This window comes from Amaranthus tricolor, chromosome 8 (genome assembly GCF_026212465.1).
Source record: "Amaranthus tricolor cultivar Red isolate AtriRed21 chromosome 8, ASM2621246v1, whole genome shotgun sequence".
Taxonomy (NCBI): Eukaryota; Viridiplantae; Streptophyta; class Magnoliopsida; order Caryophyllales; family Amaranthaceae; genus Amaranthus; species Amaranthus tricolor.
In genome coordinates, this window is record NC_080054.1 from 6625179 (window position 1) to 6680178 (window position 55000).

General features: G+C 35.6%; 1 protein-coding gene and 1 long non-coding RNA gene across 2 annotated transcripts; one reads left to right on the plus strand and one right to left on the minus strand.

Moving 5' to 3' along the window:
• Positions 1–1138: 1138 nt before the first annotated feature.
• LOC130820204 (uncharacterized) lies at positions 1139–3603 on the minus strand. Its single transcript, XR_009045131.1, has 3 exons — positions 3448–3603; positions 1792–1861; positions 1139–1378 (listed from the first exon to the last, which is right to left on the minus strand). It is a non-coding gene; the product is annotated as an uncharacterized LOC130820204 (long non-coding RNA).
• Positions 3604–34337: 30734 nt separating this feature from the next.
• Positions 34338–54358, plus strand: LOC130820205 (bifunctional TH2 protein, mitochondrial-like). Its single transcript, XM_057685482.1, has 6 exons — positions 34338–34722; positions 35922–36030; positions 45722–45985; positions 46774–47074; positions 53366–53584; positions 53822–54358. The coding sequence occupies exons 1-6, from the start codon at positions 34532–34534 to the stop codon at positions 54202–54204; spliced, it is 1467 nt and encodes a 488-aa protein (XP_057541465.1). The 5' UTR covers positions 34338–34531; the 3' UTR covers positions 54205–54358.
• The last annotated feature ends 642 nt before the right edge of the window (positions 54359–55000 follow it).

Here is a 55000-nt window from a genome sequence, read left to right on the forward strand (position 1 = left end):
CTCGAGAAGTCCGCGGAATGTCTTTGTCCGTCCTTATTATTTAGCAGCAGGAGAATAGATGCAGGAGTCGGATCCTGATACATGCTCTAATGATGCCGCGGAAGCCCCAATACTTAGAATATTTTGGAATAAGGCAGCCCCCAAGGAGGGTCCGACTTATCGACCGCACAGATTTCCAAGGACCTGGATGTCTTTGAAGGAGATCACCATCAAGGCGGGTCCGACTTATAGACCCTACGGACAGGATGCTGGTTTGACCTGATCTACCTTCCTTTTCGTCGTCGTGATACGAGCCGGAGAGTTAAGGGAAAATATGATACCGCGGCATAAATGAGTTGACTCGCCAGTCAATGAGCCACATGTATGGAAGACGCGGCTTGAATATGTACTTAGATTTTTATTCTTCACTGAGGTACTTAAGGGAGTCCGACTTATAGATGTTGCGGGGGATTAAAAAAGACTTGGAATCGCTTGGAATCGCTTTCTTTGTTCTAACATGTCCCCCCTTTTCCTTCTAGGACACGGAAAGATTTTGTAATTCCATGCCTCGGCTGATACTGAAAAAACGGAAGCATCTCTCCCATACTTAGAATTTTTTTCACCCTAACTGGGGGCACTTGGGGGTCCGACTTATCGACCATGCGAACATCCCAACACTTGAAATAATTTGTATCTGTCCTGGGGTGTAATTCAGGGTCCGACTTGTCGACCCTACGGCTTTAACAGAATTTTTATAACTTAGAGAATCTGTTGTCATTTTACCCCATCTTGGTAGTCCGACTTATCAACTACCCGGTCATAATCAAGATCTGATACTTAGAAAAAGTTTTTCAATATTCCCCCTCATGGAGGGTCCGACTAATCGACTTCACGGACATTATATGAAAATACTTGGACAAATCTTTGACGTTTATCCCCTTGTTGGGGGTCCGACTTATCGACTCCCCGGTTTAGGTTTGGGATACCACCTTTCGTTCAAAGGATGTCTAGATTCGATGTTTTCAGCATTTATTGCTGCAATAAATAGGGTTGTTGGTGTAACAACCCGACTTACCGTTGACTGGGTAAACAGGGTCATCACTAGGTTCGTTTTCCAAGAAACTGAAATCACACTTCCAAAACTCAAGCAAAGGGGTCACAAGCTCTTCAACGTGACTAACTCAGCTAAATCCTAAAACCAACATCTAACTAATACACAAGATAGTCATACAATTCTCTACAAGACCGATATAACCAGCACAACCAAAACAAATATACATTTATCCAAAAACCTAATACAAAATTACAAATTCCTACATGCTCAGCTCAATATACATCCTTGGAACGCTATTCAACGCCGTTAACCCATCGTTCCCGACGGTTCCGATCTGTGATCAAACTAAAAGATGGAAACAACAGGGAATCAGATTAAACTGAGTGAGAAGCAACAATCCAAAATAATTAAACACAGCAATTCAAAACAATGGTTTAAAAGCAACATCAGTTTCCTAGATCTATGTGCGCACAGGGAGTCTAGTTGAGAGGAACATCCATAGCTCTAAGGCTATGTCTCTCTCGGGTGAAGCTAGTCAATATCTCAATGACAATTCGCTTCAAAACAGGGAGTAGGAAGCCATGTTCCTCAACTCCGTCAATGAGCAGCTCGCAAGCCCGATCCATTGACCATATCAATATCAGCATAATCATTCATAAAACATTTATCACATTCATATAAATTTCACAAACTTTAAATAAACATTTTTCAAATGGTAGCCTGGCCAGACCCCTTTTTAAGGGACTGTTACTACTCACCAATAACGCTTCAAGAAGCGAAGTCCGTTTCTCCACGATCACTAGAAAGGTTCCTCGATGATGTCGTCTCCTGGAGCATAACAAACATAACATCACAACAAAGCTTCGATACTACAAACTAGGTTCATATAACTCATTGTATCTCCTCCTATGATCGCATCTTAGTTCCATCTTCTATTCTAATAATTCTAATTTCAAAGATTGCGCAAGTTCTAACTCTAACCCCCAAAAATCATAAGAAATTATATAACCATATTTAAAGCTAGCTTATGTTCTTGTAAAGATCGTACGTCTCCACAATCTCCTTTGCATTTCCAATTCAAACACTTCTATGCTCATCTAGACTCAAAACCAAGAAATCAATCAAGAATAACAAACTATCCAAAAAGAACACAACTAAGTTATCCATTCAACTAATATTTTCCACACAAACCCAAGATACTCTCAAGAACAACCAATTGTATATATTCAAGGTCATATCCAACACTTACATTACCCAACTATTCAATTAATAACAACAAGATTTATCCACCATTAGCAATTTCACAAGAATCTCCTAATATTCAAGAACATCAAATTTCCATAATCTTTCTATATCTTATCATCCTATCGATATTCTAATCTTTGTATAATAATTAACAATTCTAACAAATTGCTTCAATATTCCACAATCTACCATTTATACATCATAAAACCCAAATTACATTTGATTTTAGAATTCTTCCTCAAAACTCCTCAATCACAATCTATTACCATCACATATCAATAATTACTGAATTCATTTAAATTAGATTAAAGTGAACACACACATACAATTATACTTGAGGTTTCCATAGATTTCTCAATTAAGAACTCATCTAATTAGGAATCCCGTAATGATTTTAGGACACCTCTTAGTAAAACAGGCATAACTCACTCATACGGAAATCAAATGAGACGATTTAAGTGGCTACGCGACCATTACTCAGAGCTCTACTATTCTTATTCAGACACTAAAACCCAGAAACAATTAGAACGATCCCAAAATAGCCAAAACAGAAGGTTCGTTATGGATTTCCAAGACAGCCTGCTAGTATTTCACTATTTTGAACATAACTCTCTCATATAAACTCATTTTGGAGCGATTCAAGTGTCCACGTGATCGCGACTCGAAGCTCTACAAATCTCATGCAGACACCAAAACCCTGAAACGACTCTAACTATTTCAAAAACAGCAACACAAATTCGGACAGAACAAAACGGAACCTCATTGTCGATCTTTATGACAGTCTACTAGTATTTTGGACATAACTTCCTCATACGAACTCATCTCGAGGTGATTCAAGTGCCCACACGACCGTGACTCATATTTCTACAAATCTCAAGATACATAAGAACCCAAAAACAATCCAAACCATCCCCAAAACAGCAAAAACAGAAAGTTCAGTTTATGAACTGAAATTTCAGAATCCCAAATACTCAATTTGATAGTAAAACTTAAATAACCCAAATAACCAATTCTAATCAACACTAAAAACAACTCAATTACTAATTGAATCCATATACTCATCTTAAATTCAAGGTGATGCTTAAATTTGATTTAAAAACCTCAAATTAATTACAAAACTCTAACATTTAAATTGAAAACAAAACAGCAAAAGCGGGAAAAGTGGTTACCAATAATAAAGGGAGGAGGAGAAGCGGTTGCTGTTGGTGGTGGAACTCATGGCTGGGCTTGGTTGTGCCGCCGCTGTGGGTGAGGGGAGTGGGACGTGAGAGAAGGGGAAGAAAGGGATTGAGAGTTTGAAGGTAAAAGATGATGAGGATGAAGAAAGAAATGGGGAAGGGTATGTCGGTTAGAAGGGAAAATAATGGGTTCATTTTTAGCTTTGACCCGTTAAATTTTATTAAAGTCGTCTCATCGTAAAACAGTCTTATATAAGACATGCTGTAAGGGTATAATAAACGATTTACAAAATAAAAAAAAATGGGTAGTATGAATAAGGATTGCATTCGGGAATTTATTTTTCAATACTTTATTTAAATTTATTTTTATAAAGATAGGATAATAATCAATTAATAAAATATAATCAAAATACACTTTTATCGAAGTACTCTTTATACGAATTTGATACATTAAATAAAATATACCTCTTTCTTGAAAATGTTAACAAATCAAATACTTGAGTCAATATTATCAAAATAATAATATTATTACTCGAATTAACTTACTTAATAACCCCAATCAACTTAATAAACTTATAATCAAGCTTTATTAAATGTAGTCTATTTCAGTTGGAACAGTTCTTTCTTCACCTAACTCATTAATTTCTTTAATTCTTCAAATCGCTAGAAAGAGAAAGTAGAGAGAGACGCTCTGACAATCTTCAACCCTCCTTCAAACTTCTGACAATTCTCTCGAAGATCTTCAAGGATTCTGACAAAACTTCATCAAACTTCTGACAAATCTTCAAAATATTTTCAAGGTATTCAAATCTTTCTTCAAATTTCTTGAATTTCTTCACATTAATCTTCAAACAGCTCTTCAGATTGTTCTTCGTGTTCTTGAATGTTTAGTTTTGAATTAATTTTATGAAATTAGCCCCTATCCTTCACAAGTTTCGCCTACTATTTTTTGACTATCGTTAATATGGATGTCGCGGCTACTCATGAGATAATAGCTAACTTCGACATTAACTCGGATATCCTGATGGAAATTCCTTTGGTAGCATGTAGACGCTTTAATAAAGAGAGGTTGTTAATGAATGATTCGGACGAAAGTAGTTCAGTGAGAATCACCCCTCATTATGAACCAATAGAGGCCGGGGATGAGTTGTCTGTATCCTCGGTATACCCTCCGGAGATAATGAAAACTGCTCCTTGGGAAGTGAGCATTGCTTTCTTCCCCAATTACCTGCCGCGAATAAATCCTGACCTAGAAGGGTTATTGTATGTAGATATGGAAAACATTGAAGGATGAGCCAAGTCTTCTGGAAGGGAGAGCGCAGCGCCAGTTTCTCCTCCATTCTACATTCCAAGTGGCGGTCCCCTTAACTATTTCATAGATCTACAAACTAAGAGAGACCTAGATAAGCGTCGGGAAGCCATCTCTCAGAAATGGGGCTTGAAAGATGACATCAATATAATTACCCCGGGGAATTATGACACCGTAAGGTTTCCTCCCCCACACTGTATAGCCGTATATTTTCCTTCTTTCGAGTTAGGACTTAGGTTTCCTCTTCACCCATTTTTTAGGGAGGTGTTAGAGTTTTTGAACGTTTCAGTGCCTGAGTTATACCCAAACGCTTGGGGTTGTTTGGTGGCATTTTTGATCTTATGTAAAGTTTTGGCCGTGCCACCAACACTAACCGCATTTAGATATATATTTAGAGCCCGCCTATGTAACTCTCAATCATACAGCTGTGGCTGGATAACTTTCACCCACCGTCGTGGACTGAAGATAGTCCACGACCTCCCCGATAACCAAAAGGGGTATAGGACGAAGTTTGCCTACCTATACAATTCGGTTGGATGGAATATTAAGACCTCCTTCGACATCAAACCCAACCTTTCGCGTTTTAATAATGGGATCCCGCAGTGTTCTTTTAGTGACGCGGTGATCATTGAGTACGCAAAGATGGACGTTCAATTGGGAAGGAAACCCATGAACGTCCAGCTCAACTGGATACCAGGTCGTCCTGAGTTGGAGAATGAGAACCTCCTCTCAGCATTCGGCATCAGCTTGGCTATCGATCGGAGTAAGAGTTGTCGGATTTCGTCCTTTTCTTTTCTATGGTATGTTTGCTTGTTTCTAACTCGTGGTTTTGCAGGGATAGCCAAGGAAAACCTTCGAGCGAAAAGTCCAGAACTCATGAAGAAATTCAGCGTTATGAGACTTGCTCAAGGGGCCATCCAACGGCCCGCGGAAAAGCCTCTACCTCTTCCTCCAATGGTATAACTTCATAAATTTTTTCCGAACTGAGAGATTTCTTCGATTTCTTCTAACTTTTTCTCTTGTAGGATTCGGCAACAGTAGAGAAGGGGCTAAATGAAGTGCCCAGCGAGGAGGAGGCTCTCCACCTCCTCGAGGAGAGGAGGAGAGTTCACATTCCCGATGACTCTCAGAGAGTAATTCCCTCTAAGAAGAGGGAATCGAGGAAGAAGAAGAGTGGGAAGGAGAGAAAGAGAAAAAGAGACTCTCCTTCCCACGGGGAGAGCGCGACAAAGAGGGCCTCCCTAGATACCATACACACCGCCGTACCTTTACAAGCGTGGTCGGCGGGGGAGGAGACATCGACTCCTCAGGCCGAGGCCCCCATCTCCCATAAAGGCAAGGAGACGGTCGGGGAGTCGTCTGCGGCCCCAGAGCCGCGGATAGAGGAGGTGTGTCGTCGTAGGGAGGTCACACCCTTCCAACACGATACCCTCTTCAATGAATTGGGCCACAAGGGTATGATCACCCGTTTCAACAGGGCGACGTCCCATCTGACCAGCCGGAAGGACGTTGATCATCTGGAGTCCCTGCCTCCTGTCGACAGGGTTCGCCAACTCCAGGCCTCGGCGGCTGAGGTATGATGTTACATTTTTCATAGTCTGTTTGAATAAGACGGTCGGATAATCTATTGACCTGATTCCTTTTTTGCAGACATACTTGAGGTTATCGTTCGAATTGAACCTCAGTCGTCAGAGTGCCGCGGATAGAGAAACTCTGGCGGCCCTCACTTCTCATTGCCATGAACAAGAGGAGGAGCTGAAGAAGCTGAGGGAGGATCTTGAGGAGCTGCCAGTCTTAAAAGAGAAGCTGGCTAAGAGCGTCGAACTAAAAGAGCGCTTAGTCAGCACGGAACAATGGCGAGAGAAGGCCAGGAAGCAGCTAGAGGGGACCGTGGCTAATTTAGATGCGGCGTCAAACATGTCGGCCACCCTTGGCCATGAGATCGGGCACCTGACGGATGTTCATGCTAGGCTGGTTCGACAAAACCAGTCACTTCTGCGTCAGGTGTCAGATGATTCGGATAAGTTCCAAACCTTGTTATCCACGGCAAGAATATACAAGCTTTACTTGGGTAGGAAGTTGCGGATGGCAAGGGATTGGTTGACCTCGGATGAGCCGGAGGCATCAAGTTTCTTGGGGGCGTTGACCACGGAGATGGTGGGCGCCGGTACCATGATAAGCGATGAAAAATTCCGCTTGGCTGCCGCGGAGTTAGGCGTCGACTTCGATTCCTTCCTTGAGAAGGCAAACGAGAAGGGGAACGAAGCTTTGGCTAACCTATCTCCGATTTTGGAGCAGGAGTCAGCGGTGCTGGTGGACCCCCATTGGGACGCGGAAGAGGCGAGAGAGTGGTCGGAGAGAGTGGACCTTGTTGCTGAAAGGGAGGCCTTGTGTCTTGATTTGGATAAACTCTCTCTCTCTCCTCCCTCAGCCTCGGACGTCCGCGAGAAGTTGACGCTCTCTAAGCTGGAGAGTTTATGTTTAGATTTATCCAATCTGCTGATTGACGAGGGCAAAAACCTCCAAGGCTTATCCAGGGACTTATCCGAGATCAGAGTAGAGCCGTTCGATGTTGAAGAATTCATAAGCTTCACTCCGAGCCTTGGCGAGGGAGTGGCCGGGTCCCCTCATCAAGATCCGGAGGGAGATGTAGACGCCTTCTTGGATGATCTCTGATTTTTGTAATGTAAATTTGACATTTGTAATTAACTTTTATTGATGTCACGGCTAAACGATATTTACTTTGAGTAAACTTGACAACTTCGACCTTGGAACCAATCTAAGGGTTCGACTTATCGATGTCACGGCCGGGTGACCTTAAAAATTTATTTGGTCTAATTTTGAACTTAGGACCCCTATCAGAGGGTCCAACTTGTCGATGTTGCGGACAGGAAACATCAAGCTAAATATTTACTTAGAATGATTTTGAAATTGAGACCCCAATCTGAGGGTCCGACTTGTCGATGTCCCGGTTAGGAAACATCTTGGCGAATTACTTAGAATAATTTTGAACTTTGGGACCCCAATTTGGGGGTCCGACTTGTCGATGTCACGGTTAGGGAACATCAAGTGAGATTTTTACTTGGAATAATTTTGAACTTGGGACCCCAATCTGAGGGTCCGACTTGTCGATGTCCCTGATTCGTGATGACTTAGAGTTAATTTGGATATGGGACCCCTCTCAAGGGGTCCGACTTATGGACACAACTGAATTTTATAAGATTTGCAATATTACCGGAAGAAGTAGATTATAACTGAATACTTTTTAGAGCCGGGTAAATATGAAAAAGGAAATCTCGATTATTATTGAAAAATGTAATGACAACGCGACTCATGCCGCGGGATGAGATACAACTGATTTTGAACAATGTGATAATGCCGCGGGACGAACTTGTGATGACATTAATGATCAGACTGGCCTCTTGCGAATCTTATTAAATGAAGTACTTTTTCAGATGATCTTCATTCCATGGACGGGGTAGCTTCTTTCCTTTCATGTCTTCCAGTTCAAAGGTTCCAGGTTTGATGACACGGCTGATTTTGAAAGGACCATCCCAGTTGGCTCCAAGCTTTCCTTTCTCTACGATCTTCCCTGTGGCTTCGACTTTGCGTAGGACATAGTCCCCCACATGAATATGTTTGGTTTTGACGAGCCGGTTGAAGCTGCAAATCATTTTTTGCTTCTGGGCCATGGACCTTAATAATGCATTTCCCCGTGTTTCTGGAAGCAGATCCAAGTTCTCCCTTTTTCTCTGTTCATTCTCATTGTGTGAGTAGTAGGTAACCCTCGTGTAGGGTATGCCTATCTCTACTGAAAGCACTGCTTCAGATCCATATACCAGAGAGAATGGGGTATGCCCCGTTGCTTCTTTGACGATTGTTCGGCTTGCCCACAGAATGCCGGGTAGTTCTTCGTCCCAAGTACCTTTAAGCCCTTCTATCTTCTTTTTGATGTCGTTCAGGATCTCCTTGTTTGCTGATTCAACTTGCCCATTTGTTTGTGGCCGAGATACGGAGCTGAAACGAATTTGAATTCCAAATCTGTCACAGTATTGTGTTGTTTTCTTACTGACAAATTGTCTCCCATTGTCAGTGATGATCACACGGAGAATGTCGTATCTTGTGATGATATTTCGCCTTATGAATTGGTAGACTTGGTTATCCGTGACGGAGCTGAGGGGCTCTGCTTCCACGTACTTGGTGAAATAATCAATGGCCACTATAATGAATTTGCGTTGTCCCTTTGCGGGAGGGAAGGGGCCAAGGAGATCCATACCCCATTTATCGAACGGTAAGACGGCTTGCATGATGGACAGATAGTTAGATGGTTTTCTTTCAATCTTTGAGTGGTATTGGCATTCGGGACATCGCTTGACCAAGGTTTCCGCGTCCTCCTTGAGAGAGGGCCAGTAATATCCGCTTTTGAGGACTTTGCCAATGACGGTTCGTACTCCTTGATGTATACCGCATCCGCCTTCATGTATTTTGCGAAGGATGTAGTTTCCTTCTTCAGGAGAAACACACTTCAAGAGGGGATGGGTATATGATTTTTTATAGAGCGTGCCTTCGTGGAGCTCGAACCATCTGGCCTTCTTTTGAAGTACTTTGGCTTGATTCTCGTCGTGGGGGAGCGTCTGATTTTGCAAAAATTTGATGTACGGTTCCATCCACATATCTGATCTATCAGTTGTGTTAACCATGAGGTTGATACTGGGGTTCGGAAGAACTTCCCAGATAATTTCACGAGCCGCGGCTGATTCGGCTGAGCTGGCGAGTTTTGCCAGGGAATCGCCTTGAGCGTTTTGAGATCTTGGGATGTGGACTAATGTGAATTTGTCGAATTTCTTGACAAATTCTCTTACTTGCTGCAGGTACATCTTCATGCCTTCATCTTTGGCCTCGAATTCTCCATTTACTTGTCCGACTATTAACTGGGAGTCAGAAAAAGTGGATAATACTTTCGCCCCTGCTTCATGACAGATTTTGAGCCCCATGAGTAATGCTTCGTATTCTGCTTCATTATTAGAGGCCGCGAAATCGAATCTGACCGCTCTTTCCATACGGACCCCTGCGGAAGACAAGATCAGCAACCCAGCTCCGCTTGCTGATTGCGTCGAGGATCCATCCATGTATAACTTCCATTCTTGATTAGGCTCAGGAAGTTGGGGGATAGTACTTTCGGCGATGAAATCCGCCAAGGCTTGTGCTTTGATCGCTATTTGTGGTTCGTATTCGATGCCGAAATCCGCAAGTTGATTAGCCCAATCCGTGACGCGGCTGGATATATTCTTTCCTTCCAGAATCTTTTTCAAGGGTTGGCTGGATCTGACGATGATCTAGTCGGATTGGAAGTAAGGTTTCAGTTTTCTGCTCGCCATCACGATTGCAAATAAGACTTTTTCAACTTCGCTGTAGTTTCCTTCAGATCCTCGAAAGGCGTGACTCACATAGTATACGGGTAATTGCTTCCTCTCTCTTTCGGCGATCAATACTCCTGACAAGGAGTATTCGGAGACCGAGACATATAAGACCAGTTTCTCCCCGTTGTATGGTGAGACTAGTTTCGGCAAAGAAGACAAATGCTCTTTCAACTGCTGGAAGGATTCCTCGGCTTCTTTTGTCCATTCGAACTTGCTCTGCTTGAGGGTTTTGAAGAAAGGTGAACATCTGTCAGCGGACTTGGACAAAAACCTTCCCAAAGCAGCTACGCATCCCGTTAGCTTTTGAACTTCTTTTACGGATCTTGGGGACTTCATGTCTCGGATTGCCTTTATCTTATTAGAGTTGGCTTCTATTCCTCTTTCGTCAATGAGGAAAACAAGGTATTTCCCACCGGTGACCCCAAACACGCACTTTTCAGGGTTGAGTCTCATTTGATGTTTCCGGAGGGTGTTGAATGTTTCGCGTAAGTCCGCGGCATGTTGGGACGCTTGTTTGCTTTTTGTTATCATATCGTCCACGTATACTTCCAAATTTTGGCCTATTTGAGATTGGAAGACCTTATTGACCATTCTCTGGTAGGTAGCTCCAGCATTCTTTAGCCCGAAGGGCATAACCTTGTAACAGTATACTCCGACATTTGTAATGAAGGCCGTATGTGGCTGGTCTTCTATGGCTAAAGGGATCTGATGGTAGCCGGCGTTTGCATCCATGAAACTCAGTAGAGCGTGGCCTGCCGTGGAATCAACCAGACGATCTATCTTAGTAAGAGGATAATCGTCCTTGGGGCAGGCCTTATTCAGATCCGTGAAGTCAACGCACATCCTCCACTTGCCGTTTGCTTTTTTCACGAGGACGACGTTTGAGTGCCAATCGGAGTATTTACATTCTTTGATGAATTCCGCTTTCAGCAATTTCTCCACCTCTTCTCGGGCAGCCTCTATCCGCTCTCTTCCTTGATGTCGCAGCTTTTGTTTCACGGGTTTGTAGCCTGACTTTATATCAAGTTTATGGCACATAACATTTGTAGGAATGCCAGGTATTTCTTTCGTGGAAAAAGCGAAGATGTCGCGGAACTCAGTGAAGGTGGCCACGATATCTTGCATCACCGATCCTGAGAGGTCTTTTCCTATTTTGATGCGTTTTCCTCCGAATATGTCCACCTCTTCGTATCGTTCTACGGGACGAGGCCTTTCTTGCGGATTGGGGTTCTCCAGGTACACGCTCATGACGCTAGGGGACTCCTCTTCCCTTTCCCTTTTATAGGGGGTGATAGGAGTTCCTCGTTTTAGGTGTTGATGACGCATTGGCGTGCCGTCAGCTGATCTCCTTTGAGGATTCCTACATGTCCATCATCCCGCTCGAATTGTAGCAAGAGTTGATGGGGAAAGATTGCGGCTTTGATTTTGTTGATCAGCGGAAGCCCCATGATAGCGTTGTAGGGAAAGGTGAGATCCACCACCGTGAATCGTATGGGCATGGTTCTGCTTTCATTTCTTTCTCCCACCCGCACGGGGAGGATGATCGTGCCCAGTAGGATAACTTGATTTCCCCCAAACCCAATCAGCGGCTTGTCTAGGGGTTGCAAGTGCTTTTCTTCGAACTTCATTTTTCTTAAGCACTCCATTGTTATGAGATCGGAATCCACGAGTACCCTTTTGACTTTCATTTGCCCAATTTTGAGGGTGACCACCAGAGGGTCCGTATGGGGTTGTTGCAGTGTTTGGGAGGTCGTGGCATCGAACCTCATGATCGGCCCACTTGTTGAGGCCTTCGGGGGCCCTTTTAGTAGAGTGTGGACGCTATCTCTCGCTGCGCGGATGGTAGGATATTCTTCCGTATATCCTCCGAAAATCATGTTAATAGTTCCTTGAGTGTTGGAACTTTCGCGCCTAGCCTGATCCCTTTTGGGGGATCTGCGTCTTGGATTCCATGGCCTTCTTTCTACTTCCTTTCTAGCATCGTAGTCCTTTCGGTTGATGAGCCTGGTCAATTTTCCCTCGTCAGCCAATTGATGGAGGATACGTTTGAGTTCGCGGCATTGGGCCAAAGTGTAGCCGTGCTCTTTGTGGTAATCACACCACAGATTGTAGTTGCGCCTCTCAGAGGGGGTAGCAGTAGGAGGTGGAGTTGGCAATTGATCCCTGATGGCGAAGAATATGTCCTTCCTGTTCCGGTTGAACAGCAGATCATTGCCTCCATCTAACAGATTCCGCGTCCTGGGCTCCACTTCAGTGACATATACGTGACGGGGTTGTGGGGGCCCCATATCTGACGGGGGTTCCGGACGACGCAACATGTAGTTTCTTTCCCTCCTTGATGACTGTTCCTCTCTGCTCCTTGAGGGGTGATTGGCAGCGGGATCTTTCTTATCCGACCTCCGTTTTTTAGGGTCATGGGCCTGACATATTTCGGAGGCCGTGACATAGCTTTGGCATTGCTTCATAGCCTCCGCGTATGTCTTTACTTGACTTTCGACCAACTGGAACTTCAGCCGTTGGGCCTTCATTCCGTTGATCAGGGCGTTTAATGCAACCGATTCCTCCAAATCAGTTACTTCCAGCACCGCCTCATGAAACTTTTTTAGATAGGATGATATGGACTCCCCTTCCAATTGCATGATGCTGAGTAGATAGAAGTTTGATTTCTCCTGCCTTCTGGAAGCTACAAAGTGGCTCAGGAACTTGTCTTCCAGTTGGGCAAAGTTGTGTATACTTCCTCCTTGAAGGGAGGTATACCACGTCAGCGCTGCTCCCGTAAGAGTAGTTGGGAAGAACTTGCACCATAATGACGGGTCAGTGGTATACAGCAGCATCAGGTTTTTGTAGGCCATCAGGTGTTCCTCTGGGCAGGATGTTCCATCGAAGGCCGCCATGTTTGGGATCTTTATTTTCCCGTTATTGGGCGTATTTAGTATCTCCGGGGCCAGTGGAGAGATTATTGGTATGATGTTTTCAGGAAGGCTACTTTTTCCGGCCTCATTCCGCGGCATAGTGATGCGGCGGCTAGATTCCGCGGCCTGGGCTTGTTTTCTTTCTTCTCTCCTTTTATCTACCAGTGATTGGACGCTTTCAGACGTCTTTTGTTTCTTGCTCTCTAAGAAGGTGTGGGCGTCTTGAGAGGCGGTTTTAGATTCGCCCTCTCGCGAACCTGTCTTACTGAGACTCGGGTAGGTTCTGGATCTCTCCCGCCTCTTCTTATTGCGTCTACTGGAGTGGGAAGTCCTCGAGTTCCCATCTTGGGAATCATGAGACTTTGGTGTCTCCTGATGGGGTTCGATTCGTTCCCGTAAGTTTTTTATTTGATCCGCCATGTCTTCTAATACTCGTTGTTGAGTAGGAGTATTATTTATGACGGCGCGGAGTTGTTCAGAGAAAGCGGCAGTGAGGTTTCGTGCTAGCATGTCCAGATCACGGCGAGTCACGGCTTGATTATTAGCGTGACCTGCGGAAGTGTCTGTATCTGTGCTATGCACGGTGGCGGTTTGAGTCGGATTGTTCTTAGGAGCCATGACTTCTTATTCTTTCCCCACAGACGGCGCCAAACTGTTTCGATAATGAAACGAGGAAGTGAAAAACACTTGAAATACTGTAAGTGGAAGCGTTATCAAGAGCAACGACTCGTGGAAGGAAGCGACTTGAATTCCTGCAAAACAGCACGTTAGCCTTGTCCGGGGGGTGATCTCCCGGAAAACCCCTCCGACGCTCAAGTTAGAACGTGGATATGAGATTATGGAGTAAAGAATTATAAACCGAATGTAAGAAAATGTTGGGGGTGGTATTGTTGGAAGTTGGGTATGCTAATGAAGTAGGGAAGGAAGTAGAGAACAAGTAGGGCTATTTAAGATTATTTTCAGATGATCCTTTCCTCTCTGATGGCTGTCCCTATTTATAATGTTCAAGGAGGAAGTTACATCAGAGAGGGGAAGGTGAAGATTGTGGGAGGTATGGGTAGTTGTTCCCCATGGAAGAAGGATGACCATGCATTTGAGGGGAAGTGGGAAGTTACTTTTCTGAAAGGGAGTTAGGGTATTGAGAGGTAAACAGCCTTTGGGCCTTTCAAGGGAGGAGAGAAATCAGAGAAAGGCCCATTGAATGAAAGTCAAAGTCGATATGGAGACTCAAAGGTCATTAAGGTAAAATGACATTAATAAGTTTAAATAAATAAGTTAGATAAATGATACCATGACATTATCCTTTTTGTCCTATAGGTAAACTGAGATGTAAACTGAGATACATTTCTTGGAAGTAGGTTTTAGTGGTTAGTTTTTAATAGGTGTGTAGGTAAGGTTTGTGATACTTGGGAAGTTTTGTTGGATCATGGTTTATGGAATGGTGGGAAGTTAATTGGATCATGAGCAATTAGTCTAGTGCTTAACCGATATTAAAATAAAAGATATTTCATTCTTTAAATTTAGCCCTACCCGCACTAGTGGAAAAAATGTGAAGTGTTGCGGTTTGTTTGCCGTTATATGCTACAGTTTTGACCCCAAGCATTAGTGATAGCAGCAGATGGACAAAACTACACTATATGCTGCGGTTCAAAACCGCAGCACAAAACTACTTTCAAACTTCGAACGTAATTTCAAGGATATGACTATTTTTCAGTTCTAAGCATTTCAAAATAATAATATATACCAAATAGTGTTGTGTGCCAAGTTTCATGGCAAACAAACCATGTTTGAAATACTTTAAGCGAGTAAGTGCCAAAAAAGCTTTTAAAACCTTAAAAACGGAACTTAGCACGCAATTTCAAGCATATGACTATTGTTTTCAATTCTAACCATTTCAACACAATAATATATACCAAATAATGTTGTGTGCCAAATTTTATGCCAAACAAACCAAGTTTGAACTACTTTAAGCGAGTAAGTGACCTTTCTTCACCCTATCTATATGCCACCTCAAATTTAACCATCTTTATTTATAGAAAACAAGCGTTTGGCTCTAGGTATTATTGGAAGATATCACAAAACCTTAGCCGGGGGCCTTTAGCATCCCAAGCCCCTTTACGCTTGTAACGCGATAACCGACACCTAGTTTATTCTTCTAAGTTCTCATTTTCATTTCGATACAATACACAATCATTCAGACACGCATGAATCTTCTAGTACTCTAAGCCGAAAGGACACATGAGCTTTTAGGCATAATATGTCGACTTTGGAAGTTTATTTCCATCAAGAAGCATCTCACCTAAAGCTTCTAATAACATTGTGAAACTAGTGTCACTCCAATTGAACTTTGACTTAATGTTGAAAATCGTCAACACAACTGTTAGTTGGGTGAACTTTGTACATCCAGGGTACAACGGCTTTTAAGAAGCCTCTGTCAACAAGTAAAAAAATGAGGACGTTTTCCTAACTCATCATCGACTCCCTCCATCACCTCATCAACACGATCTACATCCTCATCGACATTCTATTCATCTGTCTCATACCCATCAACACGGTCTATATCCTCATTGACATCCTCAACAACACTTTTTTCTTTGTAAACTCCTTCCTCACCATGCCAAACTCAAACATGATATTGAACCTAAACCCACATTGAAGTATGTGCTTCCTAAGAATGTCAACACTATTTACCTTTGATACATTGCCATAATCGACACATGGGCAATAAAAACCAACACCCTCATCCTAACTTGATTCTCAACGACAATAATACAAAATTCTAATGCCCCATCAACAAATTCTAACGATTCAATGCTACCATACATCCAAGAATGATCTTTTGTCATTCTAAGTGTGATTAATTAATTAAAAAAATTAATAACTATTTTCTAACATATATATTTAATCCTAATTAACCATAAAACTAAGTAAAAATCATTCATTTAACCCTAATTTATAATAATTAACCTTCATAATCTATTAATTGTTCAAAAATATGTATATTATATTCTAATAAGAACATTGATTTAACCCTAATTAACCCAAATAATATTACAACATTCATTGAACCTTAATTAACCTTCACATTCTTTAAATTGTTCATATAATTTTTATTCTAATAACCAAAAATAGATATAAATCAAAATAATTAACGACCTAATAATATAAACTTGGACAAATGTAATACTAGCAACTACATCCACAAATAAAATCACATTTAAAATCACATTCATAAATAAAATTACATTCATGAATAAAACAACATTATTAAACACTAAAAATTTGAAAAACAATAAAAATTGTTATCAAAAGAATTACCTTATGTATCTTGATGAAGAATAGTTACAATGTGACCTAAAATGACATAAGAAAAACAAAATTAGTAATTACAACCATTTTTTCGAAAAAAAAGTAAAATTAAAAATCGAAAACACCAAAACCACTATGAAATGGACATTACCTTAATAGATTCGTGGGTTTGGAAGCAAATTTCGATGAATGACAGTAGGAAGAAGCAAATTTCAACAATTTCGTGGGTGGATTTTTAAGAACTTTTTTGGATTTGAAACAGTAGCACGAAGAAGAAGAAGAAGAAGAAGAAGAAGAAGAAGAAGAAGAAGAAGAATGTGAGTTTCGTGGGTTTTTGAAGGAAACAAATTTCGAATAGTGTGGTGTGGAGAAATAGTAGTCCAACTTGGTTTACAATTGATAGCTTAGCTTAAAGAAGAACAAGAGTGTGGGTTTTAGAAATAGTAGCATACAAAAATAAGGGGGGTTTTAGAAACAGCAGTATACAAAGAAGCATAATTTTTTTAAAAAATATATATAAGGGGTATATGCTGCGGTTCAAGAAAACCGCAGCATATGACACATTATATGCTGCTATTTTCTTGGAATCGCAGCATATGCCTCTTATTTGTTTTAACATGTTTTTACAATCTATTGTATATTGCGTCTTCTAAAAACCGCAACATATGTTTCGTAGCACTTGATGATTTTTTCAACTAGTGGCATATAGAGTGTGAGAAAATGAAGTTTGCTAGTAAAGACATCGATCTATATGAGGAATGGAGGTGCTTGATATTATATGACTCGGAGATGATGTCTCAAAAATGATATCTCGGATAATATGCCATGGACAAATGTCTTAGTTAACATGTTCAAAAATTTGACTTCTAATTGTTTTGAACAAACCTAAGTCGAGTCCGACTCTTCAATGAATCAGACAGATTTCACTACTTGGGATTTTTAGCCCCAAGTCATCACTTTGCCCTAATAAGAAGGTCCGACACTTTAATGACTCAAACACAGTTACATATTTAGAATAAATTAGTTCAAAGTCTTTACTTTAGGAAAATTAGGGGAGCCTACTTTTCAATGATCTGGACAGAATTCCAAGCTTGATATAAATATGGTTTTGAATATTTTAAACGTGTGAGTATGTTATCATATAAGTCTTGTCCGACCCCCATTCATATAGACACTAATTCCAAACTCAGTACTAATTCTACACATGTGTATGAAGATCCCTCCCTTTTATTGTGGACTGACCGGAGCTCTATAATATCTCACTTTCATTAGACCTGATATTCCTTATGTTGTGCAACAAGTTATATGGTTTTTATGCGTAATCTAATGGACTCTCATATGCATGTTATCCCACGTATCCTACACTACGTCAAAGGTATTCTTCATCATGATCTTTGTCTTTATTTAACTTCGGTCTCTACTCTTATGTGTCCTACACTAATACGGATTGGGGTGACTATCCTGATACACAACTATCCATATTTGGGTACTATGTTTTTCTCGGTGATAATGTGTTGTTTGCATTTTCCAAAAGACAAACAACCTTATCATATTCTAGTGCTGAAAGCTGAATATGGAGGAATTACTAATGTTGTTATTGAATTTTGTTGGATTTCAAACCTTTTACTTGAACTTCTTCGTCCAATTGTAAAAGCTACTCGTTTATTATCATATGAGTGATATTATTCTATTCGGCAACTCAGTTTAACACCAACATAGAAAACACATAAATATCACGGACATTCATTTTATCCGCGGAAAAGTCTCTGTAGAAATACTAATGGATGATCGAATGCAACAAGAGGGGGGGTGAATTGTTGTGTTGTTAGTTTAAGAATTTTTTTGCTCAACTTTTTGCGGAATTATATCGAGTAAAGAACAAAACTTAAACTTTAAAAAAAACGAAACGAAGAATAATAAAAGGAGACAAGAATTTTACGTGGAAACCTTTTGGGCCTAATCAAAAGGAAAAACCACGACCCCCCGGGATTTCAAAATTCTCACTATGTTAAGGCAATTAGTTACAATTACACAAAACAATGTTTTGCTTCACTTGAAGCTTCTCAATTCTCTAAACGCTTTACTCAAAGCTTCTCTACTTAGGCCTACTTCTCTTCTCTTCTCTTCTCTTCTCTTCTCTCCTTCTCTTTCTCTTCTCTCGATTCTATTCTCTATTCCCTTAGACTTCCCATAAGTCTAATTACAACAAAACACTCAACTACCCTTTACAAGGCCAATTCTCATTAAGATCAAAAATAAATAGTTGCTCAAGAAAAATATTATAAATTAATTGGCATTAAAAACTTAGAATATTTTTCTCAATTAATTCTCCCTTAGATGGACACTCTCAATGCAACATTCATTCATTTATCCATCCATGCATACTGAACCGTAATTTCCCTCTTTTATAAGGGGAACAGCAAGTAGTGCACTTAGCCCATGTTCTCCACGAGTTGCACATATCCCACGTTCTCCATAACTTACTTGCTCCCAAAGAAAATGGAAAGTTAGTTAAAGGTAGGAGTGGAATGTAATTGCTGTATGCATGCACGGTTAAAATATCATGGGTTAAGGAAGATCCTATTTTATAGGAGACCAATTCAAAGAAGAGAACAAGTCTCTTAATTTCCGAGTTTATAGGAGATAAACAAGGAATTGATCTTCTCCATGTTTTTAGGCCAATTAAAAAAAATATTTTGCCAATTAATAAATAAATTTAATTAAGCAACTAATTAAATTTTAACCTTTTACATTAACCAAAAACAGAAAATATAATTTTCGTAACTTCCAGTCAATGTCTTCTTCGGACCTGTATCGTGAGGAACAGCACACTGTCTCCATCTACAACATTCGTCAGAGCTTCAACTCTAGGAACAGTAAACTGTCTTCAAGAGCAATTTCCCAACTTCTTGGATATTTGAGACATGTACTTCTTTCACGAATCAAGTCATAGGCTTCATCAACGATTCACATTAAATCGGATATATACCTACAAAACAATCTCTAAAATATGTTTGTTTATTTAAAAGTAAAGTCATCATCAAAACCTTAAGAGGCCAACAAATTCCCCCTTTTTGATGATGGCAAACTTTATAAACAAACTTAAGTGAAAATAGAGTAAAACAAAATTCATAGAGCATACTAGAGATTAAAGTAACTCTAATTAACTTAGCAAATCAACTTGTTAGAATATAACTTACCAAGCATTCATAAACGAACAGTTTACTCTAAAATATCAAATATTTTTCAAAAGTTTTCAAAATTAATTAACTTAAAACTTAAATGAAATAAACTAAGTTAAACGGAAATAGATAAAAACTAACATAACATAATAACCTAATATAATAAAACTATAATAAACCTAATAATAATAATAAACATAACAAAACTAATATAAAACATAAAAACATAAAACACAGTGAGACACGAATTTCAGCTTGAAAAGCAATGAAATGAGACTGTAGATCAAGGAGCTTGGAGAGTATGGAATGTAAGGAAACTGCAGGAACAGAGTCAAAGTTAGTACAGCCAATATTGGGTGAAGTGTGTGATTGTGGTGGTGGTGTACACGGGATAGGTGATGGTGGTGGTGATGGAATTTGATGTTGTGGTGAATTGGCTGTCTTGGGAGAGGTAGGTTCATCAGGTATTGGCTCAGGGATGGTGTCAGATGGTGTTTCATCAACCAAAGTAGCCTTGCGTTTCGAAGCCAACCTCCTACTCTTCCTTTGCATTGACTTAGCCTTTTTCCTCATAGCCAACACAATCTCTTCATCGCTGGAATCACTACAGAGATTGTGAGGGACATTTTCATCCAAGGCTTCCTTTTTCTTTTCCTTTTCCCCCTTACTTACAGCTCCATCCTGTTCCTCTTTCTCAGATTTTTCAATATTTTCAGAGGGAACAGGATATTGTTCCTTTTCTTCCTCATTCTCTTTTTCCTCCTTTTTCTCCTCTGCCTCCTTTTCTTCTTCAACCTCTTCAGCCCCTTCATCTTCAGATTCAACTTCTACAACCCCCTCATGCATCAATACTCCCTCATCATTCAATTTCAAATGCAAATTTTGTAAACATTTAGCACCAATTTTCATATTGGGACCCATTGGGAACTCCAACCCTTCCAATGGGACCTCAAACTTCCTAAAAATCCATGTTAACAACCCTCCATAACCAATGAAACTTTTCTTTTCAATGCAGTCTGATAAATGAGAGATCATCAATGAAGGAAAATTTATTTTAATATGTTTTTCCATGCAGTAAATCAAAGTGGCATCACGCAAACTCACTTGACTACGTTTTGAGTTTCGTGGTAAGATAAATCTGCGAGCAACATTGTACAACAATTTATGCATAGGGGACAGAACATTGTGACTTATCTTCCCCTTTTTATCAATGCCTAAAAATTTAAAAATTGTTCGTTCATTGATGCCTGAAAATGCAATCTTTGACCCAATATGATATGTATCAAAACCAATATTGGGAACATTAAACCATTCCCCTAATAATGCGCTGTTAAATTCAATTTTAACAGTTTTAACAACACTAGTACACATACCGCCATCATTAGAGAAATTTACAATAAATTCTCTCATTAGGTTTGGAAAAATTGAATTGCAACTGAAATTTGACATTAACAGTTCCCATTCTTGATATTGTAAAATCTCATGCAATCTAGGAAAGTTCGTAGAATCATACCAATATTTGTCCAACCCGAACCCTACAGTCATCTCCTTTGAAACTTCTTCTGCGCTATTTGGATCAACATGCTTCGATCGCTTAACTACTCTAGAAGATGAACCACCTGTTGACATTTTTCTTTTGGTACTGGTGGGTTCAGTGGAGTGTTTTGGTGATTCTTGTGTGGTTTCAGTTGGTGTGGGTGGTGCATCCTGCAGTAATGGTGGTGGAAGAACTACCCTTAGTGGTTTTGGTTGATCGGGCATACAGGATTTTGGAGTTTTTTTGCCTGATTTAGAGGATTTGGGGGTTTTCATTTTTGAATTTTGTAGGTTTTTGTGAGGAAGAAGGACGGTTCTTGAGTGAGAGATTGAAGTGAGAAGAAGAAGGACGGTTTTTGAGAGAAGGTTTGAGAAGGTGACGTGAGGCAGGGGTTTTTATTGGAGTGACAGTTACTCCTCCAAGTCCCATCTCTTTATTGCTTTGCATTACTTGAAGAGGAACCGTTTTCCCAAAAGTTGTCAAACGGTTTGGCCGTATAAAAATATTGAATATGGATAAAATATAAAATAGGAAATAAAGAAATTAATTATGATTTTATGAATTATTATGAAGAAAATAATGAACATATTGCTTTGGTCTGTTTGAATTAACAACATGCAAATGTAAAAACATTTATAGTACAAACTTTATTACGTGTTTACTTGATCCATGCAATAATTGATTTTCAATCAAGATTTTGAGATTGATTCCTGACCTCTTCATTCTCATGATGCTTCAATGGGAAATATATGCAACTAACTTTAGTGGAGCTTGATCATACCAAGTTCCAATCTCATTTTTTCATATTGTTCCCTAGGAAGTGGTTTGGTCAGAATATCAGCAACTTGTTCATTTGTGTTAACATGCTTCAATACAATATTTTTGTGTTCTACGTTATCCTTTAGAAAATGATGTCTAATGTGTATATGTTTAGCACGTGAATGATGCACTGGATCTTTAGATATACATATGGCACTGGTATTATCACAATAAATAGGAATGCATTCAAATTTAATACCAAAATCTCTTAGTTGCTGTTTTATCCAAAGCATTTGGGAACAGCAAGCTGCTGCTGCTACGTATTCAGCTTCTGCAGTGGATAATGCAACTGTGTTTTGTTTCTTGGAACTCCATGAAACTAAACATGAGCCGAGATATTGTACCATACCTGATGTACTTTTTCTATTAACAAGATCACCTGCATAATCTGCATCACTAAAACCTTTTAAATCATAAACATCACTTTTAGGATAAAATAGGGACAAATCGTCTGTTCCCTTCAAATATCTCAAAATTCTCTTTACTGCCGTGAGATGTGATTCTTTAGGACTTGATTGAAATCTAGCACATAAACCAACACTAAAAGAAATATCAGGTCTACTTGCAGTTAGATACAATAAAGAACCTATCATGCCTCTATACATTGTTTGATCTACGTTAGTTCCATTTCGGTCTTCATCTAGTCTAACATTGGTAGCCATAGGTGTATGATTGGTTTTTGCATTATTTAGTCCATATTTCTTAAGAAGTTCTTTAATGTATTTTTGTTGATGAATAAAAATACCATTTTCAGTTTGTTTAATTTGCAAACCAAGAAAGAAATTTAATTCTCCCATCATGCTCATTTCAAATTCTGTGCCCATAAGGTTAGCAAATTCTTTACACAATGAATCATTAGTAGCACCAAAAATAATATCATCAACATAAATTTGAACAACTAAAATATTAGAACCTTTATTCTTAAAGAACAAGGTTTTGTCGATTTTTCCTCTTACAAAGTTATTTTGAATCAAAAACTTTGAAAGTCTTTCGTACCATTGTCTAGGAGCTTGCTTCAAGCCATATAGGGCTTTGTCAAGCTTGTAGATATGATTAGGACAAGAGGTATTCTCAAAACCTGGAGGTTGTTCCACAAAAACTTCTTCATCAAGATAACCATTTAAGAAAGCACATTTCACATCCATTTGATATAGTTTAAAATTCATAAATGCAGCAAAAGAAATTAAGATTCTAATAGCCTCTAACCTTGCAACTGGAGCAAAAGTCTCAGTGTAATCAATACCTTCTTGTTGATTATAACCTTTAACCACGAGTCTTGCTTTATTTCTAACAATTATTCCATGTTCATCAAGCTTGTTCCGAAAAACCCATTTCAAACCAATTACTTTCTTGTTTTTCGGTTTGGGTTCTAAGTGCCACACTTTGTTTCTTTCAAACTCGTTTAGTTCATCTTGCATGGCAACTATCCAATCGGAATCCTTTAAAGCTTCCTCGTGATTTTTAGGTTCAAGTGATGAAAGGAACGCAAAGTGTGCACAAAAGTTTCTCAATTGAGATCTAGTTTGTGTTCCCTTATTTATATCACTTACAATTGAATCAAGAGGATGATATCTTTGATACTTCCAAGGTTTAGGCACAAATTCTCTTGAAGGAACAGTAGCATGTTCTTGTTCAGCAACTTGATTGACATTTTGTTCAGCCACTGGATCATTTTGCTCATCTGTGGGAACAGCTGGATTGGGAACAGTCTGCTGATCCTGTTGTACTGGCAGTTCCTGGATTTGATCAGTTTCTTCTGCCTCTTCTTGTATCGACTGTTCACTTGCTGTTCCATGATCTTGCATTTTAATTCCTTCATCATCATCTTCCAAGTTTGCAAGACCTATTTTAATATTACTTGTTTCCTGTTCACTTGTTGAAAAGTTAGTTTCATCAAAGATTATGTGAACAGACTCCTCTACACACATTGTTCTCTTATTGTAAACTCTGTAAGCTTTGCTTTGTGATGAATAACCTAGAAATACTGCCTCATCACTTCTTTCATCAAATTTACCTATGTTTCGTTTTCCATTCACATGAACAAAACATTTGCATCCAAATATACGAAAATAGGAAATATTTGGTTTAACACCTTTGAGCAATTCATAGGGTGTCTTTGAAGTGATTGGTCTAATTAGTACACGATTCAATGTATAGCATGCAGTATTAACGGCTTCTGCCCAAAAATTCCTAGGTAGACCACTAGCAATCAACATGGTCCTTGCCATTTCTTCTAAAGTCCTATTTTTCCTTTCTACCACACCATTTTGTTGTGGTGTTCTAGGTGCGGAAAAATTGTGATTTATGCCATGTTCATTGCAATAATTCATGAAGTTTGAATTTTCAAATTCTTTTCCATGATCAGACCTAATGTGAACAATTTGATTATTGGTAGATTTTTGTGTTTTATTAGCAAAGGAAACAAACTCATCAAAAGCTTCATCTTTGCTTGCCAAAAATAAGGTCCAAGTGAATCTACTATAATCATCAACAACAACAAACACATACTTTTTGCCACTACGGCTTTGTGTTCTCATTGGTCCACATAAATCCATATGAATTAATTCTAATGGTCTAGTGGTAGTCACAACGTTCTTTGATTTAAAGGATGACCGCACTTGTTTCCCTTTAGCACAAGGATCACAAACTTCATTTTTAAGAAATTTTATTGCAGGTAATCCTCTTACTAGGTCTTTTGATCTTAAAGTGTTAATCAATGAATAACTAGCATGACCTAGACGCTTGTGCCAAAGAAGTGGGTCTTCTTCAATAACACTTAAACACGTTAGACTGTTTCTGGGAACAGTGTCCAGGTCCACAACATAGGTGTTCCCTTTTCTGATTCCCTCCAGCACAGGGTCTCCTGTACTGTTCCTAGAAATTATACATTTTTCAGAAGTAAACTTAACAGAGTTACCTTTGTCACAAAATTGAGAAATACTTAACAAATTGTGTTTTAAATTCTCGACTAAAAATACATTATCAATGGCATGGGAACTAGACCTTCCAACCTTTCCTTTGGCGATTATCTCACCCTTCATGTTGTCACCGAAGGTTACTGTTCCCCCATCATAGGCTTCAAGTGAGAGAAATTTAGATTTATCACCCGTCATATGCTTGGAACACCCACTGTCGAGATACCATGAGTTGTTCCCCTTCACTTGATCCTGCAAAGTAAACTAATGGTTAAGCTTAGGAACCCAGTTAGCCTTGGGTTCCCTGTCGATTACATTTGAATCATGTTTCTCAATCCATATGTTTTCGACATAATTTTTATTTGCTTTGATATGCTGTTCCCTTTTTATACATTGGTGTTTTAGGTGTCCACTTTTACCACAGAAGGAACATATTTTGCTACTAGGGAGATCTACATAGAACTTTTTCTTTTTATCATTCTTAATAAAGCCTAGACCTTCTTTACTCTTGGCTTTAGCATTAAGAATCCATTTGGGAATTTCTTTGATTTTCCCTTTTCCTCTTAAGTTAATTTGATCTTTTAGGAATTTATTTTCCTTATCACTTAATTCTAATTTTAATTTCAATTCTTGAACTTTCGTGCTAAACTCATGAGTGATTTTATCATTTTAAACCGATTTTAATCCTAACAATTTGCTTTGATTTAATTCAATATTAAGAGTGTCAAATTCCTGTTTTAATTTTTCCAACTGTTCTTTTAAAATGATATTCTTATCTAATAAATCAAAAAATCTACTTTGCACATCGATTCTAAAGGAATTAAGATATGAGATATGATCTTTACTTAAGTTAAGATCTTTCTCTAACTGGAGACACTTAGCTGCTTTTTCATCTAGTTTGTCTTGTGTCTCTAACAGTAATTTGATTAATTTATTCTTACTTATGTTGAACTGATATTTAGGGGATGGACCAGAAGACGTTACCTCTTTTTCTTTAGAATCTTCATGAGATGCCATGAGACACAGGTTTGCTGTTTCCTCTTCCACAGGAGCTTCTGTCTCAGCTTCACTCTCCGTATCTCCCCAAGCTGCTACCATTGCTTTTCTAAAGTCAGTCTTGAAGTTTCCCTTCTTATATTGTCTTCCAACTTCTCTTGCTTTTCCCTTGCCCTTCTCATTTTTCCATTGAGGACAATCCTTGATGAAGTGTTCAGTGCTCCCACACTTGTGGCATTCAAAACTTGTCTTCACGTTTGTAGTTCCCTTTTCTTTGTTATTCCTTTGATTACCATACCTTCTGTTCCTGAAGAACTTTTTGAATTTTCGAGCCAACAGTGCTGCTTCCTCTTCACCAGTTTCTGATTCATCGCTATCATCAGCTGCTAGAGCCAGTCCTTTGTTTCGGGAACTGTCAGCTGTTCCCAAATGCAATTCATGGGTCATTAGGGAACCAGCCAGCTCTTCCAAATTGAACTTGGTGAAATCTTTGGACTCCTGGATGGCTGTGACCTTTGCTCTCCAGCGTTCGTCTTGAGGAAGACTTCTGAGTACCTTTCTTACTTGTTCATCAACGGGAATAATTCTTCCAAGAGAGACTAACTCATTCGTAATATTTGTGAACCTAGTGAACATTTCTTGAATGCTTTCCCTAGGTTCCATGACGAATCTTTCATACTTCGACATAAGCAAGTCAATCTTGGATCTTTTTACTTCACTTGTACCTTCATGGGTAACTTCGAGCAGGTCCCAAATCTGCTTAGCGGTTTTGCAACCCATAATGCGATTGTGCTCATTTGGACCAAGCCCACAGTGAAGTAACTTGATAGCAAGAGCGTTCATCTCCATCTTTTGAAAATCTTCTTTTTCATATTCAGTGATTGGCTTTGGAACAGCTTCATTGTTGGAGTTGATGGTCGTCACCTCAAAGTCTCCAATTTCGATAACTCTCCATACTTGGTAGTTTTCAGCCTTTATGAAGATTTCCATTCTATTTTTCCAGTAGGTATAGAATTTCCCATCAAACATGGGTGGCCTTTGTGTGGAATACCCTTCTTCCATGCGTTCGTTCATCTTCAGCATCTTGACAGGGAACAGGATACTGCTCTCAGGGTTTCCTGATTAAATGAGGAACAGGGCTCTGATACCAATTGTAGAAATACTAATGGATGATCGAATGCAACAAGAGGGGGGGTGAATTGTTGTGTTGTTAGTTTAAGAATTTTTTTGCTCAACTTTTTGCGGAATTATATCGAGTAAAGAACAAAACTTAAACTTTAAAAAAAACGAAACGAAGAATAATAAAAGGAGACAAGAATTTTACGTGGAAAACTTTTGGGCCTAATCAAAAGGAAAAACCACGACCCCCCGGGATTTCAAAATTCTCACTATGTTAAGGCAATTAGTTACAATTACACAAAACAATGTTTTGCTTCACTTGAAGCTTCTCAATTCTCTAAACGCTTTACTCAAAGCTTCTCTACTTAGGCCTACTTCTCTTCTCTTCTCTTCTCTTCTCTTCTCTCCTTCTCTTTCTCTTCTCTCGATTCTATTCTCTATTCCCTTAGACTTCCCATAAGTCTAATTACAACAAAACACTCAACTACCCTTTACAAGGCCAATTCTCATTAAGATCAAAAATAAATAGTTGCTCAAGAAAAATATTATAAATTAATTGGCATTAAAAACTTAGAATATTTTTCTCAATTAATTCTCCCTTAGATGGACACTCTCAATGCAACATTCATTCATTTATCCATCCATGCATACTGAACCGTAATTTCCCTCTTTTATAAGGGGAACAGCAAGTAGTGCACTTAGCCCATGTTCTCCACGAGTTGCACATATCCCACGTTCTCCATAACTTACTTGCTCCCAAAGAAAATGGAAAGTTAGTTAAAGGTAGGAGTGGAATGTAATTGCTGTATGCATGCACGGTTAAAATATCATGGGTTAAGGAAGATCCTATTTTATAGGAGACCAATTCAAAGAAGAGAACAAGTCTCTTAATTTCCGAGTTTATAGGAGATAAACAAGGAATTGATCTTCTCCATGTTTTTAGGCGAATTAAAAAAAATATTTTGCCAATTAATAAATAAATTTAATTAAGCAACTAATTAAATTTTAACCTTTTACATTAACCAAAAACAGAAAATATAATTTTCGTAACTTCCAGTCAATGTCTTCTTCGGACCTGTATCGTGAGGAACAGCACACTGTCTCTATCTACAACATTCGTCAGAACTTCAACTCTAGGAACAGTAAACTGTCTTCAAGAGCAATTTCCCAACTTCTTGGATATTTGAGACATGTACTTCTTTCACGAATCAAGTCATAGGCTTCATCAACGATTCACATTAAATCGGATATATACCTACAAAACAATCTCTAAAATATGTTTGTTTATTTAAAAGTAAAGTCATCATCAAAACCTTAAGAGGCCAACAGTCTCCATGAGTCAAGTTAGAGTACTTCTAAGTTCTATCACTGTAGCAAATCATTGATATTTTTACCAAGGGTCATCCTTTAATTCTTTTCAAGATTTTCATGACTCAACATTCGTCAACCACATGCTTTGCTTCAACTACGGGCATATATTAGAATCAAATATTATATTGTTAATATTTCATTTATTTTTCATATCTTGAAAAGTTTAGAAAGTTTATGCGTAAATATTGTAGATTCCTTTAAATAAGCAATGCTTCTTTAAGAAAAGAATTAATCACGAATTATAGCTTTAATGTTTGATGCTTTTGTGAATCACTGCTTTGATATTATTCTATTCGGCAACTCAGTTTAACACCAACATAGAAAACACATAAATATCACGGACATTCATTTTATCTGCGGAAAAGTCTCCATGAGTCAAGTTAGAGTACTTCTAAGTTCTATCACTGTAGCAAATCATTGATATTTTTACCAAGGGTCATACTTTAATTCTTTTCAAGATTTTCATGACTCAACATTCGTCAACCACATGCTTTGCTTCAACTACGGGCATATATTAGAATCAAATATTATATTGTTAATATTTCATTTATTTTTCATATCTTGAAAAGTTTAGAAAGTTTATGTGTAAATATTGTAGATTCCTATAAATAAGCAATGCTTCTTTAAGAAAAGAATTAATCACGAATTATAGCTTTAATGTTTGATGCTTTTGTGAATCACTGCTTTGATATTATTCTATTCGGCAACTAAGTTTAACACCAACATAGAAAACACATAAATATCACGGACATTCATTTTATCCGCGGAAAAGTCTCCATGAGTCAAGTTAGAGTACTTCTAAGTTCTATCACTGTAGCAAATCATTGATATTTTTACCAAGGGTCATCCTTTAATTCTTTTCAAGATTTTCATGACTCAACATTCGTCAACCACATGCTTTGCTTCAACTACGGGCATATATTAGAATCAAATATTATATTGTTAATATTTCATTTATTTTTCATATCTTGAAAAGTTTAGAAAGTTTATGCGTAAATATTGTAGATTCCTTTAAATAAGCAATGCTTCTTTAAGAAAAGAATTAATCACGAATTATAGCTTTAATGTTTGATGCTTTTGTGAATCACTGCTTTGATATTATTCTATTCGGCAACTCAGTTTAACACCAACATAGAAAACACATAAATATCACGGACATTCATTTTATCCGCGGAAAAGTCTCCATGAGTCAAGTTAGAGTACTTCTAAGTTCTATCACTGTAGCAAATCATTGATATTTTTACCAAGGGTCATCCTTTAATTCTTTTCAAGATTTTCATGACTCAACATTCGTCAACCACATGCTTTGCTTCAACTACGGGCATATATTAGAATCAAATATTATATTGTTAATATTTCATTTATTTTTCATATCTTGAAAAGTTTAGAAAGTTTATGTGTAAATATTGTAGATTCCTATAAATAAGCAATGCTTCTTTAAGAAAAGAATTAATCACGAATTATAGCTTTAATGTTTGATGCTTTTGTGAATCACTGCTTTGATATTATTCTATTCGGCAACTCAGTTTAACACCAACATAGAAAACACATAAATATCACGGACATTCATTTTATCCGCGGAAAAGTCTCCATGAGTCAAGTTAGAGTACTTCTAAGTTCTATCACTGTAGCAAATCATTGATATTTTTACCAAGGGTCATCCTTTAATTCTTTTCAAGATTTTCATGACTCAACATTCGTCAACCACATGCTTTGCTTCAACTACGGGCATATATTAGAATCAAATATTATATTGTTAATATTTCATTTATTTTTCATATCTTGAAAAGTTTAGAAAGTTTATGTGTAAATATTGTAGATTCCTATAAATAAGCAATGCTTCTTTAAGAAAAGAATTAATCACGAATTATAGCTTTAATGTTTGATGCTTTTGTGAATCACTGCTTTGATATTATTCTATTCGGCAACTCAGTTTAACACCAACATAGAAAACACATAAATATCACGGACATTCATTTTATCCGCGGAAAAGTCTCCATGAGTCAAGTTAGAGTACTTCTAAGTTCTATCACTGTAGCAAATCATTGATATTTTTACCAAGGGTCATCCTTTAATTCTTTTCAAGATTTTCATGACTCAACATTCGTCAACCACATGCTTTGCTTCAACTACGGGCATATATTAGAATCAAATATTATATTGTTAATATTTCATTTATTTTTCATATCTTGAAAAGTTTAGAAAGTTTATGTGTAAATATTGTAGATTCCTTTAAATAAGCAATGCTTCTTTAAGAAAAGAATTAATCACGAATTATAGCTTTAATGTTTGATGCTTTTGTGAATCACTGCTTTGATATTTTTTTTTGGCGAATTACAGCCTCCAAAGTAGACTTTTGACCAGTATTCAAGCCAAGTGACTGTGTCGTACAATTTTAACCTTTGACCATTGACTGTGTCGTACAATTTTAACCGTTGACCATACTTTTTACCTTTGACTTTCTTTATTTGGTTTTAATTTTTTTTATGTTTTTTTTTTTTTGGATTTGATTCCTTCTTCCTTTTCCTCTTATTTAATTCTTCCATTGATGAAACTCCATTAGAGCTTAAATCCAAAACCCCTCCTCCTTCTGCTACTTAATCCCAATCACCTTCCTTTTTCCTACTTCTTTATCCATAAAATGTTCAAGCCAAGCTAATTGGGTACGTTCTTTTCTTCCATTTATCTTTCAATTTTTTTCAAAAAGTTTAGTTCTTACTCTTTCGACTAGTATGTTCAAAATTAACTGCTCAAATCATTCAACTCAAATTTTTTCATAATATTCAGTTCAAACCCACCAAAATTTTCTACTTAAATTCAATAACCGAAAAAGCATAAGCTATATATGACAAACCCGAAAAATTATTCCTAATAACCACACAAAATTGCAGCTCAAAAATTATAATCGATGAAGATTTGCGCTTACCCAAAACTGTTTTCAGCTCAAAATTGATAACCCACAAAAGTATGAGCTCAAAATCAATAACCCTGAAAAAGGCTTTACCTATGGTGAGCTAGTAAAAGATGAGTAGATGACCCAAAAATTTAACAGCAGAAAGTGTATAAATTAGATAAAATTAAGCTAAGAAAATTCAAGAACCCAAAGATTTGGGCAAAAAAGTGAAAACCCAATTATTAAGATGAGGTAATTGGAAGAAAAGATGAATCTTTAAGGGTGTAGGAATAGCAAAGAATTCAACAGTTTATTTAACAACAGAAATTGTATAACCCAGATAAAATTGAGCTAAGGTAATTGATAAAAAAGTGAAAACCCAATTAGTGAAATGTAAGATGAGAAGTTTTTTCTTAATGGAATTCAACAATTTATTTATAAAAACATAGAGGAAGACAAGTTAGAATAGTAAAGAATTCTAAAAGTTGGAAACATCTGTTTTTTCTCTTAAAGGTCAAAATTGGAAGATTAATGGATGAAAAAAAGTTACTCATTTAGCTTAGCTTGAACATTTTATGGATGAAGAAGAAGAAGGAGAGAGGAAGATGATTGGGATTGAGGAGCAGCAGGAGGAGAGGTTTTGAATTTAAGCTTTAATGAAGTTTCATCAATAGAGAAATTAAATAAGAGAAAGGGGAAGAAGGAATTAAATAAGAAAAAAAAAATTAAAACCCACAAAAAAATTAAACCAAAAAAAAGAAAAGTAAAAGGTAAAAAATATCGCCGTTATATATATATATATATATATATATATATATATATATATATATATATATATATATATATATATATATATTGCAACTAGAGTTGTGCCATATTCACTAATTCACTCTATTAATTGAAATTGAGTATAACTCAACTCGAGTCAATTCAAAATAACATGCATATAAAAATTAAATCAAATTATTAAAATATTTATATTAACATAAAAATTGAAATAAACCAAATCCAAAATCCAAAACTAGCTCTAACACTCCAATGAAAAATTGGAAGTAAAGTATGCAATAAATATATTTAGCTAAATATTCTAATGAGACAACCCTATCAACAATTTCCACCAACGTTTATAATTTGTTCTCTTTACAACTCACCTTTCTTAATGGATTGATGCTGTGGACCCATCGTGACAATTACTCCACTAATGATACTACCAAGTAGACTAAACTTCACACTTTCGCAATTACGTTGTACAGCACTGTGGTGACTAGATCCTTTTTTTTTTTAGTATTGATTGGAACATAGTATTTGTTTAGTGGTTTTAAAATGAAATAACTTGAAAATTTTTGGTAGATTGCTCGAATGGAATTTATTAATTACATCTATATATTTAATTCAATCAAAATTTTGAATCAAAAAAAAATATTTTGAAATTAATTTTATACAAGTTTCTTTATAAATATCTGAACTTCTTTTTGAGTTGATACCTTTAAACTTTTAATTAATCTGTCATAGTTAAAGACATAATAAATTATAAACCGTTTTTGTAATCAAGAAAGTCAAATTGACATATAGAATTTCACCTACAGCTAATGCTAATCTAAAATAAAATTCATTAATAATTATTCTTTAATGATCTCATCAATTACTTTGATATATTTACTGAAATGAAACACACCTATAACTTATATTTTTTGAAAATTAATAATTTAGTTAACTATCAATAAATCATTTAGTTAATGATCTGATCCATTATTTTATTTTTCTATTACAGGGTAGAATAAGAGGATGTAGAGAGTTAGGTAAGAATTGAGCACATGATGTTTACTGAAATGTGATTCTTGCTCTCTAAAATGTGACAAGACTCGATTCTCAAGTGGGTTTATTTTTAAGAATTAGTAATATGTGGGGTTATTAATGTCAATTTTCTTCATATTTTAAGAGTAATTAGTGTAGAAACACATGCAGTATACCTTTTTTTTAGAATTAATATGTATAAACATATGATATCAAAAATAAAGCCAGAAATATTATACAGTAGAAACACTCAATTTTGATAGTTATATGGATGATGATGATGATGTATAAATTAACTTTGTAATTTTTGAAATTGTCAACAATATATTATAAATTTTACTATATTCTCTGATTTACTCAATTTAACTATAAATAAATGAAAGTCAAAGATACTTTATTAGTAGAGATATTGGCAAAGATCAAATGCCATGTTAATTTTTCTTTAACAAATAAATGAGTTTCATTTGACAAATTTGTTTTAGTTGTGACACCTTGAATTTTCCAAACTTTTTAGTATAATATATGATGTATTACATAAATAGTACTTCTTCAATTTCAAGTTGGATTGTCGCATTTATATTTTTTTTCATTCATCAATGACTTTGATCTAATTATGTACATTATATTTGATTTGTATGTTTAGTAACATAAAGTATAAATTTAATTAAAATGAATTGAGATTTTCATTGATTCTTTTTATTATAATACTTTATGAATATCAATTTTTATTAATTTTTAATTCATGATGAGAAATATTAATAATCAAATGAAAGCTTTGAATAACATACAAAAAGCATACAAGACAGTCCAACAAAAACTGGTGGAAGTAATAGTTACTACTCTCTTCGTTCCCTCTTATTTGACTAGTTTAAAAGTTTGTAGTTTTAGATAGATAATATTAACGTTTTTTATTATATACTCTATGATGTGCTAAAGCTTATTTAGAGATATAATGAATTAAAAATTTCTTTAAAAACCGTAAAAATGTAAAGTTGACGAATTAAATTCACATTATAATAGTATATTATAATAGATATTTTACATAGATGATTAAGTATTTAAATAATTGTGAGCTGTGAGTAGTTGAAATCATTCGAATAGAGGCAAAAAAAAAAACAACCTACAATGAAAATTAATAATCCAAAGTTGACCTATAGCCTATAGGAAAAGCTAGATGGAAGTAATTGGACTAATAATGGAGCCATGTGAGCCCCTTTCCTCGTACATTCCATATAATTAAGTGGACCACTTTGGTATTGCTTTTTATCATCAGCCTAGTATCTCTTATAAACTCAAGAATCAAAGAGATAAGTAATGGACCTGTGCCCCTCGAGGGTAAGAGCAAAAGAAATGCCCGCTATCAAACTAAGCGATGCACATTTTATATAAGTGGACCACCTACGCATTCTAAATCACAGTTTCCATCTTCTTTTTCTAAAAACAAAAAACGTGTGTTTATATTTATCAGCACAAATCATCTCATTTTGCTTGTTCCATTGATGTCGTCATTCATGGCTAACAATGATAAAGAGAGCTTTGCTAAGGAGTTATGGAAGAAGCACAAAGGTCAAGCCATATACTCACAGTACACTCCTTTCATTATCTCATTAGCTGCTGGTAATCTTCCACTTGAAACTTTTGAAGCTTATCTCTACCAGGATATTCATTACCTCGTTGCCTACGCTCAAGCGTAAGTATTATTATACAATACTCCTTTGTATAATTGTTTGGAATGAAGTAGATGGGTGGATTGTTTTTCTTCATTCACATAATAAATCAATATGAGAAGAAAATTGAGTGATGAGTATCGGTGATTAATTAATTGAGATGTTAGTGGGCTACTCCTTAGTGACCTCTGTGAGCTTGTCTATACGACCTCATGTCCGTTTGTTAATATCTTTCATATTTCACAAATTCTCTTTTAAGATGATTGTCTTATTATGAAATAATTTTGAATTAAGCCAAATACTCTATAATTTAAGTTTAGGCTGATCTTTACATAGACCTGTTTTTGTCCATATCTTTTATATTTCACAAATAGTCTATGTTTAAATAGCAAATTAGGAGAGAAAATAAAAGGAAGGGAAGTGTAACACCCGAATTTCCTCCGTTCCCTTGCGATTTTTGTTCCGTATAGAGGGTCGGAAATTCAGGGGTGTTACAGGTAGGGAACGGAGTGAATTCGAGAGTGTTACAGGAAGGAGAAGGGAAGCAAGGGAAAAGGAAGGGATGGGTAAGAACACAGAGTATTTCTTGTTTATTTAAAAGGGAAGGAAAAGGAAAAGAAAGGAAAATAATTGATTTCCTTTTAAATAAAATTTGTCAATGTTTTCCCTTTAATTCCCTTCTTTCCAAATCCCCTCCATCTTCTTTGTTCTCATCCAAACAATTAATCCTTCATCTTTTTAATTTTCTCCTCTTTTTTTCCTCTATCTAAACATAGTGTAAAGAAAATTTCATAAAAATACAACTTTTCCTCTTCTTGTTTTATGCAAAAAAAAAAACTTTCTTCCAATGATAAGAATTGGAAAAAATTGGTTTAATTGTTACGAGGAAGACATTTGAAAGGATATTGTCAAGGAACCATTTTAACCAAAAGCTTAACTGATAGTTGAGGTCTCAGGATATGTTATATACTCTAACATATCCCCTTACACGAAAGTCCATTGAGCTAGAAGTGTGGATGCGCATAAACACTGAATATTCTACTTTAAATGAGGGGTGGTTGAGATTCGAACCCGTGACTTCTTGTCACGTTGGCTTCCAATACCATGTTAAGGAATCATCTCAACCAAAAGCTTAAGCTGATAGTTAGGGTCTTAGGATATATTATATATTCTAATAGGATTTTTTAGTTCACTACTTGATTTAATTATGTTGTTTGATTAGGGCTTATATTGCTCAAGAGTATGCTGAAGATACAAAGACAAAACAGACGCTACAAAATTTAGGAGACGACAGCATCCTATACATCGAAACTTATGCTTCTTTTTTTCAGGTTGGAATTTCTTGCAAAATTGTTAAATCTCTTTTTTACTTTATCCTCTTAAGTAAGTTATATAATTTAATTAATAGGCTTTCAAATACACTCAATGCCTACTTATTGTTCTAATAATGAATATTTACAAGTAATAAGAAAAGTTGAATATTTTAACTGATAGAAATATTATATTATTGAATAAAAATAAATTTATTGGAGAAAAATTAAAGACCATGAATAAAAAATATATAAAATAAAGTTAGTGAAAAACATATATTAACTATAAGCATGATAAAATGTTAAAATAAAGTTAGTGAAAAATTTGTTTGGATCATAAGCATAAAAAATATTAAGATAATTGTAATCAAGGCTAATTTTGTCAAAAAAATAGTAGAAAAAATATATAAAATTCTTTAGATAAACAAACAACTTAAATTGAAAAATAAAAACATCAAACAGGAATAGAAAAAGTATATTATATTGATTATTTTATATCTTAATTTCACTTAACAATATTTTTTCTTTACATGAAAAAAAAATAATGTAAATAGGTAATAATAGTTAATGTGCAAATGCAATAACTTTGGGTCTAATCAACCACATTCTCTTGCCCTCTTTCATAAGGGAATACAATTATTGTTTGTTTGTCCTCTACCGCGGTATTCTGGTTTCTGGGTATAATGGTACGATATGGTAACAATTATCTCAAGCCGAAGTAGTACATTTTTACGAACTACATTTATATAAAAGTTGATAACTTACATTATTAAAGAGGTTCAAATGTGATCCAACTCGAAAATTCGAATCGGAATCAAAAGGTACTTGAACCGAAAATATATAACTTTTTTCGGTTTACTAAACCAACAATACATGAACAAAGTTGCACCCGAATCGATTGATATCCAAAAATTAGAAAATTGAATTCAAACTCACTTTTTATAACTGCCATATAACTATTAATTGAGATTATCCGAACCTAATAGTTAACGAACCGAATCATATAACTTTTGTCAAACTTTTGTAAACCCGAATTGAATTTCGAATGAACTATTGTAAACTCAAAATGATTTTTAATTGAAAACAAGTCAAAACTCTTGGAATTTTATGATTAATTTTAATTTATGAAATTATTATTAATTTATCAAATATTTTCAACAAATTTACAAGTAATTTAATCCATCAAATCAAATAATAAATATTTGAAAACTAATTTCCAACATTACAATATTGTAGAGAACTTTATTAAAAAATCAACAAGATTCCCCATGGGTGAGATTGACATCAATTATAAATCAATAGAAAAAACTCTTATTTCATAAAGTGATTAGTTGTAAATTTAATTTGGTAGCTCTTCTCTCCTTGCTTTAATAAGAGAGATAAAATAGAGAGCAATTAACAAACAATATGGGACATAATTTATTCTGCTAGCTTTTTTCCCTTCCTTTTACAAAAGGACACTTAATTATCATTTTGTTTCCTAATAAGCAATATAGGATAAAATTTATTTTGATTTTTTGATGTTTTTCCTTGTGTCTTTTATGAGAAATCATTTTTGACCTACAATTTGCTTTTCAAGTAACGTGGGACAATATTTATGCATGTATTTCATTCAAAATATTTATTTTAACACTTACTATTATGCAATATTTAATAATTGATTAATAAAATGCTCATATATATATATATATATATATAAAATTTTGAAGTCATATTAATATTAGTGTACCGGTTATAATATTATTAATGTGAATACTAAATGCTGATATGCTGCACACCAAGTAGGTGAAGAAGCATAGTAGTTTAATAATAATAATAATAATAATAATAATAATAATAATAAATACTTAATAAGAAAATACAAGAGTACATAGGGTTGTAACTTAAGTAGGTGAGGAGTTGTTATGGTTTGGTTAAATGGAGGAGTTGAATAATTTTAATTTAATTTGGAGAAATTTTATATTTTTAAAATATATATAATGAACTCAATTGTTTTCGTGAGTGTAAAATTATAGATTATTTAAGTGAATTTAAACAAATTTATGAAATAAGATAAATAGTTTTGAGGATAAAAGAAGAGAAATAAATACGTATATGGAGAGACAATCGGCACAAATGATTTATGAAAGATTGTTGTTGTTGGATTAAATAGAGTGTAAATATCTAGATTATACAAGTGAATTTAAACAAATTTATAAAATAAGATAAATAGTTTTAGAGATAAAAGAAGAGAAAAAAAATACATATATAAAGTGAGAATTGGTACAAATATTTTAGGAAGTGACAAATGGCATAAATAATGAGTAGAATGTATGATGATGAAGTTATCCTATTAATAAAAAAAGGTGGTCATCACTATTAGGTCAATTATAAAAGTTGACTATTATGTCCTAATATTCGTAAGTCATTGGACACAATAATATAAATTTGAGGCCTAGATTTGATTGATTAGCCTTTTTAATTAATTATAAAATATATTAATATAGTTGAACCAACTATAAATGATAACATTACCATGATGGAGGATATGCGTAAAATATAAGTATGCTTTTATAGCATTATAGGTTATCACTCATCATTTGAATTTATAAAATCATCTTCCTTAAATTGTACTTTTGATGATTTCTTGTATAGTACGATATTTTTTTTTAATTTGTTGATTATAAAAACATACACTAATAGATCGAGTGTTGATTATTGAATTTTAAAGTATAATTGATTCATATTCTATTATATTATTATCTTATTGTTAGTCTAAGAGATTAAAATATATTTTCATAAATAAACTTTTAAAACTATATAGCTACATATATATATATTTCAAAAGTGTCTACTTGATGGTTTATTATATCAAATAATGGACATATACACTATAAATGTTTGTAAGTCAACCCTATAATGCTTTTAAACGACTGAAGATAAACAATTGTGAAACCAAACATTGTGATGAAGTTGATTTAAAAGTAAGTGTAAGAAAATAGCAATTATATCCCCAATTAAAGCAATAAAAATATTGATATTTCAAATCGGATAAATCAATTGTTAATTTTTTTTTTGGTAATTAAATAAGCCTACATCAATGTAAAACCAACTATCAACTTCATCTAATATTGACCTGATCGATAGAACTCCCTAACAGTCTCCCATTCAAAAAAAATCTTGAATGCGATTTGTGCCCCAAAAAATCAAACTAATTATAAACCGATGACAATGCGAGCCCTATTGACACTTGACTCGAATTTTAACTAGTAACAAACCGGTGAACTCAAAACGTGAATATTATTTATTGAACCGATACGTAACAAACCGATCTAACTTATGTATGACCGGTCGCCGCATACAATCGAGAATTAAATGATTTCAAATCCGGCCTAATTGAATGACACTCGTCCGAAATGAATCCGGTGACCCAAATGAACACCTCTATATATAAGGACCATACGGAGTAAAATATATTAAAATAAGGATGACCAAATTAATTTTAATCCAAAAAATATGATCGAAATAGACATATTATTTAGGTGAAAAAAATTAAAAAAATCTTAAAGTAAAAAATGAGTATATTAAATAAGTTGATTGTATGGACCATTTCATGGTGAAATAATCACATATAAGACTTGATGTTGTTTGATTATTTAAACACTATTTGCCCGATCAGTTTTTTTATCTACAAGAAGGATTTATTCATTGAACATAGTAGAATTTACATATTGATTCAACAAACTCAGTTGATTTGCTTTTTTTTTTCCTTAATAGTGTGGGGGTTTACAAATGAAGAGAGATAGAGATTTCTTTTCACATGTATTTGATCTATTTAGTTTGTATGTGTTTTTTATTAGAAAAATATTTTCAAGAATAATCAACTTATTTTACACACTATAAGGGAAAGGACGCAAACCATCTAAGCTAAACTCCTCTCAAACCCCATTAAAGATAAAGTTCTCTCAAATCTTTATCGATAAAAACAAAAAAATACAAACTTTATTGAAAAAGTAAACCTTTTTCCTCTCCCGGAACAAACAATCTAAGATACAAGGCTAAAACAAAGAAAACAAAAGCAAACTTGGCAGAGGGATTAAATCATAATTAGTAATCTCTTTTTTTAGTTATAAATCTTGCATTGGTAATAACAAATTTCAATCCAACAGCCATGCCTGACTTCATATTAGCCACCAAAGTAAACGACTTATAACCACACTATCTCACATCGCTTTATTAGTTTATATTTTTTATCAAATATACGCGCAAGCTTTTATTCTGCGGTTGTTTAGCCTCGCAACAATAGAAATGATACTTGAGCCTTCAATATCCTCTTGACTCCTATTTACTCTTCAATATCCTTCTTTGATGGATTTTTCTTAATGATTTTACCATCCCCACAGATGAATTCTTATCAACAATGTTACCACTCTTCAAGGATGGTATCTCTGTCTCATCATCATTGCAACTAAACTGAGTAGTTTTCTGTAGTTTTTCAACTCCCAACAACAAAGAATCTACCATTAGTCTTTGCTTTTCCACCATTATTAACAAGATCTCATTCTCTCTTTGGAGCTCCATTAATCGACTTCTCATTTCTTGTATACCTAATATTTTCTCTCTCCAAAGGTTTCAATAAAGCACAATAGCTTCAACAAGCCCTCTAAACACATATCAACTTTTACCATCACTCATTTACCAAACTCCATGCTTTCCTTTACTCAATTCCCCTAGGAAACACTCCAAGCTCGATACCGATTGCAAGGGAAGGTGCTTGGACCCTCAAATGACAATAATAGGTATAGAGGGGAATAGCAAAACAAAGTATGAAGACGAAGCAATAAAAAGGTTGAAGCTTTGATGAACAAAGCTCATATACAACACATAAAAAGTGTCTCGAACACCTACCTTTTAAGTGAGATTATTTATATAACTAATCAATATTATACTAATAAAATACCACTCACAATGTTTCATCACACACAATAAAGCTTAAATCTTGCACCTTTAATTGCGCTCATTCATCGTATACAAGAGAACACACTAGGAAGTTGAAATCCTATTTTTTCCATATATTAGCCTTCTCCCCATCAATCTAAATTTGATTTAGGGACAATATAGCCCTCAAAAAAATTAGAACAACTTTAGCTAAAAGGGAAAATTCGTTGGCCCACGCAAAACAGAATGCTCAATTTGCGCCTTGCATTAGAGTGCTCGAACGAGCTCTATATGTGCTCGAATGAGCACCTTCTCGCAAGAATTTACTATTTTCTATATTAGTTTGCCTCATTCAAGGCACCTAACTTAATAATGGCATCCCTTATTCATCTTTTTGACTTGATCTATGCACTTTATTCCTTGTTCAAGGCACCTTCATGAACACCCTTGTTTTTTCTCTTTGTAGCTCCATTATTGTTAAAATATAATGTGACTCGAACAGCAGTCCGCGGGACGCGGAGTTGGTTCTGTCTCCGTTTCACGACTCGCGTAGTTTTACATGGCTCGCGTAATGGTGGTTTCTTGGCATGTTTTTGGCCGATTATTCTTAGTTTTTGACGGTTTCTTTTGTATTTTCTTAACCTAATTCCTTTTTATTATGAGGTATACTATATAAAGGCCCTATGTAATTAGAATTAGCATAGGATGCAATGAAAAACACAAAGTGAGGAAAACTAAGAGAGAAAAAGCTTGGAGATCCATATTGTTGTGGTTTCTTGTGTTTATCTAGTAATCTCTCGGTTTATAGTGAAAAGTTTATTCTCGGTGCCGGTGGATGTAGCTATCACGTTGATAGTGAACCACATTAATTTCTCGTTGACATTTTCTTTATTGCTTGTTTGAATCTATATTGTTTCATTATTGTTTTCGATCGTTGCTTCCGTTGTCGCACAACAATTGGCATCAAGAGCTCAAGTTTATTCCTAGGAAGAGTTTTTGAAGGAAACAATGGTAGGAGATTCTACAATAAGGATTGGGAAATTTAATGGAAATAATAGCTTTGGGCTATGGCAGATTAAGATGAAGGTGTTATTAAAGCAGTTGCAGATTTGGCGTCCGTTGATCCCAAAGAGTGCGGCAACTACGTTGGGATCTGGAGACGGATGGACTGATTAACAGTTAGTAGTGATGGAAGAGAAGGCTCATTCTACCATCTTACTAAGTCTTGATGATCATATCATCACGGAGGTTGCTGATCAGGAGACGACCGCAGAATTATGGTTAAAATTAGAGTCACTGTACATGACAAAATCTTTAACCAACAAATTGCTACTGAAACAGCGGTTGTTTAGCCTCAGGATACAGTCAGGTACGCCATTAAGGGATCATCTAAAAAATCTTAATTCTATTTTATTAGATTTGCGTAATTTAGAAATTAAAATAGATGATGAGGATGCAGCGTTAATATTGCTTGTTTCTCTACTGAATAGTTATGAGAACTTTGTGGAGTCTTTTGTGGTTGGCAAAGACTCGTTGACCCTAGAAGAAGTGAAGGCAGCACTTTATACTAGGGAGTTGCGTCAAAAGGCAACAGGTGATAATGAGAATTATGGCAGTGGGTTAGTTGTTAGGTCGGGTAGAAATTCTATAAAGAATAAGGGGTCTAACAATAGTAATGGTGCTAGGTTAGATACTTGTAATAGTAGAGATGGGTCTAGCAACACTAAGACCATAATATGTTACCACTGTCAGGAACCAGGACATTTTAGGTCTAAATGTCCAGAATTAAAGAATAAATCTCATGCCACAGTAGTCGAAAGTAAACAGAACAAGAGCTATGATTCGGAGGAAGATTTAACATTGATTAGTTGTGTTGAGTCTAGTGATTTGGTTGATAGCTGGATTCTTGATTCTGGTAGTTCGTTCCATATGAGTCCTCGTCGGGATTGGTTTGATACTTATGAGTCTTGTTTTGGGGGTTCAGTTATGATTGCTAACGGTACTCCATGTGAAGTAGTAGGTATTGGTTCCATGAGACTTCGGACTAGTGATGGGAGAAGGGTTACTTTGACTAAGGTGAGACACGTTCCTGCATTGGAGAAGAACTTGATATCGCTTGGGACCTTAGATGATTTGGGGCTCAAGGGTGAGTTTAGCAATGGGGAAGTGAGTTTCTTTAAGGGTTCGGATTTGATACTTAAGGGTGTCAAGGTGAAATCCCTGTATGTCTTTCAGGGTGTTACGCTGCTTAGTTCTGCAGTTAGCACTTCTACTTGTCACCAGGAGATGACAATTTATGATAGGCATGGTCATATGGGTGAAAGTAGAGGGCTGGAATTTTCCATTGAGAATCGTCTTACAAGTGTCAAGGATGCCTACCTTGAGGAAGACAGGCATTGTGTGTTTGGGTTTAAACACGGGTGTGAGCTTAGCATTGAAGCTCATGATCACTTGTATGGTAAAATGGTTAGTTGGCTACATTTGAATAGTTCGTTTTGTGGATTTGTTATGTTCTGTGTTTTAGGTATTTTGTGGCATCATACCTATAGGATAACACCATTGCAGGACGGTGTGATAAGAATAGCAAATTAGACCTTGTTAGGGAGAGTCTTATGCATGCTCTCTGGTACTTGGTTGTTGAGTAGATACTGAATTAGTTTGTTCGATCGGGATTTACACACGGGATTAGAGGTGCCCAGTGTGTGTGTGGTGTGGCTCAGTAAGGTATCTTGCTATCTCATATTTGCAGCAGCTGGTTATGGTGATAGTGGTACCGAGTTTGAGGTGGAGTATGAGGTTAACTCCTCATCCATTTCTGTTAGACCCCAGATTGATGATGTTGATGCTACCCCAGGTATCTCTCTGACTGTGATTTCTGGTGCTATCTTTATCTCTGTAGATAGTTTAAAGGAGTTAGTACAGGGAACATTCCGCCGATCTAAAGAGTTTCAAGAAAAGCCTATATGTGTTCTCGAGAAGTCTAATAGGTTGGTTGTAAGGAGTGTTGTTTTGGTTGCTATAAGTGTGGTAGGTTATGCATTGAACCTTGTGGGATTAGCAAGGTTGGTAGCCAATTTTGTGGAGTCACTTAGACCACCAACTTATGAGCACGTAGTAGAGTATTGAGCGGGCGCATTGGCTTGCTATGACTTTACATATGAGCAGAGTGTGGGAACTGTTGTATGTACTGGTAGAGTTACTTAGCTCAATTACATCACCTCATTTGAGACTAAGTCGGTCTACATGTCTAGAGTAATGGTTCGGTGTTTGAAGTATGCTGTGATGTGTACTTGTTTTGCGCATGCCAGAAGTGTCATTTGTAGGTTTGTGACTCAACCTGGGTGGGGGCACTAGCAGGTAGAGATTTGTTCTCTCTATAGTTTTCTTGGATCAGCTGTTGTGTTTCTTATGTACGGGAATGATATTAAGTGCTTTGTTACATCGTTTGATGTTCGGGAGAAGCACAGTGTAGTCAGATTTCATTCGGAACGCACGTACATGAAGATAGAAGTAAAGAAGGTAGGATGGTCTGACAGTCCTAGTAGATTTGTTACTATGCTGGATTCATTAGCATAGGCCCTTAGGGACGGTGTGAGAGAGCCCACAGGTGGAGGTGTGCACAACCTCAAGGTGGAGCTTGCCTATGTACTCTTGATGCAGATGGAGCATTATGAGTGAACTTGTGATGCTACTTGAGCGTTATGAGTTGTTATACTTGGAAACGAGTATGTGATGGGTCTTAGTTGAAGACTTATCGGGATGGGTCTTGGTTGGAAACTTGTCGGGATGTATGGCTTATGCTTGAGCTTTGCATCGGGTTTGGCTTGAGAATGGTTTTGCTTTACTATGGTTTGATGAGGTAGTGGTTGACTACGTGTTCTCGCCAAGGTGGAGATTGTTGAAATATAGTGTGACTCGAACAGCAGTCCGCGGGGCGCGGAGTTGGTTCTGTCTCCGTTTCACGACTCGCGTAGTTTTACACGGCTCGCGTAATGGCGGTTTCTTGGCATGCTTTTGGCCGATTATTCTTAGTTTTTGACGGTTTCTTTTGTATTTTCTTAACCTAATTCTTTTTTATTATGAGGTATACTATATAAAGGCCCCATATAATTAGAATTAGCATAGGATGCAATGTAAAATACAAAGTGAGGAAAATAAGAGAGAAAAAGTTTGGAGAGCCATTGTTGTGGTTTCTCGTGTTTATCTTGTAATCTCCCGGTTTATAGTGAAAAGTTTATTCTCGGTGCCGGTGGATGTAGCTATCACGTTGATAGTGAACCACGTTAATTTCTCGGTGTGATTTTCTTTATTGTTTGTTTGAATCTTTATTGTTTCATTATTATTTTCGATCCTTGCTTTCGCTGTCGCACAACAATTATCATGGCACATCAAAGATCCTCCTTCATTCGTTTATTGAATTTGCAACCATGAATCAGTCAACTCCTGTACTCGCCCAACATTGTGTGTATTGGCTTGATTTAATGAATAATCACGTCCACACATGGGTAGTTTGTTTTTTGTACTAATAGTTCAAATTTTAAATTAGTGTCATACTTAGCTTCCATTAATATTCGAATATATTATTCTTGTTATTAATTTATGGATTAATTTTTGTGCTTTTTAAGGTTGAAATCTTTAGCTACAAAGATAGAAAACACAATGCTTTACAATTAACACTCAAAAAGATACAAAAGGAGAGTGTACATTACTATTTAGCATTATATGCAGAATTTGACCATTCCCTTTACATATATATATGTATTATATATCAATGATTATTGTACGAACATTGCAGGAATTGGGTTTAGAATATAAGCCAGGTAGTGTTCCCAAGAATGAAGCAACAATAAAGTATATTGATTTCTTGCTAGAAGCAGCAAGAACAAAAATTACAGTCTACACATTTGCAGCAATGACACCCTGCGAACGGTTATATGCTTATCTGGGTTGGGAGGTTAACAACACTTTGACTCCAGAAGAGCTCAAAGCTAACAAATATAAGAGATGGATCGAAGAAAATTCATCTGGACCTCCTGAGCCCAAAAAAAGGAGAAATTTGGTAAATTTTTGAGAAATCATTGTCCTTATTTATTATTAAACTATGACTTCTTATATTGAAAGTTTATTTGGTGATTTCTAACTTTTCAAAATTGAGTAATTTTCATGTGTACGATAATATTTTATATTGTTATGTTCTATAAGATCAACTTAAATAGGGTCTTCTTGTTCATTCATGTGCCTATAAAAAAAGCTAAAAGGATCTTAAAAACTCAAGAGAAAATAAATATCATAATATTGCTTTTTTTATTTGTGAAATTTTAACTATTGTATAAATAAGAACTAATAATTCATAATGCATAATAAGCACAAAAAATATAAATTATATCTAGATATAATTCAAGCAAATATCATCCTTGTACATAAAAATATTTTATTTGGACACTAATATATTTAGGGCCCTGGGCGATAGCCCATTTATCCTGGCTAATCGACGACAATGAGCTTAAATTTTTAACTTAGAATTGATTAAATAACCTAAACACACACACACATACACACACACATATACATATATATATATATATATATATATATATATATATATATATATATATATATATATATATATATATATATATATATATATATATATATATATATATATATATATATAATACTATGTGTCCAAGCATGAAATAAATAAAATATTATATAAAAATTTAGTTAAAAATAATTACTAAAATACATTATTTTATTGATTACAAAAAATTATAGTATTTGCCATGAAAATATTATCCTTTAAAATTTGATAAGCAACTAATGTTATGGGATTATTTTTCAATATAGAGAAGTGCTGAGAACATGGAATACTTCATCAATAAGCTAAGTGCAGGACTACCCCAGGAAGAACTAGACAAAATTGAGGAGTATTATAAGAAGGGTCTAGAACATGAGACGGAATTCTTTCTAGCACAAGAAATAGTCGGACAAGAGGTTGTAGTTCCTCTTTGGCAGCAACTTCGAGGGTTAAAGTTCCCATTGGTTTCAAATTTTGACCTTTGTTGCACCAAATCATCTATTGATTCGGAAAGACTTCAAGTTTATGAGCAGGGTATAGCCAATGAACTTCTTAAAAGGATTCCCCCAGGTAAAAATGCTCAACACCTCATGTTAAATATTTGTTTGATTGAGGTTTAAGATATTTAAGATCAAGATATATTTCATAAAATCTTGTTTGCATAGAGTTAAAAGGGTTTAAATATTTTTATTTTAGATTATGATATGAAATGTGAGCTAAGATCGATAAGGTTTGAAGTACCTTGATGAACGATAACAAATTTAATGACTTAACAATGTTTGAAAGAAAATAAAATGCGAAAAAATGACTCAATGATTTAATGAGATTCATCCAATGATGGCTACATCCTCCGTAGTGTATAGTTTGAGGCCATAGCCTCTTCGTACGTACTTTTCGTGCTGTTTAGTATTACAAACTGATTAAGAGAATGCAAAGCCTATGTGTTAAGGCTTAGGGTTTGTGTTTGATGTGTTTGGATGAATTAATGAGCTCTTTCTTTATAGGGGTAATTGCACTAAATAACATTCAATACATTAAAACTATGAATTAATAATATTGAAACACATCGAAGGACTTAAAGAGGCAAAAAATGTATCCAAAGCTTCCCCTACACAGCCTACCAGTTTTAGCCAAGACTATGCTCGTTCGAGCAGGGGCTTCTAATAGCTACTATTTTGGGAACATTGAAGTGCTCGTTTGAGCTCCTATATGCCCATTCGAGTACTCTCTTCCAGACTCTAGTGTTCCCTTTTGAACTACATGCTCGTTCAAGGTAAGAGAGCTACTTTGAGTGCCTTGTTCAAGCACCTCATGTAGCATTTGAACATTGAACCCTTAAACTCCTCATTAACGTACATTTATCATCCAAGTTTAAATCTCCTTTATTACACCAAACATTGAACCATACTCTAAACATTATCATTAACACACAAATGAATCCACCAACATAACTACCCATTAAGTGACAAACTTAAACACCCAAAAAGATTCCATCTCTATGCACCCATGAATGCATAGACTTGAATGGTGTACTCAAGGCACCATAACTTCAACAATATCCACCTTGAATTGAGTTCACTCAAGTCAAAGCATTCATCAATCCACTTCATCTTACAAGAATATAAACAAACTTAAAACAACATACACACCTTACATGCCCTAAAGGGAATCACATCAAGCAAGGAGGTAGACCAACCTCTTATAAACACAACTATAATAAAAACTTCTAACAAAATCATGTGAAATCATGAAAGAATCAAACCTCTTATACCGTTGCCTTGGCGATTGCTTCAACCCATACAATGATCTTTTCAATCTACACACATGACCTTCCTTACCAGCGACCTCAAAACCTTCCGGTTGCTTCAAGAAATTTCCTCTTCAAGATCACCATGAAGAAGTCGATTTTACATCCAATTGATGCAACTCCAAATCCTCCATTGCCGCCAAATCTAGTAGTGCCCTTATAGAAGAGTGCTTCACGACCAGTGAAAAAACCACATGAAAATCGACACTCTCAATTTGAGAGTATCCCTTTTGCTACTACCCTTGCTTTGTAGATAGGAGAAACATCACTAAAAGGACCCTCCTTCCTCCTGAATATCCATTTGCACCCAACGATCTTTTTTTTCTTTGGTGCTTCAACGATATCCCATGTTTCTCTCTTTGTAAGTGATTCCATCTCTTGCTTCATGGCTATCGACCATTTGCTTGAGTAATTTGAGGCCATAGCCTCTTTGTACGTACTTAGTTAATGCAACCCTTTGACTTCGCTAGCAATGTTGAGAGCATATGCAACATAATCATACTCTTCAATGTATCTCCTTAGAGCCACGATCTTCCTCTTTTTTCTTGTTGTGGATAAAGGAGGAGATCTATGTTAAACATCATCATCATTTTCATCTTCATAAATATTAGGAGTTTTTACCTCCTCTTGTGCATCAATTTGATCAATTACAACATCATTTACAACATTTTCAATGGGCATTTCCACACTAGATACTAACATGTTTTTTCATCAAATACAACTTCTCTAGAAGTGATTATTCTTTTTGACTCATTACACCACACCCTATACCCCTTTACACCCACCCCATATCCCACAAATATGCATTTTCTAGCCCTAGCTTCCAACTTTCCATCATATAAATGAATATAAGCCGGACAACCAAAGACTCTAAGTTTAGAATAAAATACATGAATATAACCCACTCTAAGACTAGTATAAGGTAAGCGATTGATTAAGTAACATGTCGTAGCCACCACTTCGGCCCAAAAATGCTTCCCTAAGTTTGCTTCAATGTTTGGCATACACCGAGCCCTCTTCAATAATGTTTTATTCATCCTCTCAGCAACACCATTTTGTTCAGATCGTCCTACACAAGTTCTATGTCTAACAATACCTTCACAAACACAATATTTAAGACATTTATTATCAACAAGTTCAAGACCATAACGGTCCTCAAGGTTGTACAATCGTTTAGAGACAACAAAAGGGGGGGGGGGGGGAATTTTTTTTGAATATTTTATTTGTTTTTACCCTGTTTTGTGGAATTAAAACTTGAACTTGATACGCAAACATAGAAAGAGAAAAACAAATTTTTATGTGGAAACTTTCTAGGCCTTCTAGAAGGAAAAACCACGATCTCCTGGGATTTTAAAACACGTTACTATGTTTTAAGCAATTAGTTACAATTACATTAAACAATCACACCTATGCCAATTTGATTTTCTCTCTAAATTAATCTTTCTCTTGCTTCCCTACGAAGCTCGTGCTTCCTCTATGAAGCTCTCTTTCACCCCTGAACTTCCCCAAGTCTAGTTATAAGATTTTTCTTAAAAACCATTTTACAAAGGCCAAAACCTAAGGATAAAACTAACGAGTTGCACAAGAAATATTTCTAAGTTAATTGTCACTAAGGAGCAATGAGTATTTCTTGATACACCAAAAAAATAACAAATAAAAACAATTCCTTTTATAAAGGAGATTGTCACGTAGCCTTGTAAAAAGAATAACTACCCACTTCACTCCTAGATCCTAAAATAAAGGAGGAATGGGTAAATATTTTTTGTACGTAATAAAATGCTAAGATTTTTGTTTACTAAATAAGGCAAATGAATTTTTCTAAACAAAAACCTAATAGATCATGCCTTATTAAGTGGAGAAAAAATAGGAGAAACTTTCTCCACCACTTTAGAAAGTTGACGGTTACTAAAATAATTATGATTAAAATTCCTTTGCCAATTAACTCTTTAACATAATTATGCAACTAATTAATTTTACCCATACATCAACTAAGAAAAACCAGAAACTACTTTCTTCAGAATTTTTTCATTGACGTTGAATCTTCCAGACTTGAATCTTGGGAACAATGGACTGTCTGCACTCATCAACAAGTATCGTCAGACTATCAAATTAGGAACAGTAGACCTCCTGCCTACACTTTGACATCCAACAACTATCTTCTTGTCTAACTTCCTTCGATATCTCAGACACTTACAAAGTTCATAGACCAAGTTTTAGGTACTATCAACGATCCTACTTCGGACCGGATATCGACCTGCAACAATCTCTAAAATACACTTGTTTATATTAAGTTTAGTCATTATCAAAACCTGAAAGGGCCAACAAAGGTCTTGATGCTCTTATCGATCTTTTTCTCAATCATTTTCTTCCATTCTCAGAAAACATCAAATACTTCATTTTTGAATTTAATGAACTAACACCAAACTTCCTTGAGAATTCATCTATGAAAGTAACCAAGTAATTACAACCACTAAGTGAGGGCTTTTTTAAAGACCCCCACAAATCGGAATGAATATAATCAAGTATCCCCTTAGTGTTGTTTATGGCGGGTTTAAAACTAACCTTCTTATGTTTCCCATAAACACATTGTTCGCAAAAGCCAAGGCTCCTAAACTTTTTACCATCACATAAATCTTGTTTAGAAAGTTCATACATACCTCTTTCTCCTATGTGACCAAGTCTCAAGTGCCACAGCTTTGTTTCATGATTGGACAGTGTGTTTATGGAAATATTCGCCGAGCCAGAGATAGTTGAACCTTCAAGAGCATACAAGCTCCCATTCATTTCCCTTTCATCACCACAAGTGAGTCTCTAATAATCTCATAACTCCACCTTCACAAGTAATCTTACACCTAATCTTATCAAGAGTACCCAAACATATGAGATTCTTTTTTAACCCTGGAATATGCCTCACATCTGTCAAGGTTCTCATCATTCCATCAAACATTCTCATTTTCTTACAAGTTGTATTTTTCCATGGTCACATTTCCCCCATTAATACTCTCATATGTTTGGAAGAAATTTTTGTTGGGTGTCATATGGAATGTGCACCCCAAGTTAAGAATCCATTCATCACTATCTTTGTACCCATGTGTGGCAACTAAAACACCACTATCATCATTATCATTCACGTAGCTACCATCGACATTACTAGTTGCGTCACTAGCCCTATCATCACTAGCATTTTTCTTTTTTCATTTCCCACAATCCTTCTTATGTGGCCTTTAAGCTTACAATAATTGCAAGACTCATTTTTGTTAGGCTGCGTGACTTTGACCTCCTTTTACTCTTGGTTTTACTCTTACTAGTAGAACCTTTCTAAAAAGTACTCCCTCTAACAAACAACCTATCACCCGAGCCACCTTATATTTAATGTGACGATTGTGTATCAATTAAATCCCTTTGTGTTAAGGCATTTTTCACATCATCACTACTCACGTTATCTGTACAGTAGAGTTTCTCTAAAATTCTTGTAAGATAGAGATAGAGAAAATAAAAGGTAAATAGCCAAGTCTTCATCATCAAGCTTGACATCTATGTTTAGCAAATCCATAACAATGGAATATAACTCATCCAAGTGTGTTTCTAATGGTTTACCTTTCTCTAAGTGTAGATTGTAGAGTCTACTGTTCAAAAGTAGCGTATTGGTAACACTCTTGGCCATATAGAGTGATTCCAATTTCTCTTATATGCCCTTGGTTGTAGTTTCATTAACAGTTTCTCTTAGCACTTCATGGGAAAGGCATATTTAAATTGCCGATAGTGCCTTTGTGTCAATCTCTTCCCATCTCGTCGTGTTCATTCTTTCATGCATTTTGTCTACACCATGAATGGGCTTTTGCACACCGTTTTGATCAAAAATGGCTTTCGTCTTGACTTGCCATAACCAAAGTTCACACTCCTATCAAACTTCTCTATGTCAAGCTTTATTGTGGACATGTTTCACACACAAAAGACTTCTAAATCACTGTAACAATGACTTGGCTTTGATACCAATTGAAATGTGAGCTAAGATCGATAAGTTTCGAAGTTCCTTGATGAACGATAACAAATTTCAATGACTTAACAATGTTTGAAAGAAAATAAAATGTAAAAAATGACACAATGAATTAAGTAGGTTCATTCAATGATGGCTACGTCCTCTGTACTGTGTAGTTTCTTATTTATACTATTTAAAAGGAGCATTAAAAGTCTTACAATAAAGTATTACAAATTGAGTAAGAGAATGCAAAGGCTATGTGTTTAGGCTTGGGGTTTTTGTTTGATGTGTTTGGATGAACAAATGAGCTCCCTATTTATAAGGATGATGTCACTAAATAACATTCAATACATTAAAACTATGAATTACTCCAAGAACTTTAAGAGGCAAAACACGAATCCAAAGCTTTCCCTGCACAGCCTGCTCGTTTGAGCCAGGACTATGGTCGTTCAAGAAGGGGCTTCTGACAGCTACTGTTTTGAGAACATTGAAGTGCTCATTTGAGCTCCCATATGCTCGTTCAAGCACTCTCTTCTAGAACCTATTGTTCTCTTATGAAGTACATGCTCGTTCAAGACGAGAGAGCTTCTTTGAGTGCCGTATTCAAGCACCTCGTGTAGCATCTAAACATTGAACCCTTAAACTCCTCATTAAAGTAAATTTATCATTAAGGTTTAAGTCTCCTTCAATACACCAAGCAGTGAACCATACTTTAAACATCATCATTAGCACACAGATTAATCCACCAACTTAATTGCCCATTAATTTAAGTGACAAACTTAAACACCGAAAAAGATTCCATCTCTATGCACCCATGAATGCATAGACTTGAAAGGTGTACTTAAGGCCATAACTTCAACATGATATATAATTATGTAACTCGTCAAATTATGTGCTTCTCCGACCTAAGTAGGATAATAATTTTCATAAACTCTTTCTAATAAATGAGTTAGCTGGCTGTGTATGTCCAATATAAGTAGGATAATATTTTTCATGAAATTTTATTAAATCTAAAATTATGAAAATTTGCGAGTAATGCTAATGTATTTAACAATTAATATTTCTTATTTTACAGGAGAATATAATTTCGCAGCTATACAAGAAGCTTTTGCATTCGTTTCTAACTTAGAGAAAACATCATTTCCAAAAGATGTGAGCTTTGGAGAATTTCAGCCTAAAAGTGATTCTATAAACTTAATGTTGAATGTTTTACAGAAAGATTATTTGGATGCAAGTGCTTATGTAATTTCAGCATATTGGAGTGATGATACTATTTTATCAGCTTTAACAAAAGGTAAAGAGCTATTTACATTTTTTTCGCTAAACCTACGTAGTATTTTATGTTACAATAATATCTTGTATCTACTTTTGAGTGTTACGAAAGGCTGATGTTTTAGTATTAATTTTGCATTGAAATATATTTAAAAAAAAAAAAAAAAAAAAGTATTGGTGGTTGACTTTTAGATCCAATTGGAATATAACTTGCTCTTCTGCACAACGGAATGTTAACCTTCTTTGTATTCTACAGAAGGTTTGGAGCACAAAATATCACATGCAGGAAACAAAGGTTCAGTTGAATCTTCCATTGATAAACTTGAAGCATTCATTGATATATTGAAGAAAAATGATAACCAAGGAAACAATTTGAGTTTATATATTGGAGATTCAGTTGGTGATTTGCTTTGTTTGCTCAAGTCAGACATTGGAGGAATTGTTAATGGGTCATATGAAGAATTGTTAAAGGTCGGACAACACTTTTTAGTTTCATTTGTTCCATTATTTAAAGGTTTAATTGACAAACAAAGGGAATACAAAAAACAAGTATCTCTATCTTCATGGAAGCCTAATCCCGGAGTTATTTACACTTTTACTTATTGGGCTGAAATTGAGGCATTTATTTTGGTTGGATCCTAAGCTAAAATTTTAGCAAATGAGGATGAATTTTAAACATTTAATATTGGATTGTAATATTAAAAAATAAATAATGAATATTTGGATGCATTGTAATCGTAACAATAATCAATGTTGGATTGTAATATAAATAATCAATGTTGGATTCTAAGATAAATAATAATGTTCGCTTGTTATATATACCAAATAATATCTAAACTATATTCGATTTTTTATAAATAATAAAGTGGTATGAAAATATGTTATTTTAGTTAGACTCTAGAAAATAGTAATTTCCTCTTTTCAAAAATGTGTTTACATTTAAGTAACATATAAAATAGTAGTCCATAAATAGTTGACATGTATGTCCTTCAAAATAATTCACATGTTTGCATATATACCTTTTCTTATTTTTTCTATATTGTATTTTGCTGGTATATTTATTTCTATTACTCAAATTTTGCAACAAATTAAGATATTACTGTATCTATTTTTGGTATATCATAAAATATAAAAAATAAATATGCAAAAAAAATACTTTATCGGAGTATTAAGAGAAATAATGCCAAACCAGTTCTAATAAGAAAAAAAATATATGAAAATAAAAGCTAATGACAAATTAAAAATTAGAAGTATCAATATACAATATACTAAAACAAAATACAGCTCACATAAGTAACCAAAAAAATTGACGAGTTGTCACTTTCTTATGAGATTTTTTCTCTCCTTTAAACAAAGATGATGTCATTAAATGTTAAGGATGATTATACGATGATTAATTTCACCATCATTAAAACTTTACTTGGGATTTTAAATGTTA

What these genes read in the sequence shown, in the direction of transcription:
- LOC130820205 (XM_057685482.1), top strand. Translation starts at nt 34,532, where the DNA reads ATGTCGTCATTCATGGCTAACAATGATAAAGAGAGCTTTGCTAAGGAG. An exon ending in CCAAAAAAAGGAGAAATTTG is followed by an intron (nt 45,986 to 46,773) that starts GTAAATTTTTGA and finishes TTTTCAATATAG; the next exon opens with AGAAGTGCTGAGAACATGGA. An exon ending in TCTTAAAAGGATTCCCCCAG is followed by an intron (nt 47,075 to 53,365) that starts GTAAAAATGCTC and finishes CTTATTTTACAG; the next exon opens with GAGAATATAATTTCGCAGCT.